This window comes from Pelodiscus sinensis, chromosome 19 (genome assembly GCF_049634645.1).
Source record: "Pelodiscus sinensis isolate JC-2024 chromosome 19, ASM4963464v1, whole genome shotgun sequence".
In the NCBI taxonomy this organism is placed as follows: domain Eukaryota; kingdom Metazoa; phylum Chordata; order Testudines; family Trionychidae; genus Pelodiscus; species Pelodiscus sinensis.
The window spans coordinates 11,608,344-11,668,605 of NC_134729.1; the positions used below are offsets into that span (position 1 = coordinate 11,608,344).

Sequence of the window (60,262 nt, forward strand, 5' to 3'; positions counted from 1 at the left end):
TCTTATTTCCCCCCGTTTCGTTCTGGGCCAGTCTGGGAGCCTGTTGGGTCCGGGGCCGTGTCTCAGTAGGTGTTTGCAGAGCTCTGTGTATAGCACTTAGAGCACATTCAAATGGCAACGAGCATTGTTCACCCCGTTTTACAGATGGGAAAAACTGAGGCCTGGGGGCTGGCGGGACTTGCCCAGGGTCATTGAATGGCAGAGAAACGGAACCTGGATTTCTTCACTAGAAATCCAGCGTTCTGCCCCATAGACCATAGAAGCTGCTTGGAATCGCTGCAGTGAACATCATGCCAAGTGCTTCTGATTCAAGCCCCAGAGGAAATGCTGGGCCAGGGATTAATCTACCAGTAACAGCAAAATGCTGCACTGTTCTCCAAATTCCCTTCGCCCTCTTCTACTGGGCAGAGGCTGCATTTCCCTGTGCTGTGGGGTCTAGCTGTCTCTGGGATTCTCAAACTTGATGTCGCAAGGTTATTGTGGGGGTGGAGTGGAGGGGAGTTTACAGGCTGCCATCCCACACACATGCTGGGGCTCTGGCTGTCTGCCATGGGCGGGTCTGACACTCGAGTGCATGGCCGGAGAGCAATGGCCGCTAGCCAGGCACCCAGCTCTGAAGGCGGCGCTGCCTCCAGCAGCAGCGCAGCAGAAAGGGTGGCATGACGGGAGAGGTCATCACTTTTGGGGGGAGTCAACAAGCCCAGAATATTTTCAAAGGGGGTCCCTGTGGCTGAGTTGAACATGGTGGGAGAATGTGAGTCAGGACTCCTGGGTTCTCTTCCCAGCTCAGGGAGGGGAGTCATGCCTAGTGGTCAGAGCAAGGGGGCTCTGAAAATCAGGACTCCTAATGCCAACCCTGAGGACAGAGGTTTAGTTTAGTGCTTTAGTATGAAGGGCTGAATTCAGGGTGGCTGGTTCTCACCCCACCTGGGAGGAAGGGTGCCTGATGCTTCGAAGAAGGGCCTGGCTGCCAAGATACCTGGTTCTGTTCCTGGCTCACGCACGGACATGCCAGCCAGTCACTGCCCCGTCCACTGGGCCTTGGCTCTCCCTTCTGATATTGTGGGCCTCAGATGTGTCCCTGTGACCTCATGGTGTAAGTGCTGAGCAGGGTCACAATCTCAGGGCAGGGAATTACACAGGGCACCAGACCTCAGCAGTATTCTGAATAGTCTTCCTCTACGTAATTTGCTGGGAACCAGCCAACTGAGGCGGAGAAAACCCAATAAGATGTGAAACTCTTATCACAAAACTGTGAGTGGAAGATGGTCACTATGGGTACGTCTACACTACAGCGCTAATTCGAACTAACGCGTCTAGAACTAAAAACTAGTTCGAATTAGCGTTTTGCTAATTCGAACTAGCATGTCCACATTAAGTGGACCCTGAACCGGGGTTAAGGCTGGCCGGAAGCAGTGCCGGCAGGGCATCAGAGGAGGACTTAGAGCGTGGAGATGCTGTCTCGGGCTAGCCGAGGGCTGCGCTTAAAGGGTCCCGACCCCCACCCCGGACAGGTCCACGATGTCTGCACTAGCCCAGGCGGGTGCCCTCCTCATGCGGTCCCGGGCAAGCTCCTGGGAGCCGCCAGCCTGGTCCCGGGAAGAGGGGGAGGGCTGGGGGGCATCGGGTGGGTGGCTCGATCCGTGCCAGGTGCAGGGTCTGCTGGCTGGGTGCTGGCAGGCTTGCACCTGGCATGGGCACCGTAGCCAGCCCGTGCCCCTTTAAGGGGGCCAGGGCCGGGAGGGGGGCAGACGAGTTTCCCTGGTGTTGGCCAGAGTGGACACCAGGGAAACCTGGGGAGGGCTAGCCTCCCACTAGTTTGAATTAAGGGTCTACACAGCCTTTAATTCGAACTAGTAAATTCGAACTAGGCTTAATCCTCGTGGAATGAGGATTACCTAGTTCGAACTAAGCGCTCCATTAGCTCGAATTAAGTTCAAATTAACGGAGCGCTAGTGTAGCGCCTATGAAAGTTAGTTCGAACTAACTTTGTAGTGTAGACATTCATACATGAGATAGGGTATTACTGCCCTCTTCTGGATAATACTGGGGCTGCCTACCTGCGTGTCATAAGGCCTATACTGCTAAGAGCTAAAGAGGATTCTCCTATAACTCATCTTGTTTTGGCAGCAGGAAGTTCTGTATGCTATCCCCAATACTGTAGTGAGATCAGCTGGTCGTGCCATGCAGCACAGGGGCCAATAGCATGAGGTGTGGGCAACAGGGATTGAACCTTGGACTCCTGAATCTAAAAGCATCAATTCCATTAGAGATCTCATCCAACGCCACTATCCCAGCCACCAGAAGAGGATGACAAAGTGCCATTGAAGTCACTATTTGGCCACAAATGTCTTGGCATTCTATGGTCACACTAGGACTGGTGTTCATTGTTACCAGCTGTTTTAGAACACGTGAATGTGTGTGTGGGGGGGGGGAATCATGCAAGAGCACATGCATGTGCATCGAGATTGTATATACCAGTGTGCACCCGTGTGTACATGCCAGAGGAATGTGTGTACACACATGCACGGACTGTGTATATACACAAATGTGTGTGGGTCTATGGAGTGTAGGTGTATTTGTGAGAGACAGGGAGTCAGAAGTGCTTCCCTCTCCTTAGTAGGATGTGATCACAGCTGCTCACAAGTGCCTGTGGGCGTGGGCGAGCAGGAATGATCTCCCCTGCTGGATGGAATACATCCGAGTTGCTCCTGTGAATTTCTGTATGTAGAAAGTCGTGTGTGTGTTTATGTTGTCTGTGTCTAGAGAGTGGTGTGTGTGTGTGGTGTATAGGTGTGGAGAACACTGACCCCCTTCTGGATGTATGTTGGGTTGTGTGTGTATGGGTGTAACAATGTCTCCTTGTGGACAGGCCCTGTCAGTCTGCTCTGGTGTACCCCGTCTGTGAACCCCGTCTCAAACCCCACTGGGTGGTGCACTCACCCGGCCACAGATCTCCCCTTTGCATCAACCTGGCTGCCCCTTCTTGCTCAGGATCTTCATGATGTCACCTTCCTTGAGCATCAGCTCTGTCCAGTCCCGTGCACAGAAATTATAGCGCGCCTTCGCCGACCCGAAGTACGTCAGCTCTCCTGCTGCGAGGAGAAAGGCCCACGCTAAACACAGCTGGGCTGGGACCGGACAACCTCCAATGAACATCCAGCCCCTGGTGGGATTCTGGAAGGTGAGCAGTCCCCGGAAGTGCTTGTCATCCCCCACATGGTGGGAGACAGTGACTGCAAGGTGAAGGATTGGCTCTTCCCACCTGGCATTCCATGGGCATTCCATTTGTTTCTTTCCTAGATGGTTTGCACACTGCTTAAGAAAGAGGCTGCAAAGAAATGAGGTGTCATTTTTAAAGCAGGTTTTCCTTTACATATTACAACAATTGTTTAATTCCTTCCACACATCCACGGAGTCCACTTTTTACCTTTACATTTCCTTAGTTACTTGCTTCGTCCTTTCAAAGAAAATGTTCCTCATTTCTAGTAACTTTTGAATGTTTGTCCTACTTTCCTTATTCCTTTCACTATCCCCATACGGCTCCAAAGCTTTTGCCTTCCCCTCTCACATGCTTTTTCCTTCTTATGGTACATTCTGATTCCTGCTAAATGACTTTTTCCAATGACACCGGTTTGTCCAGTATTAATTTGGTAAGGAGGGTGGGCTTTCCAATTAGCTCCCCACACCTCCTGATTCCTTTTAATAGGTAAATGTGAATGTTTATTATTGCAGTCAGCTATTACTAATTTTAAACTTAGTTTTTGTAACATTCATGCTGCAGCAAAGTTTGTGGTGTAAATAGAGTGCCCATCTTTGGACAGTCATTTTCTTTTGGGCTACTCCCAGTGGCCACTTTTTTCCCTCCAATATGGGCTTAATGATTGGAAGAGGAGTGTGAAGTGTTATGGCTTGAGCTTGGGTTAGCTCCTCTGTTTCCCCTAGTGCGGTGTAGGCTGCCAGAAGCACCTTTTCATAAGGTGTGTAATTTGACTGTGACCCCTGCCATTACTTCGAGCCAAGTTGTATGGGATGGCGGGGTACAGCTTCTCCTTCTTGCCATAAGGCATAGGACATCCCTGCGTTTCCCACAGCGAGGTGCAAATGAAATGGGGCATTAGAGTGAATTGGACCCATAGACTGATAAGTATGTATCTTGTTTATCAGCTGTCTCAGAGCTTCCTCGTGGGTGGGGGCCCATTCCCAGCGAGCATGCTTCCTGAGCAAATTATACGGAGAAGTAGGTACAAAATTAAGATTCCCCGTTTTTCCAGATCTTTAATTAGTTCAGAGACCGGAGCCATAGCTTCGGCTGGAATGCTGTACTGTTTTATCTTGGTGGAAGGTGGGAGAGCAGGGGCTTGAGCCAACAAATTTTTTAAAGCCAGCTCCAAAAGCTCATTTTTCTCCATTAATTACTTTCTCTTTCCCCTCTCTAGCCTCGGAAGGAGCTGTTCCTGTAGGTGCTCCATGTCCTTATTTAGTGTTTGCACTCAAGTGTCTAGTTTCTGGCATTGTTCCCAGAGTTCGTATCTCTCTCTGTACTCTCATCTCTTTATCCCATTTAAGGTTGCCCCATCCCTCTTGGGCAAACTCTTTCTCCATACAGCTAAAATCCATGTCAATCATGACTGGCTTCGTGCTGCTATCTTTGAACCAATAACACAATCCTGCCGACTACGCCAATTCTGTCAGCCGATGGTTAGGGCAGTGTGTGGTATGTGTGTGCGCGTGTGTGTTATACACCCGAGTCTTCAACTGCTAGGATCGAGATTCCTTAGCAGCAGGCAGCCTAGGGAAGGCTGACGGGCACCCCCAAGAGTTTGCAGGGACAGTGTGTCACATCCGAGTCTTTAACTGCTAGGACTGGGGTCCCTACAAAGCAGGCAGCCCAGAGAAGGCTGACGGATGCCCCAAAGGGTCTGTCCCGTGGAGGCGACAGGACCCAAATGCCCAGCTCTTCCTCACTGTGTCTGCCCTATTACTGGCTGGAGTTCTTTTAATTGTGCTTGGTTTTGTTACAGCAACTGAAAGAGTCAGGTTAAAGCTTAAACAGTTACAGGTTTATTAAAGAAGCTTATAAATCACATGGTTACAATGGCTATTGCTCTATTTCTTAACTGCTAGCAAATATAGATTTTTAAAAAATGGTTACAAAGAAAATAAAGACAGAAAATAGAAATAATGGTACCAAGTGACAGCTTAATCTTTAAAGAGCTCTAAGTCTATGTGTACACTTAAGACAAAGGACACATTTAGGTACAATTTTTACCCCCTTCTGTGCCTCTTGACTCCAGCGTATCAGGCCAGGGCCAGTCCCTCAATTCCTAGGAAAGACGAATACGAGGTGGGCGTCCTTGTGGAACATCAGGAGGCCAATCATCTAACCCAACCAGCCGATAGATGGTAGATTGACGCTCAGAGCGAGTGTGCTGCTGGACCCATCTTTATACCCATAGGGGCCCATATTCTCTTCCTTATTTAAGATGCCAGATTGTATTGGTCCATCTTTGTGACGCCAGTTCTTACAAGGGAGTTTCAACTTAATTTACACTTGCAAGAGAGAGAACTAAATTGTGAGTACTGGACATTCTTTACTGGGCAGGAGAGTTCTCCTCCCTCCCCCCCCCTCCCGTGGACAAGTGTGTGTGTTCATATCAATATAGGTGCCAGCCAAGGCAGTTCTCGCAGCCCTCGAGGACAGCAATTAGCCCAAACACCCTCTTATTTATGCTTACAGTTGTCCAGGGTCACTGTGAGCTAGCATATCCGGGCCTCTTGTCAAGGCTTCAAAGACAATGCTGATTTTACTGCTCTGTGTGCTCCAGGCATCTCAGAGAGGGGCAAGCAAGATGGATGTTATGGGGGGGTTCCTGTCTGGCTACAGTGGCCTCCAAAGTTCGGTAAGGCTTCTCCAAAAACATGTCCCTTTTCCAGGCAATCATGTTAGAAACCTCTTTCCTTTGAGCCGGCGTTAACTCAGGCTCCACTTTCACTGGTACTGGAGGTTCAGTCGGGGGATCAAGCTCCTCCCTCCGGGTAACCACACAGGCATCCCTCTCCTGCCAAGGTTCCAAGAGGTTGATGTGGTAGATCTGCTCTTGCTTTTGACCCAGTTAACGTATCCTATAGTTTACTTCCCCGACCAGCTCAATGACATCATAGGGGCCCTGCCACCGGGCCAGCAGTTTACTTTCAATGGTGGGCACAAATCCCATGACACAGTCCCCAGGCTGGAATCACCGTATCTTGGCCTGGCAATTATAACAGGCCTGCTGGGCTTCTTGTGCCTCTTCTGTGTGCCTCCTCACTATGGGGTAACCCAGGCTGTCCAGTCCCTCATCTGTGTCACATACTCCACAATATTTCTCCCTCCCTTCGTCAGCTCCCCAGGCCCTTAGATGCTTGACCCCGTGGGTTGGGGTTTAGCCGCCTCCTTCTGGGACCAGACCTCTCCTCTGTAGGAGAAAGAGCCAACTATCTCACCGCTAACCGTCGCTCCACCAGTGCAACCATCTTGTCGTAGGTGGTGGGGTCAGGCTGGCCCACCCATGCCCGAAGGTCCGGTGGCAGTTTCTGCATGAACTTGTCAATAACCAGGGTCTCCGTGATATCCTCTGCATTGAGGACATCGTGGCACAGCCATTTCCGAGTGATGTGGCTTCGTTAGAACAGCTGGGCTCTTGAGGGCCTACTTTCTCAGTATTTCTACATGAGATACTTTTGGGCTCAGGTGGCAATGGTTACCCCCAGTTGGGTTAGTATTTCTTGAGTTGGGGGAAACACTCACGCGTTCCATCAGTAAGTCACAAGAGGCTCGTTGAGCTTCTCCACAAAGGAACAGGGCAAGGATGCTGGCCCATTGTTTCTCAGGCCAGGCCTCCCACTGCACGGTCCTCTCGAATACAAGGAGGTAAACCTGTATGTCATCCCCCAGTGACATTTTGAGGAGGCAAGCTGAGGCCCTCAGGGCTCTCACACCCTCACTGCCGGGTGCTCCACCTGCCCACCCCTGCAACCGGTCAAACACTTGCCCAAGGAGGGCGCAATCTGCAGCAGCCTGCTCCATTATGAGTTTGTTTGTTTCTTGCTGCACCCGCACAGCTTCCTATTGGGCTGCTGTAGCTTGCACCAATGCCTTGACTACATCCTCCACTTTGGGGGACACTCCTGGTTCCAAACACCCCCACTAGTGGTGGTGAGAGGAAATTACCTGGGTAACAAGGGGGGGGTGGAGGGAAGTGAAGACAAACCTCCAGATCCACACCCAAGTGCTTGCTATATTTTTGGTGTGTGTGTGTGTGTTTTCCTTCTTTTTTGCAGCCACGCAGTAAAGACCATCCCACTGCTAACACCAGTGTGACAAAGTCCCTTGGTAGCTCCCTGAATTTCTGCACTTTGTGGCAGTTACTTGAGTGCCTCAGGGTATGTCTACACTACCCCCCTAGTTCGAACTAGGGGGGTAATGTATGCATACCGAACTTGCTAATGAAGCCCGGGATTTGAATTTCCCAGGCTTCATTAGCATAAAGCCAGCACCGCCATTTTTAAAAGACGGCTTGTTCGAACCCCGTGCCGCGTGTAGCCGCGCGGCACGGGGTTCGAACAAGCCGGCTTTTAAAAATGGCGGCGCCGGCTTTATGCTAATGAAGCCCGGGAAATTCAAATCCCGGGCTTCATTAGCAAGTTCAGTATGCATACATTACCCCCCTAGTTCGAACTAGGGGGGTAGTGTAGACATACCCTCAGAGACTCTCAGAGCCCCATTTGATGTCCTGTGATTTCCCTAGAGGCAAGGGTCCCCACTTACCAAGTCATTCTCATCACAGGCCAGTCCCCGAGGCAAGACCTTCCAAAAACTCCCCCTTCCCCCATGCTGCCTGGGAGGAATCCTTTAATAGGAATGGGAGGCCTTAATTGGCAGCAGGTGCTTAATTAACCCCACCTGCAAGCTGACTCCTACCCTGGCTGCTGGGCTGTGTTCAGGTGAGGCTAACTGGGAAACAAGAAAGCATTAACCCACCTCCCAATCAGCTGTGTTCTAGATGAGTTTAGCAGTTTGCAGGCTGTGGTCTGTCACAATGTATAAGTTTAACAGCACTAATCCAAATGCAAATCCCAGCAGCACAACACAGATTCCTACTCTTTCCCCCGCTATCTTTTAAGACATTCAGACCCCAACTTACCTGGATCCAGTCTCTGAGGCTTGGGGCTCCCTGCAGCATTGGGGAGCCCACACAGGTGAGGGTTTTTTTTGTTTCTTATTTCTGTGCAGCCCTTGACTGATTTTTCTGTGGATCAGTGGCCCTGACCCAACAAATGTTCCTCACCCCTGTTTTAGGTGGAGTACCCAGCAATGTTTTCATGATGATCTAACACCCCTTCAGTTACAGGAATGCCCAGCTTCTGGTTGTTTTTACTTGCCCTGTCTCCCTCTTTTTACAACAAACTCCTTGCCCCAAAGGCAAAGCTGCAATCAGCTCAAACTCTGTTGCATTTGAGAACGGCCTCTGGAGTCAGGGCAGGCAGCTTTAAGCAAAGTATGAAATCCAAGAGTTCAAACTCTTGGTGGTCTGCTGCCCCCTAACACCCCATTAATGGGACCCTTGGAGGCAGCCCCTCAGTCAGGGTTACCATCCCCCTCAAAGTCAGGCCTGTGAGGCCTCTCAGCTGGAGGTGTCTCCCTGGGCTGGGTCCTCTGTCCAGAGCCCCTATCACTTTCCCTAGCTGCAGGCTGCTCCACACCCAGCTCCGCTCTCTGCTGAGCTGCCTCCAGCCCCTGGCTGCTTCTCTGGCCCCTCCAGCTCTGTGGCTGCAGCCCTGCTTCCAGCAGGGATCTGCTTTCGATGCTGTGTCTGGCTGGCCGGCTCTGATCCCCTGCTCAGCTCCAGCCCCTGATCTCTCCTGAGCTTGGCCCCACTCTGTCTGACCAGACAAATCCAGCTCCCATGGGACCCTCTCCCCTCGCCTCCTGCCCCCTCACTAGCCTGCTCGCCCTGTCAATCAGGCTGACCTGGAACATCAACCTCTGCCCATCGCTCCTGGGGACTGTCAATCTCAGGAACCTGATTTCCCATTGACCCTTCCCCCTACCTTCGGTACTGGGGGGAGTTCACCAACCAATCCCCTTCCCCATCCCTCACTGAGCTTTAGCCAGCACCCAGGCCCCTTACACCTACCCAAAGGCCAGAGGAGCTGTTGGGGGAGAGGGGCCGCAAAGGGGACAATTGCCCCATGGCCTGGTGTGTCTAAGGGTCCCAGAGCTCCTGGAAGCCCCTATTGCTACTGTGGCAGTGGCTGGAGCCCTGGGCCCCTTTGAATCGCTGTGGGAACAGCCAAGCACTGCTCCATGTGGTTTTGAGGGCTGGAGGGGGGGAGGGGAGGCATGATGCTGCACTCTGGGCAGTGCTAAGGACTGACTGCTCAAGGCCCCACCCCTTCTGGGGGTGCGAAGCCGGCCCCCACCTCACACCTTCTCCCCAGGCGGCTGCGGGGATCATGTCTGGGTACCTAAGCCAGAGGGAAAGGACCTAGAGAGAGCTCAGGTTTCCCCCTTATGCAGCATTTTTCGTCAATAGATCGATCTCATGGGGCTGCGAGGGCCCGGTGCTCTGGCAAGGAGAAGCTGGCAGGGTGGGCGCTCAGCTGCAACTTCTCCCAGCTGGGCTCCTGGGGCTCTCCTGCGGGCTGCCTTGGGAAGCAGCAGGAAGCCAGTCAGGTAAAAGGGGTTGGCTGGGTCCACACTCAGTGTTGCTCCAGCCTCTAGCCCCCTCTCCTCTGTGCCCTTTAGGGATGGGGGGCTCCAGCCATGGGTACCCAGAAATCTGCAGCTTTTCCCCTTCCCCCGACAATCAGAGAGCAAAAGCAAAGTGCGCAGCTTGTGCCTTCCTCTAGCTCCTGGCTGCCCAGGGGAGGGCAGAGGAGGATGCATCAGGCTGTGCACTTTCCCTTCACTCCCTGATAGTCAGGGGTAGGGGGGAATGAGCAGCAGTGACCCAGTATGTGTGGCTGCATCACCGTGCCCCTCACCCCTACACACCCCCGCACCCTGCCCTGACTTCTGAGCCCCACAGTCCCCAACCCTGACTTGCACACACACACCCCACACTCCCAATCCCCAGCCCTGCCCCCCTGCTCTGCCCCAAGCTCCTACCCTGACTCCTGCACCACCATATCCCCAACCACTACCCTGAGCACCCCCTATAACACTTACTCTTAGCCCCCCACATACACAAACTATCCCATATTACCATTTCTTACATGTACTGAGCCCCTCCTGGGGGGTGCAATATGACAGTACTTGAAAGAAACATACAATGCTTTCACTCCTGGGGCCCTGGGCTGCCCATTTTATATCTCGCTCACAGCAAGTGCCATAAGCCACCTCCTCCCTGGGGAAGTAAATCTGGTTCAGGTTAGAACTGGCTAAGTTCAAGGGGAACTGGGCCATTCTTAGCTTTTAGCCAAGACAGCCGGGACTGGCTCCCTCGGTAATTTCCCAGCAGGGGGTGCAAACCAGCGGGGTCAATGGCACCGGTGAGGGGTGCCCACTGGCCCCAACAAGAGCTTGGGCGAAAGAACCGAGCTCTGGCCCATTGCTTCCAGGAGTGGGGGCCCTGGTAGCAGAGCAGACAGGACTCTGCAGGGATGCCTAGAAAAGCAGGGCCAGTACTGAGAGCGCTGGCTAGATCCCTCTGGCACTCCAGCTCCCAGACTGCACTTCCCTGTGTCACCACTAGGAGTCTCTTCAAATCCTGGCTTGCACTAAGCAGTCATGGCACAGGCAGTGCTGGCTACACTGAAGTCATGGGGCAGCACTACTGGTTATGCCTGGCGGCGCCCCCTGGTGTCTGGTAGCTCTAGGAACTTCATTGAAACAGAGCATTGTGAGGATTCAGGGAACGGTTGCTTGTTCCCCATTTCCAGCTACTAGAGGGACAAACAAGTGAGCCAGTAAACTTTAGGGTGCAGAAACAAAACCACTCCAGGAGACAAGTGAAATCAGGCATTAACAGTGAAACTCATTATACAGTTCGAACTAGGAGGGTAATGTAGGCATACCGCACTTGCAAATGAAGCCCGGGATTTGAATTTCCCGGGCTTCATTTGCAAGTGCGGTATGCCTACATTACCCTCCTAGTTCGAACTAGCAGGGTAGTGTAGACATACCCTCAGACACACAAACCCTGCTCAGATTCCAGGGGAATGGAAGATTGGAAATTAATGATAAATACAGAGAAAGGACAACTCAGAAAATCAGCAACAGTTCCAGGCTGGATTAAGTGATAGACGCTACTGGCCCATGACAAGGATTCCGGTTCCTAGAAGCAGCCCAGGTCTCACATTTCTAACCCTCATGGAGGCAAAGAGGAAACCTGACAATGTGGCGGGAGTGCAACTGTTTTAACACTAGATCCTACAAGCCAGTGATAGAAGAACCGGGGATCCTGATGGCCGGGACCCCCAGCTCTAATCCTCACCCCCTCCTCTTCCCAGCCTGCAGATTTAACCCACAATCACACTCCCTGCTGAGACAGATGGGAGGCTGGTTTAGAAGTTCTGATCCTGCTGCTGCAAGCGCTTTAATGAAGGCGGATTGAAGTCCGGAAAAAAGCTCCTCTGCTCCCAAAGTGCGATGGCAGCTCCTGCCTCCCGGCCCAAAGGTCAGCCCTGCAAGGAACGAGAGACACCGGCATGGTTCTGGAGGGGTGGGATGGAAAACACAAACCCCCAGGAAAATTTAGATCTCAGCTAAGTGGAATCAGGCCATCTCTGCATGTGGATTGAAACTGGACTTGAAGCTCCCAGAGTAGCAGATGTCCATGTCTATTGGCATCACTGGAGCTTCCCCCAGCCGCAAACCCTGCAGCCAGCTGCACTGGTGCCCGTCAACGTCTCTCCTTTCCCCACCACTTGCTGGCAGGGGCATAGCTAGGAGTGGGCCTGGGCCTACCCACTTAGCATCCAGGCCCACCTGGCCACAGCAGCGCAGGGGCTTGCCCCTCTCCGCCCAGGACTCTAGCTGGGCCCAGGCAGTAGGGTCAGGGCTCCGCCACCCAGCGCTCCTGACAAGGAGCAGAGTCGGGGGCTTGCAAGCCTCCATGTCCAACCCAAATCCCCTGCTAGGAGCGCTGGTCGGCGAACAGGGCAAGTGCCCGATCCTCCCTCCTTTGGAGCAGCCAGCAGGACAGGGGCAAGCTGCGGAACAACCCCCATTCCCAGCAGGGAAGTGAGAAGTGAAGTTGATGGGGTGCCGGGCACAGATATTTATGGGGCTCCCATTTAATGGGGTCCCTGGCAAGAGCATCTATCCCTCCCCCTCTGCCAAGACTGGCAGAGGGAAGAGGAGAGGCAGCCCCATGGCTGCTACCCCTCCTGTCATTGGTCACCCTAGTGTCCCATTCTGGCTATCCCGATGCTTGTTGGCCTCCCAGAGCTGAATCGAGGCTAAGCCCAAATATAGACATGGGCTTGGACTTCCCAGAACAGCTAAATGAGTAAAGAGCAGACATCTCAGACTTTCAGGGGCTTGTGCTACTTGTTTGCAGATACCTTTCATACCGACTTAACTAGATTCAAGTCTCACATCTGCACTGTGCTGGGGAGTCCTGACCCACAGCCCTCTTTGCTCTATCCACTAGACCTTATCCTGCTTGTCGGGGGGCTCGCCCCTGTCTCGGGGTTGCCACCCCCATCCGGGGCCTAACTCGACCCGTCTGGGTCTAGCCCTCAAAGTACACTGCCCCTCTCTTAGGGGAAAATACGGCCCACTGGCCTAGTTCCAAAGTACAATGCCCCTGTGCTAGGGGAAATACGGCCCAGAGGCCTAGTCCTCAGTTCAGGGTTTGTTACCCTGCTCCCCACTTGCCAGGGTCTCGGGCAGCAGGGGTAGGGGGGTCCGGGCCCTCCCTCTCCACCGGACCCCGACCCAGGGCCCTAGGAGTGGCGGGTGGTTCCCACCACTGGCTCGGCAGGGGCTCCTCCCCGCAACGCCCCGAGCCCTCAGGGGCTTCTACAGCTCCCTGCCCTGGGTCGCTTCCTACCCCCTGCTCGCAGCCTGTCGCGGTCCCACCTGGCGGCGTCGGTCGACGGGCTGTAGTGGTCCTCCCCCTGGCAGCCGCAGAGTGGGCGGAGTCCGGTCCGGCGCTCGGGCGGTCGGCGGCTCCGGCGTTGGGGCCGAGCCCGGCAGCAGCACGCTCAGCTCCCTTGGCGACTCCCTCTCTGGCCAGTGGTCGCTAGCTCCTGCTCGGGTCGCAACCTGCCCCTCCTGAGCAGGCCAGCAGCCTTTTATACCCTGGCTCCCTTTGGAGCATGCCCAGTAGGGCTGTGTGGGTGGGGCCCTCTCCGCCCCCGGACCCAGGTGGTTTCCCTGGGCTTGAGTGCGGGGCGGGGCCGCCCCGTCACACTGCTCCACATCCAGAGCCCAGACTAGAATCCAAGAGGCCTGACTCCCAGTGCAGTGCTGTAACCCTGCCAGGATCTAGTCTGTGTTCTGGTTGCACCTGGTGATGAATCAGTGAAGATCTCAGGGCCATCGGCTCTCTTACCACTTTGCTGCTGGTGGCTAAAGTAGACATGGAGACCTCCGAGTAGGACTTGGATTTGCTGGTAAACCATCGCTTGTATTCCTCCTGCACCTGGAGTCGCAGAGACAGACAGTGGCGTCACGCCGCTAGCACATGGGAGATCTCTTCTCTCAGCGCCTTAGCCCCATTTTAACATGCCCATCACCTCAGCATCTCGGCATTACGCAAATCAACAAGAGCTGCATTTAATCCTGCTTGATAAAAGGGACCCGAGACCTGACCCAGCCTATGCGGACCATTCGCAGTCACCCACAGGGAGACTTCCAACTATTTATGCTGTGCCCTGGGACAAGTTAGAGCAGCCCTGGGGTTGCTCTAACACGCTGCTTACTGTGGCAGCAGAAAATACCCATAGTGCTTTGCACCCAATCCTCCCGCTGCAGCTGAGGCAGAGCTTCATAGGAGCTGTGCATGGAAGGGGATTCTCAGGACGCCATTTTCCCCAGCAGGGGAGCCAGGCGGATTGTTTCAGGGAAGTTCTCCAGGGAACCGAGAGGCTAAGTGGTTTGACCAAGGAGCCGACAGCACCGCAGGGAATTGTGCCAGGTCTCCTAAGTGCTAAGCTTGAGCACCAGCCTCTGGGCTATTCTTCATCTCTCAACAAGGGGCATCTTCAGTGCTCTGCTACTGGGGATCCCTGGGGAAAAGGCTGGGGGGATCTTGCCCAACATGCTCAGTGAAGCATTGTTAGGTCGCCCTGCTCTCCTGTGGAAGGGGCTCTGCCAAGTCCAGGAGGGGACGAAGGGCCCTGGGGGTACCTGGCGATTGAGGAGACAGTGCACCAGGAAGATGAAGACCCCCTGCAGGCTGTTGAGGATGGTGAATAAATACGCCATGACCACAGCGGCTGGGCCGGTTTGGAAGAGACCGAAAATCCAAGTGCAGCCCAGAATGAAGACCTGGGCGATGGCTTTAAAGGTCAGGAGCCTGGAGAGAGGCAGACAGAGAGATCCCATGACGGCAGCCCTCTGGGAGCAGCTGAGTCTGGAGGGTCCAGGCTGAAGTGACGAGTACTCCAGAGAGCCAAGCTCCATCATTGACCTGTACAGGTGTGAGAGCGGCTGCCCTAGAGACTTCGAAAGGTTAATGCAGAAGCTTCTCCAGGTGAACAAATGAGCGAAGCGTCACTAAGGGGGTGGGACAAATTCGGATCCTGTTTGGCTCATGCAAAGGGGGCCCTGTAATATTCTCAATAGTGCTGGCTGTGGATACATATAAGCACAGTATGGTGTTTAAATCAACAGATTCCATAGAGAGACAGAAGATTGCATCACCGGAGGGTCTGTCCATCTTGGCTTCACGAGAGCATCCAGATCTGCATGGCGTGTGTTCCAGTACCCTGTCCACTCCTTGGCTGAGGGACACAAAAAATGGGGTGTCTGGCATCGCTCTTGGGGAATGGTCTGTAAGACTGAGGAGCCCCAAGAGCTGGCACAGCACTCAGAGAAGCTCAAAAATCCTACTTCAGGGAATGTCAACACTATTTCAAAGAGGGAAACTGAGGCACATCTTGCTCAAAGTTATGCTGCCAGCAGCAGAGCTAGGAATAGAACCCAGGAGTTCTGACTCTCAGTTCCAACCACTTGACTTCACTCCAGACCTACAGCTGGAGACAGAACCCAAGAGTCATGGCTTCTGCCCTGCCCCTTACCATTGAACTGTCCTCAGCTGTGCTTTTAAAACATTACCTGGTGTCTTTGAGGGTGGACACTTCAGAGTTGAGGCTGGAAAGTTTTCTCTGCAGCATCCAGAGGGTTACAGCAAAAAGGACGGAATTGATCTAGAATCAAAGCAGAGCGGGGTCACTCACCCAAATTTGTCTTAGGTTCAGAAGACAGGTTGTGAGGGGCAGAAGGAGGTTCTCTACATGAGCACAGGCAGAAATTGTCACCATCAGCAAGAGTGTTGCTGTTCCGTATGATTATTCACCCAGCTCCCCCGCTAGTGCAAATCAGCACTGCACCCCTGAAAATCACTGGAGCAACACTGACTTATGCCAGCAGAGGATCTGGTCTGATAACTGGATGTCCCAACGGCACATGTGCTAAGTGTTGTCACACAAATGGTTTTCACAGGCTTGAGCTGGGAGCTCTTATGGCTCCATTCCCCACTGAGCCAAACCTCTCCTTGGCATAGGCTCCTTTGAGGTCCGTAGCACTAAATCAGGGGATGACTGGGATTATGACTGAATGGACCTGGCCCTAAATCCCTCTGCTGGAAGCTTGTGTCCTTGCCATACCCCACAGAGGAGAAGTCACAGAGAAGTCCTTCAAGCAGGCTAGAATGGCTGCAGGATAAACCAGTCAATCAGGGGAAGGCCCATAACAGCAGCTGGAGACCAGCACAGCAGTCAGGGTCTCTGGTGCCCTGCAGGTGTGCAGCTGGGATTGGCAGGCTGAGAGAGCAGCAGCACCATGGACAGCTCTGTGAGGGGAGCTATTGACATTGGATTATGATGGGCCCTGTTAGATGTGTAAAGCCCTGAGGTAGGGCGAGGACCCTGTCTCCAGGAGGGGAAGCCCTGGCAGTGCTGCTCTCTGGGGGTATGTCTACACTACAGCGCTAGTTCGAACTAACTTCGTTCAAATTAGTTAATTCGAACTAAGCTAATTCGAACTAACGCATCCAGACTAAAAAACTAGTTCGAATTAGCGTTTTGCTAATTCGAACTAGCATGTCCACATTAAGTGGACCCTGAACCGGGGTTCAGGATGGCCGGAAGCAGTCCCGGCAGGGCATCAAATGAGGACTTAGAGTGTGGAGCTGCTGTCTCAGGCTAGCCGAGGGCTGTGCTTAAAGGGACCCGACCACCACCCCGGACAGACAGTTCAAAGTTGTGCCCCACTTGCAAAGCAGTCCTGGCTTGGATTGCCCGGACTACCCACACTGGGCACATCACAGCACTTGGCCATCAGCCCGGCTGCACTTGCCGCAGGCTGCCATCTGGGGAGAGGGGACAATTGGGGGGCTGCAGGAGAGCTTCCACCCCCAGAAGCCCTCAGAGCCAGCCCAGTCCTCCCCATCGGGGGCTCGTACCCCATTCCTCCCTCACCTCCTTCCACTTACCTTTTCCTAACCCCCCCTTCCTGATGTACAAAATAAAGAAAACGTGTGGTCAAAAATAGAATCTCTCTTTATTGAACAAAACTGGGGGAAACTGGGAAAAGGAGGTGGGAGAGGGGAAGAGAGAGGCTGGGAGAGGGGAGGGCAATTAAATGATCAGAGGTTTGGAACAGGTCCCATATGAAGAGAGGCTAAAGAGACTGGGACTTTTCAGTTTAGAAAAGAGGAGACTGAGGGGGGATAGGATAGCGGTCTCTAAAAGCATGAGTGGGGTGGAGAGGGTGCATACAGAAAAGTTAATTAGTTCCCATAATAGAAGCACTAGAGGATACCAAAGGAAAGGAATGGGTAGCAGGCTTCAAACTAGTAACAGAAAGTTGTTCTTCACAAAGCAAAGAGTCAACCTGTGGAACTCCTTGCTGCAGGAGGCTGTGAAGGCTAGAACTAGAACAGAGTTTAAAGAGTAGTGAGACAAAGTCATGGAGGTTGGGTCCATGGAGTGGTATTAGCCAGGGGCTAGGAGTGGTGTCCCTGCCCAAAGTTTGTGGAAGGCTGGAAAGGGATGGCACGAGACAAATGGCTTGGTCACTGTCTTCGGTCCATCCCCTCCAGGGTATCTAGTGTTGGCCGCTGTCGGCAGACAGGCTACTGGGCTACATGGACCTTTGGTCTGATCCAGTACGGCCATTGTAAGCTCAGGGCTCAGGGTCGGGGGTCTCAGTAGACCACCCTGATTTTCATGCACACCTGCTCCTGGGTGGCCAGGCTGGCAGCTCTCCTGCCCTAGCCGGCCACTTTCCTGTGCCTAGTGCGGAGATCGTGGATGAGGTCCACAATGTCTGCACTGGACCAGGCGGGTGCCCACCTCTTGCAGTCCCAGGCAAGCTCCTGGGAGCCACCAGCCTGGTCCCAGGAAGAGGGGGAGGGCTGGGGGGCATCGGGTGGCTGGCTCGAGCCGTGCCAGGTGCAGGGTCTGCTGGCTGGGTGCTGGCAGGCTTGCACCTGGCACGGGCACCGTAGCCAGCCCGTGCCCCTTTAAGGGGTCCGGGGCCGGGATGGGGGCAATAGAGTTTCCCTGGTGTTGGCCAGAGTGGCCACCAGGGAAAGCTGGGGAGGGCTAGCCTCCCACTAGGTTGAATTAAGGGTCTACACAGCCCTTAATTTGAACTAGTAAGTTCGAACTAGGCTTAGTCCTCGTAAAATGAGGTTTACCTAGTTTGAACTAAGCGCTCCGCTAGTTCGAATTAAGTTCGAACTAGCGGAGCGCTAGTGTAGCACCTATCAAAGTTAATTCGAACTAACATCCATTAGTTCGAATTAACTTTGTAGTGTAGACATACCCTGGGAGTGGGGAAAGAGACTAAGAGGGAGGTGAGCAGAGGGCACAGATGCGGGTCCCAGTCAAATGTGAATCCTGGGAGGGGTTTGATTCATATGGGATGGGAATCGGCCGCAGGACGGAGTTGTGAAAAGGCTTTTAAAAGGAGAGAGTGCAGGCAGGTGTATTTGGCCAAGGGGGAACTCATGAGGGGTGAGTTCTGCCCCATTACAGGGACCCACAGTGCTTAGCAAGAGACAGGGGAAGCCGGGCGGAGCTCCAAACTTCCCTATGCTGAGGCAGGCAGCAGCATCAAGGTGCAATGGATACCTACTGCCACAATGGCGCACACCGGCCCCAGGAAACTCCAGATGAACCCCCTCTCCATGCTGAGCCAGCAGCTGCAAGCACAAAAGGTGAAAGGTTTTGGAACTGTTCTCTGATTTCTGTCTTACAGGAAGTCAGACACGTGGTTGTTCCCTTCTAGCCACAGAATTGATAAACTTTAGTCATGATCATCCGCAGAGATTAGAGGCAGAGCAAGAAACAGAATCAGGTGTCCTGTGCGCCCCAGTCGAATAGAGGCTAGAAATTGATTCACTCACTCATAAAGGAGAGTCAGCAGCACAGCTGTCAAGAGAGACACCTGCTGGTCCAGAGCACTTTTCACTGGGGAACGCCGGGGCACACACACGTGCACACAGCACTGGCATAAAATTGGACCGATTCTCTTCATTCCCCTTTTTGCACTCAGGGTCAAAATAAATCAGCAGGGCTCCTGCTGGCTAACCGCCTTCTCTTCACTGGACTTATAAGGCCCCTTTACTGCAGCATCTAACAATCTTCAGTCAAGTTTCTATCACACGGCTCCAGAACATTTGAGGCAAAATAGATTCAAGATTGAGGCAACTTGTTATATGGGGAAACTGAGGCATAGAGCAGATAAATGGCTTGCTCAGCGTCAAGGATGGGACTCAAACCTGGGTCTTCCCTAACCACTACACCATCCTGCCCATCAGGCCTGGCCAAAGGGTTTGTGGGGCCCAAGGAAAGAGGCAGGGAGCAGGGCCCTGGACCTGGCTGGTGGATGGTGACTACTCAGCAGGGCAGGCCCCCAGCCCAAGGCATTTGCCTTGCTCGCCTTGCCCTAGTGCTTGGCCTGCTACCCATGTTCCAGCAGCTCCGGCACTCACTTCTCTTGTCCGCCATAGCCCTTTGGCATGATGACGGCCGAGACGGCCACCACCAGGGCGGGGAATCCGTAGCCGAAGAGACTCAGTAACCGCATCTTGGGGCTGTGGGTGCTGAAATAGTTGACAATCCCAAGGCTGCGCACGGTGAGGAGGAGCACCACGGCCTCCAGGAACATCCAGGCGAAACAGGCCAGGAAGAGGTAGTGCAGCAAGCCTGCAATGACAGCACAGCCCACCTGGGGAGAACGGCAGTGACACATCTTTCATTTCACAGTCTCTACTAAGCATCCTGGGGCTGGACCCACCAGCATCATAGAATCACAGGGATGGAAGAGACCTCAGGAGGTCACTGAGCCCAAGGCAGGACCAAGCCCAGCTAAATCATCCTGGCCAGGGCTTTGTCAAGCCGAAACTTAAAACCTCTTGGGACGGAGACTCCACTCTCTCCCTAGAGAATCTATCCCAGTGCTTCACCACCCTCCTAGGGAACTAGGTTTTCCTGTTATCCAACCTAGACCTCCCCCAGGTCCTTTTCTGTTGAACTGCTGATTAGTCAATCGGTGCCCAGCCTGTAGCCGTGCTTGGGATTCTTCCATCCTAAGTGCAGGATTCTGCACTTGTACTTATTGAACCTCGTCAGATTTTTTTTGGCCAAATCCTCCAATTTGTCTAGGTCACTCTGGACCCTATCCCTGCCCCCCAGCGTAGCTACCCCTCCCCCTAGCTTAGTGTCATCTGCAAACTTGTGGAGCGTGCAAGTCATCTCCTCCTTCAGGTCATTAATAAAAATGTTGAACAAAAGCAGCCCAGAACCGATCCTTGGGGCTCTCCACTTGATACCGATTGCCAACATACCCCCCACCCCCACATCAGGAACTACCCTTGTGAGAAGGGGTTTGCCCCAGGGTCTCTTCTTTGCCTTAAAGGATAGCCACATGCCCAAGAATCTCTCATTCTTCAAAGAAGGTCAAGAGCATTACCCCATTACCACATTTTACAGATGGAAAAACTGAGGCACCAGGCAGGGAGGTGACTTGCCCAATGTCACAAATAGGAAAGCAAGGACTAGAGCCCAGGTCTCCATACAGTGCTCTATCCACCAGGCCACACTGCCTGCCATCTGAGGCGCTATGCTGGGGTAGGAAGCACTTTACCTGATGGCTGGTGCTGTTCACTGCTCTGAGGAAGAGGAGGTCGGCCACAAAGAGGCAGAGGCAGAGCTGCAGGTGGATGGAGGTGTTGACGTTGCGGATGGAGCGGCACAGGAGGAAGGTGAGGATGGCGAGGAGGAGGCACAGCAGGGAGAGGGCCAGCCCAACGTGGGAGATGAGGGATAACAGGAAATCTGCCTGTTGGGGAAGCAGGGCCGATGGCTAGTTAGGTCACGAGTCATCCCATGCAGCACAGTTAATGCAGATGAGGTGCTGCAGATAATCCCCCTGATTCCTGCCCAGGATGGACTGTCACTGCCCTTACTGGGGAGCGCAGGCTGAGGTGTGTATAACTCTACAGGGGCCTTTGTTTTAACCATGGGGCTCTGGGAGCCGAGAGGATTCCATCAGGACCTTCCTTAGGATTTATGGGCCCTGGCAGGACTATCAAACTGGTGCCCTAAACCCCGACAACAGCCGGGGGATGATTTTTTACAGATGTGATTTTATAACCTTCAGCAACACGAATGAAACAGGTTTAAAGCAAATTTTAAACTAAAGTCCCCTCCACTAACACAGTGAAATCAGAAACTGACAGGATGATCCTGGGGCTGGCAAATGCCTGTTCAATGGCTTCATTAGCACCCGAATGGCTCTCACAGGATCAATGTTCTACTAATAGCTCTGGCAGGCTTGTTCACTTTTAAGTTAAGGGGATCCTCTCTGGAGGGGGCAGAGCCACAGACCAGAGATAGGAAGAGTGGGGGGGGGGGGCGAAATAAGACCCAGTGGTGCCTCAAATTTTCAGATGCCCTATGCTGCTGTGTGTTCTGTGTATGGGTAAGGACGGCCCTCGGTACCATGCCATAAGGAGCCACCTGTGAGCAGCCCAGAATGTCCATCTCCATTGCCACCAGTCCCTTTTTGCTTTCTCTGATGCTGCCGCCATGTCCAGAGGGGCTCCTCATGAACGTCCCCAGAGCTACCACCATGGTGGGTAGATTTAAATCACTGCCTTAAATCGCCAAAAAAAAAAATCACTGATTTAAAGCAAGTTTGCCACTGATACTTCCTCACATTTGTCTTCAAGCAATGGTGCAAATCTGATCAAACTAGAACATGTTCGTTCACAGCTCAGTAATGGATTTTACATCCTCTAGCTGAGTTTCTTCCAAAGTCAACAATGTTTGAAACTAAGAGGCATGTACAATCTAAACTGTTATAAAAGGGGAGATATCAGTCTCACCGTCTGTCACAGAGAACACTTGAGAATACACTGGAAGACTTGAGAAGTTTCTAGAAAATGCCAGAATGAGAAGATTGCTAGGCTGATGTCCTATTCCCAGGCAGCCCCATCATTGGGCTGAAGCTGTTTCGCCAGGCACCCCCGCCATGGGGCGCAGCCCTGTTCCCGGATGGCCCCACCCCACAGCACAGCCTCATAGCTGCTTACTGAGCTCCGCCCAGCCAGGGACTCATGGCTCTGCATAAGTAGCTGCCTGGCTGGGGTACGGCCTTTTCTCCCACCAACAGCTCCCTACTGGGGACAGAGCAGTGAGTCGGTAGGGAGAAATGCCCCTCCCCCAGCCAGCCAGCTGCGTGCAGGGAGTCCTGAGTCCCTGGCTGGGCAGGGCTCATTAAGCAGCTGCAGGGTCGTGCTGCCACACAGCTTAGAGGGAACCTTGCCCTGCTACCGCCTTGGCTTCCTTCAGACTTTACCGAGAGGGTGCCTGGCTCCCCTAGCAAAACCCGCAGCCTTGTGCTGCAAGCCCTGGGGCAAGCACTGTCCCGTTACCGTTATCTCCCCCCATGCCATGAGGACGGCCAGGCTGGTGACGTGGTCGCAGCTGCACGTGGTGTGGGTGGCGTTGGAGTGCAGGACCCTGCATCCTGCCGTAGACCAGCTGCAACTCTGGGCTGTGCACTCCCACGAGACACAGGTGGGCTTCTCAGAGGGGTTGCTTGGCTGAAAAAATACAAGTCAAAGGCAGAAGGAATAACACAGGATGAAAAAACACAGTGCCAGGAGCATGGGTCAGGGGCTCCCATGCTGTGAGAGGCAGATGGGCAGAAGCCAGGGACGAGGTACACATGCACCTCCTACTCTGGGAGTCCACATTTCGAGACCACCCATGCTGTGGAGAAGGAAGTGGCTCCGTGTGTGCTGTTGCTCCCCTCCCGCAGCTGGGGAAGAGCAGCAGCGACAGGCTTCTCCTGGGGCTTTCCCCACCACTCCCACAGCAGCAGGGTCAGTTCCTGGGGATGCTGTGTGGCGCGGAGCCACATGTGTCCCTGGTAGTGGCCTTTCAGGTAAGCACCCAATCCCCATCCCTGTCACACCCAGACCCCACAGCACCCTCTCTGGCCTGACAAAATCTTTAATCTGGCATGCCCTGTTTCCCAAGGTTGCCAGATTTAAGAAGTTCAGGTGCATTGGATTGGGACTCACAGTACCTGGGTTTTAGTCCTGGCTCTGCCACTGGCTCTGACTGAATCATTCATGTGCTCCGTGCCTCAGTTTCCCCTTTCTCTAGACAAAGGCCAGGTCTACACTACAGCCTTCCACTTCCCTTACTCCTCATGAGGTGTACGAATTCCAGTGCCAACGGGGCCACTGTCAGCATTCAATTTAGCAGGTTTTTACTAGGACCACTCAATCGAATGCCAGAAGATCAACCACCACAGCCTTGATCTTCTCCCTAGTCTAGGCATTGCCTAAGCTCTTGGGGTATGTCTACACTACAGCACTAATTCGAACTAACTTAATTTGAATTAGTTAATTCGAACTAAGCTAATTCGAACTAGTGCATCTAGACCTAAAAACTAGTTCGAATTAGCGTTTTGCTAATTCGAACTAGCATGTCCACATTGAGTGGACCCGGAACCGAGGTTAAGGCTGGCCAGAAGCAGTGCCGGCAGGGCATCAGATTAGGACTTAGAGCGTGGAGCTGCTATCTCAGGCTAGCCGAGGGCTGTGCTTAAAGGGACCCAACCCCCACCATGGACAGATGGTTCTCAGAGGTCCCCCGCTTGCAAAGCAGTCCTGGCTTGGAGTGCCCTGAGTGCCCACACTGGGCACATCACAGCACTCGGCCATCAGCCCGGCTGCACTTGCCGCAGGCTGCCATCTGGGAAGGGGGTGTCAATCGGGGGGCTGCAGGAGAGCTTCCACACCGAGGATCCCACAGAGCCACCCCAGTCCTCCCCATTCCTCCCTCACCTCCTTCCACTTATCCTTCCCTAGCCTCCCTTCCTGATGTACAAAATAAAGGACACGTGTGTTCACAAATAGAAACTCTCTTTATTGAACAAAACTGGGGGAGACTGGGAAAAGGAGGTGGGAGAGGGGAAGAGAGAGGGTGGGAGAGGAGAGGGCAACTAAAATGATCAGGGCTTTGGAACAGGTCCCATATGAAGAGAGGCTAAAGAGACTTGGACTTTTCAGCTTAGACAAGAGGAGACTGAGGGGGGACAGGATAGAGGTCTATAAAAACATGAATGGTGTGGAGAGGGTGCATAAAGAAAAGCTCTTCATTAGTTCCCATAATAGAAGGATTAGAGGACACCAAAGGAAATGAATGGGTAGCAGGCTTCAGACTAATAACAGAAAGTTGTTCTTCACAAAGCAAAGAGTCAACCTGTGGAACTCCTTGCTGCACGAGGTTGTGAAGGCTAGAACTAGAACAGAGTTTAAAGAGAAGTGAGATCAAGTCATGGAGGTTGGGTCCATGAAGTGCTATTAACCAGGGGGTAGCAATGGTGTCCCTGGCCTCTGTTTGTGGAAGGCTGGAGATGGATGGCACAAGACAAATGGCTTGGTCATCCCCTCCAGGGTACCTAGTGTTGGCTGGTGTTGGCAGACAGGCTACTGGGATAGATGGACCTTTGGTCTGACCCAGTACGGCCATTCTAAGCTCAGGGCTCAGGGTCGGGGGTCTCAGTGGACCACCCTGATTTTCATGCAGACTTGCTCCTGGGTGGCCAGGCTGGCAGCTCTCCTGCCCTAGACGGCCACTTTCCTGTGCCTAGTGCGGAGGTCGTGGATGAGGTCCACGATTTCCGCACTAGACCAGGTGGGCGCCCGCCTCTTATGGACCTGGGCAGGCTCCTGGGAGCCGCCAGCCTGGTCCCGGGAAGAGGCGGAGGGCTGGGTGGCAGCGGGTGGCTGGCTCATGCCGTGCCATGTGCAGGGTCTGCTGGCTGGGTGCTGGCAGGCTTGCACCTGGCACGGGCGCCATAGCCAGACCGTGCCCCTTTAAGGGCTCCGGGGCCGGGAGAGGGGCAGAAGAGTTTCCCTGGTGGTGCCCAGAGTGGCCACCAGGGCAAGCTGGGGAGGGCTAGCCTCCCACTGGTTCAAATTAAGTGGCTACACAGCCGCTAATTTGAACTATTTAATTCGAACTAGGCGTTAGTCATCATAGAATGAGGTTTACCTAGTTCGAATTAAGCGCTCCACTAGTTCGAATTAAGTTCGAACTAGCAGTTTGTATGTGTAGCGCCTATCAAAGTTAATTCGAACTAACGTCTGTTAGTTCGAATTAACTTTGTAGTGTAGACATACCCTTGGTGACAAGGGCCGTCTTATGGAACGGGCTAAGCCTGCCATATCGGGGCACTTCTCTCAGCAAACGTATTAGCACCAATCCATGATAGGAAGGCAGTTTTCAGCAAGCGCATTATCACAGACACCCCACAGACAGTGGGCCAGAGGACGCCTTGTCACATTACCGAATTGGAGGGAAGCAGCCAGATCGCTGCTGCACCCCTAGGTGGGGGTGTTGGCCCCAGAAATTGGTATAAAAGGGAGCCATGAGGGGTATTGAATGGGAGCTTGTTGTTTTCTGATCCTGTGTACACTGTTTATGTGAGTATATAATGTCTGTGTGTGTAAATAGGAACCTGTAATCTGTGTGGAAGCTGAATATTTCTCTGAATGTGGTTAAGCATGGCTATGGACAGGCTGAGTAGTGAAGCCCTGTAGAACAATGGCACTTGATGGGCCAAAGACACACCTAAAGCATGAGGGCGGAGACCTAAGAGCTGCCAGCAGAGAGAGGCTGAGGACCAGGTGACCGGCTGAGACCAGAAGAGGCCAGGAAGGGGGTATAAAGAGGCCATGTGGTCGGTGCCATTTTGTTCTCAGCTCAGCACTTTATCCCAGAGGCAGCATTGCAGGGATCGAAGAGCCCAGAAGACCTGTGAACCCATCCTGATCTTAGGATGTGCAATAAGAACTTTTAAACCAGCAGCTGCAACATCTCTGCTAGAGCCTGCATCGAGAACTGGGAGATTCGGTGCATGTAACGTACTGTACTTTAATAACCTTACTCTCAGGCTTTTCTTTCTTGTAATAATAAACCTTTAGATATATATTCTAAAGGATTGGCCCAGCGTGATTTGTGGGTAAGGTCCAGAGGGTAAATTGACCAGGGATCTGTGGCTGGTTTCTTGGAACCGGACAGAACTTGTTCGGGGTAGGTGGGATTGGGTGCTAGAACCCCCCACCTGTGTATGAGGCCCGGGGCCATCTGGGGCACAGATATTGCTGGGGTGTCGGAGGAGTTTTGCTCGTGAGGCTTCAGGCAGGTTGCTGAAGCGCTCTGTGAGACTGGTTTGTGGCCTGTTTGGAGAGGTCACCAGTCAGGGGGGCTGTACGGAGCCCCGGATTTGAGCAATTCGCCCTGGCTGTGTCCAGACTCAGGGTTTTTTTCGGGAAAAGTAGCCTTTTCCCGAAAAAACTTCCCCTGCGTCCAGACTCAAGCCGCGTTCTTTCGAAATTATTTCGAAAGAACGCGGCTTTTCTTTCGATGGCGGTAAACCTCGTTTCACGAGGAAGAACGCCTTCTTTCGAAAGTTCCTCTTTCGAAAGAAGGCGTTCTTCAATGTAAATAGGGCTTCCTCGAAAGAGAGCATCCAGACTCGCTGGGTGCTCTCTTTCGAAAAAGCGGATTGCTCTTTCGAAAGATGCTTTCGAAAGAGCCTCTTTTGAAAGAAGCCTGCAGTCTAGACATAGCCCCTGAGCGGATGCCCTCAGCTGTGCCCAGACACGGCCCGGTCCGTCACACACCTATTCAGTGGGTTGGAAGGGCTCCCAGCCCTTTGAATCTGCCTCAGTGCAGCTGAAGAGACCTTTCCCTACTCCTCATATTAACCCCTTCAGTGCTCTCCATCCGTCAAGCAAAGTTCTTTAAAAAGGTCACTATAATTAGCCTCATTTTACAAGTGGGGAAACTGAGGCAAGGAGTGAGGTTGGGTGGAGACAACGGTCAATCAGCAGAATCAGTAGTAGAAGCCAAGCCCCTCACTTGTGCTCTATCCACTAGGACACACTGTCTCCCGTATTTCCCAAATCCAGGGATCAGACATTTACAAGTCTGCTCCTGAGCCTTGGTTAACGGAGGTGCCCTGTTAATGACTGAAGCCGAGTTGGACTTCCAGCTCTAGAGATCCTGTGTTCACATTGTCCCAGGGCAGCATCGTGCTTGGGGGAGAACACAGGAATCCCTCCCCATCTGGAGCTAATTCAATGTTACTCCCCTCCCCCCGGAGGATCCAGGCTGCTCCTGAAAAGCCAGGCTCAACCCCAACAGCTGCTCGTGGAGGGACTTACCATGATGTGCTCGAAGGTGTAGTTCACTGGATCTGTGAAGTTGGTCTTGGTCTGGCTGGTCAGCCAGGCACTCACCACCCTGGAAATCATCCGGACGGTGCGGCCAGAGGCAGCCTTCTGATTGTGGAAGAAGCTGCTGTTCATGATGGTTTCCATGCCCACGTAGGAGACAAACGCCACTCCAGCCGCGCCTGCAAGTGTCCCCAAGGAGAAACCAGGTGGGTTGTCAGCTTCTTTCCCCATGTCCACCGTGGGACTCGCCAATGTCTGTGCAACTCCCCAGTCCTGCTCCAGTGCTGTGGTAATGTTCTGCTTCAACAGGGCTAGGAAGAGAACCCAGGTATCTGGATAACCACATGTTTACTTGTCGCTGCAGCACAGACAGCACTGGAGACAAGACGGGGGAGGGGCCTCTAAATACACAACATGCAGTGAACTCCTTAATTTTGTGTTTTTGTTTTAGTGTTGGAGTGTTATAAGAGGTGGGTGGCTCTTAAATTCCCCCCATACAGTGAGGCAGTTTTTGGAGAGTCCCCGAGAACTGTCTTCTCAAAACATAGAGTCACAGAATACTAGAACTGAAAGGGACCTTGAGAAGACATCAAGTCCAGCACCTTGCCCTCATGGCAGGACCAAGCATCATCTAGAGCATCCCTCACAGGTGTTCATCTAACCTGCTCTTAAATATCTGCAAGGATGAGGATTCCACAACCTCCTTAGGCAACTTGTGCCAGCGTTTAACCACCTGACAGCAAGGTTTTCCTAATGTCCAACCTAACCCCTTTTGCTGCAATTTAAGCCCATTGCTTCTTGTTCTATCATCAGAGGTTAAGGAGAATAATTTTTCTCCCTTCTCTTTGTAGATACTTTTTCTCCCTCCTTTTAGATACTTGAACATCTGATATTAACAGAGCTGGCTGATGAAAATCTTGAGTTTGGTACAAAACAGATGAAACCAAATGTTTGGTTTGAAAATGCCACCGCAATGTCTCGTGGGAGTTGTGGTTCAGGTGTTCTCCTCTATGAGCCTGGCTCCCTGGTTGGACTGCATCTCCCATAATGCACCATGGGAAACATCTAACCACAGTGCCGCATGGGAGATAAAGTCTGGCTGGAGAGTCTGTCCCATAGTGGGGAATAGGATAATGAGGCAGCAGACCAAATATTTTAGCTCTTCAGACAAAAGCAAAATGATTGTCTGGGCTGAGGGCATTTTGAGCAGCCAGTTTTTCCGAACAGTGTTGTGCAGAAATCAGCCACATCCTGAAGCACTGTGCTTTCTTAACACCCAGTTTTCCACTGAAGAGCCGTGGAGATGGAACAGTCCCTGCCAGCCCTTGTTTTTTATTCTTCTAGTTCCCTTTATTCTAGCAGGCTTGACTAGGACAGAAGGAATTTATATTTGTCTCTGGCTTAAGAACCAGGAATTGTCAATATAGGACAGAGACCTTGTCCGTGAGCCCCGTGTTCCATACTCTGCCATCTCAAATCAGATCAATAGTCCATCTAGTTGGGTGTCTATATCGGCACAGAGCAGTTTTCCATTTAAGCTGGAATCTCCTACTTCAGGGGATTTCAAGCCTCCTGTATCTTAACTGTGCAAAACTACCCCTCGGTGGGATCCTACCCCACTCACACACCATATCGGGCAGCTGAGAAGTGTCCATCACACACCACTCCATGCCCATTGGTGGTGATGAGGTACCTTCTGCCATTGATCCCTGAACTGTTTTACATCTAATCTCCATGGTCTCCCCTTTGGCTCCCAGGCTGATGACAGAGTCCTCCCTGCTGCAGCCGTCTCCAATGACTATGGTCCGGACATCTAAGGAGAGGAGGGAAGAGCACAGTCATAAAATCATAGAATCATAGAGCTGGAAGAGACCTTAGAAGGCCATCAAGTCCAGTCCCCTGCCCAAGGCAGGACTAATCCCAATTAAATCAACCCAGCCAGGGCTTTGTCAAGCCGAGACTTAAACACCTCTAGGGATGGAGACTCCACTACTTCCCTAGGTAACCCATTCCAATGCTTCACCACCCTCCTAGTGAAATAGTTTTTCCTAATATCCAACCTGGACCTCTCCAACTGCAACTTGAGACTGTTGTTCCTTGTTCTGCCATCTGTTAATACTGAGAACAGCCTCTCTCCATCCTCTTCAGGAAGTTGAAGGCTGATCTCAAATCCCCCCTTAGTCTTCTCTTCTGCAGACTAAATAGACCCAATTCCCTTAGCCTCTCCTCATAGGTCATATTCTCCAGCCCCCTAATTATTTTGGTTGCCCTCCGCTGGACCCTCTCCAACGCATCCACATCTTTCCTGTAATTAGGGGGCCCAGAACTAGACACAATACCCCAGATGTGGCCTCACCAGAGCCGAGTAAAGAGGAATAATCACATCTCTGGATCAACTGGCAATGCTCCTCTTAATGCAACCTAATATGCCATTAGCCTTCTTGGCTACAAGGGCACACTGTTGACTCATATCCAGCTTCTCATCCACTGTAACCCCCAGGTCCTTTTCTGCAGAACTGCTCCTTAGCCAGTCGGTCCCCAGCCTGTACCAGTACTTGGGATTCTTCCGTCCCAAGTGCAGGACTCTACACTTGTCCTTGTTGAACCTCATCAGATTTCTTGTGGCCCAATCCTCCAATTTGTCTAAGTCACTCTGGACTCTATCCTTGCCCTCCAGTGTATCTACCTCTCCCCCTAGCTTAGTGTCATCCGCAAACTTGCAGAGGGTGCAATCTATCCCCTCATCCAGATCATTAATAAAGATGTTGAACAAAACCAGCCCCAGAGGAGGCTGCAATGAGGAGTAACGGTAGTCTGAATTAGGGGCTTTAGTTGGAACTACCTAGCCCGTGCTGCATGTAGCCGTGGGCAGGGAGTTTGAACTACTGGGCATTTAAAAATGGCGGTGCCCAGGAACATGCAAATAAAGCCTGGGATATTTTAATCCCGGGGTTCATCTGAAATTTCCAATGACTACATTAGCCACCCTAGTTCGAACTAGCATGGCTAGTGTAGACATTCCCTCAGATAACCAGTTGGTCACCGTACCCTCTACATTCAAATTAGGGGTCTTCCTTTGTTTCTCGTTCCTCTTTGCATTTCTTCCCAGTATCCAACTTCCCCACTCCACTCAGGGTTTTGGTCATCGCCCCCCAATGAAGCTAGTTTAAAGCCCTCCTCACTCGGTTTTCAAGCCTGCCCACAAAGATGCTCCTTCCTCTCTTGGTTAGGTGGATCCCATCTCTTCCTAACAATCCTTGTGTCCCATGGTCAAAGAAACCAAAGCCCTCTCTGTGACACCACCTGCGCAACCACGCATTTAGTTCTTCAACCAGTCTGACAAGCACTTGCTCTTTAGACTTTGGCCAACAGCAGAGCAGAGCAGCAGGGGGCAGCAGAGATAGAAGGAACCATCCAGCTAAGAGGGGAAGAGGTTTTGTGCCCACAGGAAAGAGACATGGAGAAAGTTTCATGGGGGCCCCGGACCACGTGTCCCCTCCCCCTCCAGGGCATTAGAAACAAGGGGGATGGGGGAGCAGTAGATGGGGGCAAGGGATGGGGCCTGGCTTGAGAATAAGAACTGCAGCCATCTGCACATGCTGGCTGGAGCCCCGAGAGCTGGGGGTCAGGTGAATGGCCTTGTGGTTCAGGCAATCACCTGGGATGCAGGAAATCCCAGCTGAGCTGACGCCCTGTTTGACCTTGAGCAGTCACTGCAGCTCCCTGCCTCAGTTTCCTCCTCTATTGGATAGGAATAACAAGCCTTCTTTCCATAGAATACTAGAACTGGAAGGGACCTCAAGATGTTATCAAGTCCAGTCCCCTGCCCTCACGGCAGGACCAACCACCACCTAGATCATCCCTGACAGGTCCACAATCTCTCTAGGCAATTTATTCCGGTGTTTAACCACCTTGACAGTGAGGAAGGTTTTCCTGATGGCCAACCTAAACCTCCCTCGCTGCAATTTTAAGCCCATTGCTTCTTGTCCTATCCTCAGAGGCCAAGGAAAACAAATTTTCTCCCATCTCCTTGTAACACTCTTTTAGATACTTGAAAACTGCTATGATGTCCCCTCTCAGTCTTCTCTTTTCCAAACTAAGCAAGCCCAATTCTTTCAGTCCTCCCTCAAAGGTCATGTTTTTTGACCTTTAATCATTTCTGTTGCTGTCCAATTTCTCCATATCTTTCTTGAAATGTGGTGTGAAGAACTGGACACAATACTCCAACTGAGGGCTAATCAGCGCAGAGTAGAGCAGAAGAATGACTTTGTGTCTTTCTCACAACACTGCTTTTAATAAATCCCAGAATCATGTTTGCCTGTTTTGCAATGGTGTCACTCTTATTGTTGACTCATTTTTAACTTGTTGTCCACTATGATCCCTAAATCGGATTCTGCAGTACTCCTTCCTAGACAGTCACTTCCCATTCTGTACGTGTGAAATGGATTGTTCCTTCCTATGTGGAGCACTTTGCATTAATCCTTATTAAACAACATCCTGTTTACCTCAGACCATTTCTCTTTTGTTGGTTTACACTGTAAGGCTGTGTCTACACTGCAGGCTTTTTGCGCAAGAATGGCCATTCATGCGCAAAAACTTGCAGAGCATCTACACTGCACGCGCATTCTTGCACAAGTAAATTTACAGTAAAGCGTCGGAACAGAAGGCTTCTTGCGCAAGTTATTCCTCTCCCCATGAGGAATAAGCCCTCTTGCACAAGAAGGCAGTGTGGACAGGCAACAGGGGTTTCTTGCACAAGAAACCTTTATGGCTAAAATGGCCATCAGAGCTTTCTTGCGCAAGTGAGTGTCCACAGTGCCATGGACGCTGTTGCGCAAAAGCACATGGCAGTGTGCACGCACTCTTGCGCAAGACATTTTGCGCAAGAACTCTTGTGCAATGCAGTTCTTGCACAGGAAGCCTGCAATGTAGATGTAGCCTAAGGGTGTGTCTACGCTGCACGATTATTTCAAGATAACGAGCATTATTTTGAAATAATAGTGTAAGTGTCTATACAGCCATTCCCTTATTTTGAAATAATTTCAAAATAACAAACGGCTTATTCCGAAATCTGTAAACCTCATTCTACGATGAATAACTTCTATTCCAAAATAGCTATTTTGAAATAAGGCATGTGTAGACACTCCACTGCTGCTATTTCAAAATTGCCCCTCCCCAGCCCATTCTAAGTTATTCCTCCCCATGCCTTTTGGGGCTCTAAATGGAGATAGCATGTCTACCTTAGGGGAGCCTGCCTCAGACTCATTTTCAGGGTTCCCTGCAGTGTAGATGCACTATTTTGAAATAAGCTATTTTGGAATAACTGTCTGGAATAGCTTATTTCAAATAGCTGTGCAGTGTAGACCAATTCTAAGCTCTTTTTACAGCAAAGACCATCTCTCCCTCTGTGTCTGTGTCTCAGCAGAGGATTCTAGGTGCTACCGTAATGGTCATAATAAGGAGGCCACAGTGAAATATGCTCACTGGATATGGCACCTGTTGATTGGTCCCCAGACAGGCTCCACCCCTACTTGGTCAGAGTCATGCTGCTTCTGATTTGCAGCTGTCACCTGTCCCAACCCTGGTGCCTTGTCTTGTCCCCGTCCAGGCCTGGCTTCCTACCCAGCTGCTCCGTCCAGAAGGTCAAGTTCCCGTTCTCGGTGGGGTTGGTGAGGATGTCCATCACAATCCTCTCCACGCTGTGCAGGACGATGGTGGCCGAGACAGAGAGCTGCTCTGTGCTCAGGTTCGACCAGGAGGACGTCTGCTCCAGGATGGAGGCAAATCCCCCAGCGGCTTTCTACGGGAGGCCAAGCAAGAGAGCGCTCTTACTGGCTATGCTGCGTTACCCCAGCAACTGTCAGCCAATCTCCTATGAGCTGCTGATGGGTCCTGCCCTTTGTCCTGCCCAAGCTGAGGATCCACCATTGGTTTGTGCTCCCTGGCAATGTCCCCCGTCTCATGGCTGGTCTATCAAGGTCTCAGCCAGCAACAGGACCCGGGGTTTCCTCTAAGGCCAACAGGCAGCTCTGAATGACTTTGCTGAGCCTTGGCTCAGGCACTACCAGCTCATTCTGCAAAAGCTGGGTGTCCCTCCCTGGTCCGGCCCTGCCTATATAGCACCAAGCAGCTTTCACTACAGCTGGGGTGGACAATGATTTTGGATGGGGAGGCTACTCCAGCAGTTTGGTAAATGGTCAAGGGCCGCACTTGTCTATGGAGGGAGTGTGGTGTCTGGGAGGGAGGCTGCATACAAAATAGGGATGTGATCATATTATCAAGTAAATGGTTAATCGATGAGCCTGGGTTTATCATTAATGTTCACATTAACACGCAACTTCCTGCCCTGCTCCTGGGGAGCCAGCTGCCACCCCACGCTGCTGCCTCTGTATCAGCTTAAAAGCCGGCTTCCAGTGAGCTCCGTCACCCTTGGTTTGACCCAGTATGGCTGTTCATACCTTCTTACACCTGAACACTGCGATACAACACCCAGGAGTCTCTTACCTCCAGACACACAGTTGAGTTCTTCTCTTTGCAGGGCTCTCCCAGGGCCCTGAAGGTGGATTTCAGTAAAGTGCAGTAGGCGGCCTGTGCAGGGTGGCAGGAGGGAGCCGGAGCAGAAGGGAGAAGCACACAGCACAACACAAATTCAATGTCATGGCTGGAAGGTTGGGCCTGTGGTTAAGGCCTTGGGCTGGGACCCAGCAGCAGGGGGTTCAAACTGTAGTATAGTCACTAAGCTGCTTTATTTTGCAAGGCTTCTGTTCCCCATCTGTACAGTGGGGCGACTAATCCCATCTTCTTCACTCAGGGTATGTCTACACTACCCTGCTAGTTCGAACTAGGAGGGTAATGTAGGCATACCGCACTTGCAAATGTAGCCCGGGATTTGAATTTCCCGGGCTTCATTTGCAAGTGCGGTATGCCTGCATTACTCTCCTAGTTCGAACTAGGAGGGTAGTGTAGACATACCCTCAGAGTGTAAGTCTGGGGCACATGGATGGACTCTTGGGGTGTGTCCAAACTACACGGCTCTGTTGATGGAGCCATGTAGATTAGGCTGATCGGCAGAGGGAAATGAAGCTGCAATTTAAATAAACGCGTCTTCATTTAAATTTAAATGGCTGCCGTGCTCTGCCGACCAGCTGATGATCAGCTGTTTGTCGGGAGATCGGGGCAGTCTGGACATGCCGTGGTCGACAAGGAAGTGAAACCAGGTTCACCTGCGCCGGTCTACAAAGGCTTCCTTGTCGACCGCGGAGCATCCAGACTGCCCCAATCTGCTGACAAACAGCTGATAATCAACTGGTCCGCAGAGCGCAGCAGCCATTTAAATTTAAATGAAGCCGCAATTATTTAAATTGCAGCTTCATTTCCCTCTGCTGATCAGCCTAATCTACATGGCTCCATCGACAGAGCTGTGTAGTTTAGACACACCCTTGCTGTGTGGCTATGCAGCACCTGACACAACGGGGACCCTGATCTTGGGGGGAGGTATCTCTGCAGAGCCTGCTTGAAGCCAGAATACTACTGCAAAGGATTGTGGGTGTCCAGAAAGAACAAGGAGGATGGAGGCCAGAGGTTCCACTGGTGGCACCGTGGGGCTCAGGGGCAGGGAGGAGCTATGCAGGGGTGTAGGGAGGGTGTTATGCGCACGGGGGGGGAGGGGGGAAAGGCAAAACTGTGCTGAACTGCACAGCAGGAGCATTAGCGGCTCCCAAGCCAGAGGGGTACTGGGCTCCCAGACAGGCCTTTGAAGTGCCTGCTCCCACCACCTGGCCCAGCCTCAGTGCCTTGTCTGCAGGGAACAAGTGGCCCAGCAGCTAAATAGACGCCCTCCTACAGTGGCACCCGGGGGCAACTGCCCCTCCCCTCGCTACACCACTGGAGCTATGGCTTCCTATGCTGGGATTTTCCACCCGCTCAAGATCTGACAGTTCTTGCCACTCTCCTGCAACCTGCACGTTGCTGCTGGTTTGCTGGCAGGAAGGGCAGCCTGTCGCCCCAGGGATGAAAATCCCCTCTGCCAAAAATGCTACCTGCGCCTGGCTTCGCTGTTGGGGACGGGGCGACAGGCAACTCTGACCCGGGCTCAGATTCTCCAAAGTAACTCAGTTTTGGCGGCCCTAACACAAGGTCCCTTAAAGAAGTTACTTGCCCAGGAAGAGGCAAGTGCCCCTCCCTGGCACCCCAAAATCACTGAGTCATGTTCGCCAGGGTTCTCTGCGCTGCCTTTGTCGTGAATATCCCAAAAACGGCGGGGCCTGCCAGGATACCTACATCCTCTGGGGATGAACCGTGAGCTGTGTCCAGACTCTGGTTCTGGGATTTCCTCACCAGATCGTTCTCTTCCAAGAAATGGGCCCGGCACTTTGAAGTGACCTCTAGGAGGAAATGAAATGAACAAAAAAATCCTCAATCAAATGTGCAGACTGGTAAATACGGTGGCCTGGGAAATTAACATCTCCCTGGGCTTTCCCATCCAGGGATGCAAAGGGGTTAAAAAGCTGCTCGTAAAACAAGTGACTTTCAGACCTAGAATCATAGAACACTGGAAATGGAAGGGCCTTGAGAGGTCATTGAGTCCAGTCCCCTGCCCTCATGGCAGGACCAAGCACTGTCTAGACCATTGTTTCTCAACTTTTTTTTATAAAGCACTCCTTTAAAAAAAAATTATAAGTACCCCCAGGACCTACAGTTTTCAGTCACACATTTTTTTCTACCATTGCAACACATTTGTTTAAACAACTTAATCGTCACTTGGCAGGCGATGACATTTTTGGGTGCAAAAAGTACAAAACTAATAAAATCTAAAATTAAAACTAAAATTCCATTTTCTCCAAATTTCAGTTGTGTTGATGTATTCCCCAGACTTGTCTCAAGTACCCCTAAGGGTACTCGTACCACTGGTTGAGAAACACTTGTTGTAAAAGGACCACGCTACCTATAGAGTTTATTTGCTACCATCACCCTATTTGGGTATGTCTACGCTACCATCCTAGTTCGAACTAGGGTGATAATATAGGCATACCGCACTTGCAAATGAAGCCCGGGATTTGAATTTCCACGGGGTGTACAGATAGTGCGGAATGGCTTGCTAGTTCGAACTATCTAGCCCGTGCCGCGTGTAGCCGCGCGGCACGGGGTTCGAACAAGCCGGCATTTAAAAATGGCGCCGGCCGGCTTATGCAAATGAAGCCCGGGAAATTCAAATCCCGGGCTTTATTTGCAAGTGCGGTATGCCTACATTACCCTCCTAGTTCGAACTAGCGGGGTAGTGTAGACATACCCTTTATTATACCACTCCTTGTGTCTATAAGCCCCAACATAGTCTCGTGCCTTGACACAAAGATCCCAGCCCCACTATGCTTTCTCAGGAGACCTGGATTGTCCATCTCGCCTACCCAGCTGTGCAACTTGCTGTGCTCCAGCGGATGGAGTAGGGGGGTTTGGGCCCTCCCTCTCTCCAAACCCCGGCCCAGGGCCCTAAGGCAGGGATTACCTATCCTTGCTCAGCGGATGGGGTATTGCCCCTAAACCCACCTGTTCACAGGCCCCACGACCCTGCCCTGGGCCACTTCCTACTCCGCCTCCCTAGGGGCAGGTGCACCCTGGCTTCCCCTGCTCACCGTTTGGCCGTTCGAGCACCTCTCGGTCTCCTCTCCCTCCTGGCTGGCAAGCCTTCTTTTTAAACTCTGCGCCAGCGGGGCTCCCGGCGTCATCACACCTGCAACCCGGGTCACCCCCCCCCCCCGTTGATGTCATCCGCCCGCACCACTTTAGCCCTGGCTCCTGGGGCATTCCCTGCCGACGTTCCGTGCTCCCTTCGTCCCTCTGGGACAGCCCGGGGGTCCGTTGCCAGATCCTGGGTCCCTGTGATGGGCCTGCTCCCCCCCCAAGGTCCCATGAGCCCCTCGCCCCGGTCCTCCCAAGTGCGGGGCGGAAGCGCCCCATCACACTTATCTAGACCATCCCTGATAGATGTCTAGCTAACTTGCTCTTAAATATCTCCAGAGATGGAGATTTCAGAACCTCCCTAGGCAGGAGCAGCCCTAGACTAGCTGCCAGTAACTGGCGCCCTAGGCGAACCCTGCAATCGGCGCCCCCACCTCCAAACCCCTCAATGATATTTCACGACCATTTGGCTCCCCATTGCACCCCATTTAACTTGGTGCCCTAGGCGACTGCCTAGTTCACCTATATGGATGTACCGCCCCATCCCTAGGCAACTTATTCCACTGTTTAATAGTTAGGAACTTTTTCCTAATGTCCAACCAAAATGTCCCTTGCTGCAGTTTAAGTCCATTGCTTCTTGCCCTTCCCTCAGAGGCCAGGGAGAACAATTTTTTTCTCTCCTCCTTGTGACACCCTTTTAGATACCTGAAAACCACTATCATGTCCCCTCTGAGTCTTCTCCTTTCCAAACTAAACAAGACCAGTTCTATCAGTCTTCCTTCATAGGTCATATTCTCTAGACCAATGTTGCTCTTCTCTGGACCTTCTCTAATTTTTCCACATCTTTCTTGAAATGTGGTGCCCAGAACTGGACACAATACTGCAATTGAAGATAGTCAGTGCAGAGTAGAGCGGAAGAATGACTTCTTGTGTCTTGCTCTCAATACACCTGTTAATGCATCCCAGAATCATCTTTACAAATCCATGCTGGCTGTTCCCTATCACCTTATTATCTTCCAGGTGTTTGCAGATGATATCCTTAATTACTTGTTCCATTGTCTTCCCTAGCATAGAAGTTAAACTGACTGGCCTGTAGTTTCTAGGGGTTACTACCCAAGCAAACCTGACTGTTTGCTGATCCCTGATGTGGGTGTGAGTGCGGTGGCTATTTTCTCTTTGGATTTACAACCACGTGCCTTCTCCAGGTGTCAGTACACCTTTTGTCCAGGACAGCCGCAGACAGTATGGTGCCACCATCCCCCCACAAAACACCCCCAAATAACAGAGTAGTTCAGTGACAATTTAGACATTAACAAAAGTAGATAGGATCATGAGCTTTCCAGCTCATCTGATGAAGTGTGTTTTACCCAACAAAGCTCATGATACTATCTACTTTTGTTAGTCTCTAAATTGTCGCAGGAAAACTGGTTTTTAAAGTTACAGTCTAAAATTTCTACCCCTGTGAGAGCTCTTGTAACCAATAGCTCAGGAGTTAGCACTCACCTTAGATAGGGACGTAAAGACTCAAATCCCTCCTCTGCCTGATGTAGGACTGTGGGTCTCCCAAACTCTCAGGAGAGAGCACTAACCACTAGGCTGCATGAATGGTCTCTCTCCAGCTCTGGGGGGAGGAGGGGGAACTCATTGCAAGCAGGAGACAGGCACCTGGGTCTCTCACATGAGTGTTTTGTCCTGGCAGGTTGCCGGGCTCCTGCAGTGCTGCATGTGACCTACATTACCCCAGCCAGCGGCCCTGTCAGCACTGCAGCTACAGCTGCGATTCCCGACCTGGCAAGACACACGCTCACCAGCTCTGTCTGGGCTACAAAGCAGCACAGCCACCGTGCAGGTCAGGCTGCTGCCCCAGCGGGATAGGAAGGAGCCTCAGGTACCATCCCCAAGAAATCTATGCAGCTGTCAGAGCTTTGGAGAGTCCGAATCCCAGGTGGGCCGGCAGAGCCACTCAGAACCTGGCTCTTGATTGCGGGGTGACTGGATCACGCGGCATTAGCTTCTCATACCCAGCACCCACCCTCATCTCCCACGTCAGATGCTTACCAGTGCAGTTAAAGGGAGCACCCAGCTGACTGGGCGGGAGGTAGCCTGCCCGGCAAATGCAGGTGTAACTGCCTGGTCTGTTCATGCAGTTGGAGTTGGGACCACAAGGAGATTGGTCTTGGGAACATTCGTCAATATCTAGTAGGGAGAATCCATATGGTGGGCCATGTATGACCCTAGCACACCAGTGTTCTACTGCCAGGGCTCCTCACGCTGACCCAAACCCCATTGGATCCAGTGGGGATCTCTCCATTAGCCCCAGGGGCCTTTTGCATCGGTCACTCTGCTCCATGCCTGAACCGGCTCTCACCATTGCGCTGCGCTGCTGGGTCAATGACGTGCTGCTCCCCAGCGCTGGATGCAAAGTCGGGCTTGCGGGGGCATCAGTGGCCCCCTGAGGTGTGGGTGCAGGCGGCACCCTAAAGGCACACCTTGGAATGCAGATGGGCCCAGCTCTGCACAACAGAGCCTTCTCTCGCAGGGAGGAAGGATGGGGCGCTGGGAGAGAAGGCAGGGCCAGCAGCTGGAATCACAGGAAGCACTGTGACAGGAATATGACTCCCAGCAGATCTGAAATCTGCTGCCCAACCCTAAGAGGCAGCAGTACTAGTGGCCTGAGAAGTGGGAGCCAGTGTGCCTGGGTTCCCTTCTCAGCTCTGTGAGGAGAGTGAGGGTTGGGGGCAAAGCCCCTGTCCCAGTCCGGCTTTGCAAGGGAGGGCAACGTGTCGCGACTGGTACCTGTGCAGTTCAAGCTGTGGCTGTCGCCAGGTTTCCAGGAGTTCCCCCCGGGGGAAGAGTGGCCTGGTTGGCACTGGCAGCTGTAACTCCCAGGGGTGTTGACGCAGGAGCTGCGAAGGCCACAGACCGAAGGGACCTGAGAACATTCATCAATATCTAAACAGAAGCACAGGGAATCGATCATTAATCACAGTGACACTCACAGGCCCAAACCGGGATCAGAGGCCCATTGTGCCAGACATGGGGGTCAATGGGGTAAAGGACTCGCCAGGCCTCTGCACAAAATGCAGATGGTGACATGGAGACAATTTTCTCTCCCCACATCTTCTTGCCCACTACTGCAGGGCCACGTGCTCAGAGGCAGGGCACCGATGGGAGTGGAGGCTGCTCAGCTGTCCCTCAGCACGTCTCCGCCATGGGCCTCTCTCCACACGGCCCCATTGGTGCGCCCGGTGCTCCCTGTCTCCCTGTCGCCTGGATTTCCCGTCTCAGTAACAAGCTTTAGTTCATTCCCTCTCTCTCTCTCTCTCTCTCACACACACACACACACACACACCAGCCCCAGCCCCGTGTGTCAGAGCAGGGCAAAGCCCCAGTCCCAGCCTGGCTGACGGCAAATCGCTGTTATTTCAGGGGAGTCGATAAAGCAGCAGTCCCGGGGGCCTGGCCCCAGTGACTCTGCGCCCTTCACCCTGGGGGAGGATCCGGCTCTGCATGAGCCACCCCAGTGTGTTGAGCACGGGGCAATGAGCAGCAAAGGGCTTTGGGGCCCGGCCATGGGCATCCCTGAGAGCAAAGGCTGCGCGGAGATGGCCGTGGTCCCAGGGTGCTGGCTCTCACCAGGCCCAAGAGGGCACCGGACACAGAGCCGGGCCGAGGGGCTGGTGTGCGCCGGGAGTCCCTCCATGACTGTCTGGGGGCAGGAGAGACCCTGCCGGGAGAACGCCTTCGGCTTCCCACTGGCTCTCACCTGAGCAGTCCAGAGGGGCGACGCTGCCGGGCAGCCAGGAGTCTCCTTTGGAAGATCTGTAGCCAGGTTCACACATGCAGGAAAAACCTCTGGCAGTGTCAAGGCATAAGGCATTCGGGCCGCAGGTCGGGGGGACTTGGGAACATTCGTTGATCTCTGGACAGGAGCAAACAGAACCGGAGTCACTCAGTGGCCCAGGAAGGTGCTTGTGTTGCCCCCAGTGGGTGGGTCTTACAGGGCCCCCAGTGGGCCCGTGGGCAGGAGGACACAGAGCGCTCCTGCCTTCCCCAGTGGTGGGGAACGTGCTGCCTGCAGACCCCCCTGTCTAACTTCCTCCCACACGCACCTCACGCGCTGGGGCACTGGAGCCCCACACGTCCTACTCCTTCCCTCCCTCCCAGCACTTTTAGGAGCACCGCGAATCACTTGATGTGCCCTCCATACCCCCTGTCATGATTATGAGGGTTAGCCAGCAGCCTGGAGATTAAGGGGTTAACTACCCCTAGCCAGGTGGAGTGACCAGTAGGAATGTATGTGGGAGTTTCAACCTGGGACAAAGGAATTTGGGTTTTTCCTTTCTCCTTTTTTTTGGTCTCTCTGAGGGTATGTCTACACTACAACGTTAATTCGAACTAACTTAGTTCGAATTAGTTAATTCGAACTAACTTAGTTCGAATTAGTTAATTCGAACTAAGCTAATTCGAACTAATGGATCCAGACTAAAAAACTAGTTCGAATTAGCGTTTTGCTAATTCGAACTAGCATGTCCACATTAAGTTGACCCTGAACCGGGGTTAAGGCTGGCCGGAAGCAGTGCCGGCAGGGCATCAGAGGAGGACTTAGAGCATGGAGATGCTGTCTCAGGCTAGCCGAGGGCTGCGCTTAAAGGGTCCCGACCCCCACCCCGGACAGACAGTTCTCAGGGGTGCCCCGCTTGCAAAGCAGTCCTGGCTTGGATTGCCCGGACTACCCACACTGGGCACATCACACCACTCGGCCATCAGCCCGGCTGCACTTGCCGCAGGCTGCCATCTGAGGAGAGGGAGCAATTGGGGGGCTGCAGGAGAGCTTCCACCCCCAGAAGCCCTCAGAGCCAGCCCAGTCCTCCCCATCAGGGGCTCGTACCCCATTCCTCCCTCACCTCCTTCCACTTACCCCTCCCTAGCCCCCCTTCCTGATGTACAAAATAAAGAAAACGTGTGGTCAAAAATAGAATCTCTCTTTATTGAACAAAACTGGGGGAGACTGGGAAAAGGAGGTGGGAGAGGGGAAGAGAGAGGGTGGGAGAGGGGAGGGCAACTAAAATGATCAGGGCTTTGGAACAGGTCCCATATGAGGAGAGGCTAAAGAGACTGGGACTTTTCAGTTTAGAAAAGAGGAGACTGAGGGGGGATATGATAGCGGTCTATAAAAGCATGAGTGGGGTGGAGAGGGCGCATCAAGAAAAGTTCTTCAAGAGTTCCCATAATAGAAGGACTAGAGGACACCAAAGGAAAGGAATGGGTAGCAGGCTTCAAACTAGTAACAGAAAGTTGGTCTTCACAAAGCAAGGAGTCAACCTGTGGAACTCCTTGCTGCAGGAGGCTGTGAAGGCTAGAACTAGAACAGAGTTTAAAGAGAAGTGAGATCAAGTCATGGAGGTTGGGTCCATGGAGTGCTATTAGCCAGAGGGTAGGAGTGGTGTCCCTGCCCGAAGTTTGTGGAAGGCTGGAGAGGGATGGCACGAGACAAATGGCTTGGTCACTGTCTTCGGTCCATCCCCTCCAGGGTCCCTAGGGTTGGCCGCAGTCGGCAGACAGGCTACTGGGCTAGATGGACCTTTGGTCTGACCCAGGACGGCCATTGTAAGCTCAGAGCTCAGGGTCGGGGGTCTCAGTGGGCCCCCTTGATTCTCTTGCACACCTGCTCCTGGGTGGCCAGGCTGGCAGCTCTCCTGCCCTAGCCGGCCACGTTCCTGTGCCTAGTACGGAGATCGTGGACAAGGTCCACGATGTCTGCACTAGCCCAGGCGGGTGCCCGCCTCTTGCGGTCCCGGGCAAGCTCCCGGGAGCCGCCAGCCTGGTCCGGGAAAGAGGGGGAGGGCTGGGGGGCATCGGGTGGCTGGCTCGATCCGTGCCAGGTGCAGGGTCTGCTGGCTGGGAGCTGGCAGGCTTGCACCTGGCACGGGCACCGTAGCCAGCCCGTGCCCCTTTAAGCGGTCCGGGGCCGGGAGGGGGGCAGACGAGTTTCCCTGGTGTTGGCCAGAGTGGCCACCAGGGAAACCTGGGGAGGGCTAGCCTCCCACTAGTTCGAATTAAGGGGCTACACACCCCTTAATTTGAACTAGCTAGTTCGAACTAGCCTTAATCCTCATAAGATGAGGTTTTCCTAGTTCAAACTAAGCGCTCCGCTTAGTTTTATTGTTTTAAGGACTGGGTATGGGATCTGAGATCTGGCACTGCTTAAAAGATGTTTTGGCTTTTCTTTATAACTAAGTTCTAGGCCCATGGAGTTTCTCCATGAGTATATTTTGTTACCCTGCTATCTAGTCATTATGTTTGCAACACGAATATTGTTGTAATAATAAAAGTTCTTTCTTTTCTTTTTATTAACCTGGCATTGGTTAATGGTGTGGCCTGATTTTATTTTAGGGCTGAGATTTCCCAAATGATCTTTCCCCTGGTTTCTTTAGCAACATTTGGGTGGTGGCAGCGGAAGTTTCATTCCCAAGATCTAGGGTTTTAAGATTTTGGGGGAAGTTTTATACCAAAGCCTGGTAGATAAGGCTTTGGGGTACACTTGCTGGCCCCCACTTCTGCATTTATCATGCCAGAGTGGGGAAGGAGCCATGACACCCCCTCCTACTCCTGCCTCCCTGGACTGGATCACGGGCATAAGCTGTTTGGGGCATTCCAGCTGTGAGAGGGAGGGGGAGGAGTAGGTAACTGAGGGGCTCCAGTGCAGGGAAGGTGCACGGGGGAAGGGCACGTGGGGGTCACAGGGGGAACCAGGACGCAGGAGGAACCCTAAGGGGCCGCAGGCTGCTTCGGCCCTCTGAGATGAAGGAGGGTCACTCATGCAGCCCACTCACTGTCCTGGGTTGCCCATCGCTGCTTTCCACTGTAGAGATCCCCCGTTTCTGCATCAGCCAAGACACTGGCTGTTACATTTGGAGCCAGCTAATAAACCCCATGGGTCATGGGTTAGTGTATAAACATCATGAATGAGACATTTACCATGCAGGTCTCAAAACATCTGTCTTTGAGGAACACAGGGATGGCCAGACTGGGTCAGACCAGTGACCCTCTAGCCCTAAATCTGCTTTCATCAGTGGCTGGCACTAGACGCTTCAGAAGATGGTGTCAGATGTTCTTGCTATTTATATCAAAGTCTTATCCTTCTTTGACATCTGAACAATTTGCACCCTGAGTAACATCCTGTGGACAGGAGTTCCACAGGTTAATGCTGCCTCCGGTTTAAAAAAATCCTCTTCCCCATTTTAGGGGCTGAATTGTGGCTGGCCCTGACATGGGTGCAGAGGAAGAGGGAACCCATAAGGAACTTCTCTCCCCTCTCCTTTGGAGGGTCACACTTTTCTCCTATTCTTCTTGGTGGATCATCGTGTCCCAAAAATTGGTGGGACAGAGGCAGAGTCACAGTATGCTCCTCCCCTCTGCCTTTTCTAACAGCGCTGCCTGGCCACTTGGAGGAGGGAAGAACACAGCGTGCTCTGAAGAACAGAATAGGAGCCGCTTAGGGAGGAATTCAGCCCCCATCCCCAGGCCACCCTGCCCAGCCCCAGGCCTGCGTGCAGACTGCACTGTGGTCTTTCCACTTTATTGGGTGTCCCCTGGTCGGAGAGGAACAGATTGGCCGGTGGGGGAAGCCGAGTCACTAAATCTGCTTGGCCACATCTCTCCCTTCCTCGCTCTCTCCTCATCCCTGCATCCCCCTTTCCAGTCAGCGGCGTCCTCGATACAGACCAAGTGGAAGACCCTCCCCGGGTCACTAATGCCAGCGACAGAACAGTCGCCCCGTTCCACGGCTCCCCTCCCCCAGCTGGGCTCAGGAGCTCACACTCACCCTGGCACGTCACACTTGTATCCGTGAAATACCGCTCCCCAGTGCTAGACTCGGACCCCGGTTGGCAAGTGCAGCGGTGGCCCCCGGGGATGACTTCACAGGTTGCATAATTAGGACAGATGGATGAATTTGCGCAGGGGTTCTCTGGGGAACCAAGGAGGAAGGATTTAATGAACATCAAACAATTAATTCCCCTTTGCACCTTCACCCCCTTGCTGGCACAGACACTAATACTATATAATGATCACAAACATGCCAGGGCCTAGCTACGCACACATCGGAGCACAGTGAGCACCACCCGCATCCCAGCCTTTGAGACCGTCAGGGCCTGATGTCTATTCCGTGGCTTTGCCAGGGAGGGCAGCGTGTCGCGTCCGGTACCTGTGCAGTTCAAGCTGTGGCTGTCGCCAGGTTTCCAGGAGTTCCCCCCGGGGGAAGAATAGCCAAGGTGGCACCGGCAGCTGTAACCCCCACGGGTGTTGATGCAGAAGCTGCGAAGGCCACAGACCGAAGGGACCTGAGAACATTCATCAATATCTAAACAGAAGCACAGGGAATCGATCATTAATCACAGTGACACTTACAGGCCCAAACCGGGATCAGAGGCCCATTGTGCCAGACATGGGGGTCAATGGGGCAAAGGACTCGCCAGGCCTCTGCACAAAATGCAGATGGTGACATGGAGAAAATTTTCTCTCCCCACATCTCCTTGCCCATTACTGCAGGGCCACGTGCTCAGAGGCAGGGCACCGATGGGAGTGGAGGCTGCTCAGCTGTCCCTCAGCACGTCTCCGCCATGGGTCTCTCTCCACACGGCCCCATTGGTGCGCCCGGTGCTCCCTGTCTCCCTGTCGCCTGGATTTCCCGTCTCAGTAACAAGCTTTAGTTCATTCCCTCTCTCTCTCTCTCTCTCTCTCTCACACACACACACACACACACCAGCCCCAGCCCGGTGTGTCAGAGCAGGGCAAAGCCCCAGTCCCAGCCTGGCTGACGGCAAATCGCTGTTATTTCAGGGGAGTTGATGGAGCAGCAGTCCCGGGGGCCTGGCCCCAGTGACTCTGCGCCCTTCACCCTGGGGGAGGATCCGGCTCTGCATGAGCCACCCTAGTGTGTTGAGCACGGGGCAATGAGCAGCAAAGGGCTTTGGGGCCTGGCCATGGGCATCCCTGAGAGCAAAGGCTGCGCGGAGACGGCCGTGGTCCCAGGGGTGCTGGCTCTCACCAGACCCAGGAGGGCACCGGACACAGAGCCGGGCCGAGGGGCTGGTGTGCGCCGGGAGTCCCCCATGACTGTCTGGGGGCAGGAGAGACCCTGCCGGGAGAACGCCTTTGGCTTCCCACTGGCTCTCACCTGAGCAGTCCAGAGGGGCGACGCTGCCGGGCAGCCAGGAGTCTCCTTTGGAAGATCTGTAGCCAGGTTCACACATGCAGGAAAAACCTCCCGCAGTGTCAAGGCATACGGCATTCGGGCCGCAGGTCGGGGGGACTTGGGAACATTCGTTGATCTCTGGACAGGAGCAAACAGAACCGGAGTCACTCAGTGGCCCAGGAAGGTGCTTGTGTTGCCCCCAGTGGGTGGGTCTTACAGGGCCCCCAGTGGGCCCGTGGGCAGGAGGACACAGAGCGCTCCTGCCTTCCCCAGTGGTGGGCAACGTGCTGCCTGCGGACCCCCCCATCTAACGTCCTCCCACACGCGCCTCACGCGCTGGGGCACTGGAGCCCCACACGTCCTACTCCTTCCCTCCCTCCCAGCACTTTTAGGAGCACCGCGAATCACTTGATGTGCCCTCCGTACCTCCTCCTACTCCTGCCTCCCTGGACTGGATCACGGGCATAAGCTGTTTGGGGCATTCCAGCTGTGAGAGGGAGGGGGAGGAGTAGGTAACTGAGGGGCTCCAGTGCAGGGAAGGTGCACGGGGGAAGGGCACGTGGGGGTCACAGGAGGAACCAGGACGCAGGAGGAACCCTAAGGGGCCGCAGGCTGCTTCGGCCCTCTGAGATGAAGGAGGGTCACTCATGCAGCCCACTCACTGTCCTGGGTTGCCCATCGCTGCTTTCCACTGTAGAGATCCCCCGTTTCTGCATCAGCCAAGACACTGGCTGTTACATTGTCACAACCATATATGCCAAAGGATACAAGTTAAAAAAATGAACACATATGAAAAGGACAATTCACATTTTAGAACAGAAGGGGAATGTGGAGAGAGGTAAACGTCTGTGAGCTAATGATATTAGAGGTTATATAGCTTCCCCAGTTATCACCTCTAATATCATTAGCTCACAGACGTTTACCTCTCTCCACATTCCCCTTCTGTTCTGAAATGTGATTTGTCCTTTTCATATGTGTTCATTTTTTTTTAATTGTATCCTTTGATATTCAGGCAGTCCCCGGTTTACATGGATCCGACTTATACCGGATCTCTACTTACAAATGGGGTGAGGCAACCCCGCACTAGCTGTGCCCCCCCCCCAGCAGATCGTTGAGACTCCCGTGGCCTCCGCGGCGAGAAAAGCCACTCCGCGTCTTCCTGGTCTGCTGCCCCCTCCCCCCCAGCAGACCAGGGAGACGGGAAGCTAGCGCACCCCCCCCCCCCCCAGCAGACCAGGGAGACGCGGAGCGGCTTTTCTCAGCAGACACCTCAGCTTGAGAATAAAGGTCTGAGGGAAGTGAGGTGTGGGAGAATAAAACTGAGCTCTGGAGAAATGTTTGGCTAGAGTTTCCCCTACAATATGTACCAGTTCCGACTTACATACAAATTCAACTTAAGAACAAACCTACAGTCCCTATCTTGTACGTAACCCGGGGGACTGCCTGTATATTGTTGTGACAATTTTCTTCCAGTATTTGATCTGAGCAAGTGGGTCTGGCCCACGAAAGCTCATCACCTAATAAACCATCTTGTTAGTTCTGATTTTTGTTCCATCTACACCAGACTAACACGGCTACATTTCTATCTCTTTTCCTACTATGTTTGTGTGAACTGAACTGTCCACATTTCACTTTTAGTTTTCTCTATACTTATGTTTAGTGTAATTATAGACATTATTTGTGCATTGTAAATAGTTGTGTTCTATTGTAAGAATTAGAATATTTGTTTCTTCATAAAATGGTATGCAGTTATTTAATTTAAATTCATTATTTTAGTTTCTTTTGGAACTTGAATGTAGGGAGGCTAACACTGGGCAACGCTTGCTGAAATTCCTAACAGACTGAACTCTGGGTCTCCAGTACTGCAGTGGAAGTGGGGGTTTCTTTAGACACTGGAGAAGGGCAGTGAAGTTTAGCCCACTCAAGGTTACACAAGCCAGACTGAGGCAGGGAGCTCTGAGAGTCAGGAGTCCTTTCAACAATCGTGCCTAGGGAGTATGGTGTAGTGAAAACAAGCCAAGAACATTAGGAGAAACCTGGTAATAGTACATAGTATTTCTGATAAGCAAAAATCACAGATACAGCCATAGAACTGTCAATCAAGTATAGTATGGTCTGAATAGCAGGACGTATCTCAAATATCGGCATAATAGGTATTTTATGCAATATGTAATCATAGAATACTAGGACTGGAAGGGACCTCGAGAGGTCATCGAGTCCAATCCCCTGCCCCCATGGCAGGACCAAGTACTGTCTAGACCATCCCTGATAGACATTTATCTAACCTGCTCTTAAATATCTCCAGAGATGGAGATTCTACAACCTTCCTGGGCAATTTATTCCAGTGTTTGACCACCCTGACAGTTAGGAACTTTTTCCTAATGTCCAACCTAAACCTCCCTTGCTGCAGTTTAAGCCCATTGCTGCTTGTCCTATCCTCAGAGGCCAAGATGAACAAGTTTTCTCCCTCCTCCTTATGACACCCTTTTAGATACCTAAAAACGGCTATCATGTCCCCCCTCAGTCTTCTCTTTTCTAAACTAAACAAACCCAATTATTTCAGCCTTCCTTCACAGGTCATGTTCTCTAGACCTTTAATCATTCTTGTTGCTCTTCTCTGGACCCTCTCCAATTTCTCCACATCCTTCTTGAAATGCGGTGCCCAGAACTGGACATAATACAGGCAGTCCCCGGGTTACGTACAAGATAGGGACTGTAGGTTTGTTCTTAAGTTGAATCTGTATGTAAGTTAGAACTGGCGTCCAGATTCAGCCACTGCTGAAACTGATCAGTTTCAACAGCAGCTGAATCTGGACGCCAGTTCTGACTTACATACAGATTCAACTTAAGAACCCCAGGCATCCCCAAGTCAGCTGCTGCTGAAACTGATCAGCGGCTGATTCCAGGAAGCCCGGGGCAGGGGCTTCCTGTAGTCAGCCACTGGTCAGTTTCAGCAGCGGCTGACTTGGGGACACCTGGGGCAGAGCAGCTGGGGTGCTGCTGGGTTGGTCCAGTAGCGCCGCTGCTCCTGGGCGCTACTGGACCAACCCAGCAGCACCCAAGCTGCTCTGCCCCAGGCGTCCTGATTCAGCCGCTGCTGAATCTGACCAGCAGTGGCTGAATCAGGATGCCTGGGGCAGAACAGCTGGGGTGCTGCCCGGTTGGTCCAGTAGCGCCCAGAGCGGTGCTACGGGACCAACTGGCAGCACCCCAGCTGCTGTACCACAGGTGTCCGGAGCAAAGCCACGGAGCACGCGGGCAGCGGGACAGCCCAGACGCGCCGTGGCTGTCCTGCTGCCCTCGGGCTCCGTGGCTTTGCTCTGCTTTGCTCCCCGTCCTCCTGGTCTGCAGACCATGGGGATGGGGAGCAAAGCGGCGGAACACGCGGGCAGCGGACAGCCCAGACACGTCTGGGCTGTCCGCTGCCCGCGTGCTCCGCGGCTTTGCTCTGCTTTGCCCCCCGTCCCCCTGGTCTGCAGACCAGGAGGATGGGGGGGGCAAAGCAGAGCCAAGCCGTGGAGCGCCCGGCCAGCTGACAGCCCAGACGCGTCTGGGCTGTCAGCTGGCCGGGTGCTCCGCGGCTTGGCTCTGTTTTGCCCCCCCCCCCCGGCCCCCTGGTCTGTAGACCAGGGGGTGGGGGGGGGGCAAAGCAGAGCAAAGCAGAGCCAAGCCGCGGAGCGCGTGGGCAGCGGACAGCCCTGTCTGCTGCCCACGTGTTCCGCCGCTTTGCTTCCTCTCCCTGGTCTGCTGGAGACCAGGGAGAGGAACGGCCCCGTTCGTAACTGCGGATCCGACGTAAGTCGGATCCGCGTAACTCGGGGACTGCCTGTACTCCAACTGAGGCCTAACTAGCGCAGAGTAGAGTGGAAGAATGACTTCTCGTGTCTTGCGTACAACACACCTGTTAATGAATCCCAGAATCATGTTTGCTTTTTTTGCAACAGCATCACACTGCTGACTCATATTCAGCTTGTGGTCCACTATAACCCCTAGGTCCCTTTCTGCCATACTCCTTCCTAGAGGGTCGCTTCCCATTTTATATATATGAAACTGATTGTTCCTTCCTAAGTGGAGAACTTTGCATTTGTCTTTATTAAACTTCATCCTGTTTACCTCAGACCATTTCTCCAATTTGTCCAGATCATTTTGAATTATGACCCTATCCTCCAGAGCAGTTGCAACCCCTCCCAGCTTGGTATCATCTGCAAACTTAATAAGCGTACTTTCTATGCCAATATCTAAATTGTTGATGAAGATATTGAACAGAGACGGACTCAAAACAGACCCCTGCGGAACCCCACTTGTTATGCCTTTCCAGCAGGATTGTGAACCATTAATAACTACTCTCTGAGAATGGTTATCCAGCCAGTTATGCACCCACCTTATAGTAGCCCCATCTAAGTTATATTTGCCTAGTTTATCAATAAGAATATCATGCGAGACCGTATCAAATGCCTTACTAAAGTCTAGGTATACCACATTCACCATTTCTCCCTTAACCCCAAGACTCGTTATCCTATTAAAGAAAGCTATCAGATTGGTTTGACATGATTTGTTCTTTACAAATCCATGCTGATTGTTCCCTACCACCTTGCCACCTTCCAAGTATTTACAGATGATTTCCTTAATTACTTGCTCCATTATCTTCCCTGGCACAGAAGTTAAACTAACTGGTCTGTAGTTTCCTGGGTTGTTCTTGTTTCCCTTTTCATAGATGGGCACTATATTTGCCCTTTTCCAGTCTTCTGGAATCTCTCCTGTCTCCCATGATTTTCCAAAGATGATAGCTAGAGGCTCAGATACCTCCTCTATCAGCTCCTTGAGTATTCTAGGATGCATTTCGTGAGGCCCTGGTGACTTGTAGGCATCTAACTTTTCTGGGTGATTTTTAACTTGTTCTTTTTTTATTTTATCTTCTAAACCTACCCCCTTCCCACTAGCATTCACTATGTTAGGCATTCCTTCAGACTTCTCAGTGAATACCAAAACAAAGAAGTCATTAAGCATCTCTGCCATTTCCAAGTTTCCTGTTACTGTTTCTCCCTCCTCACTGACCAGTGGGCCTTACCCTGTCCTTGGTCTTCCTCTTGTTTCTAATGTATTTATAAAAAGTCTTCTTGTTTCCCTTTATTCCCGTAGCTAGTTTGAGCTCATTCTGTGCCTTTGCCTTTCTAATCTTGTCCCTGAATTCCTGTGTTTGCCTATATTCTTCCTTTGTAATTTGTCCTACTTTTGATTTTTTATATCACTCCTTTTTTATTTTTAGATCCTGCAAGATCTCATGGTTAAGCCAAGGCAGTCTTTTGCCATAATTTCTATCTTTCCGACACAGCGGAATAGCTTGCTTTTGGGCCCTTAACAATGTCCCAATTAATTGGTAGATATTTCTAGAATGATCAGGTTGAGTATAAATATAGGTGTAGAAAAGATAATCAGTGGGAGGGATTGGGTAAGGTATCCACGCTACTTTACTACCTTACTTGCTGCAACCTATTCCTAGGGACCGATGCACATGGGGAATCAAAGAGGCCATGACCTCCCATCTGACAATTCGTAAGGTCTTAGCAGTGGAACTGTGTGTGACTTATAGAAATAAGGATATGGATATACATGTACTTAAAATGGAGTATCTTGTGATTTGTGGTAATAGTAGGTGTTATATTATTGTCTGTGCTACATCTCCCATTCATTGAAATAAGATCTGTGTAACTTTGCGTTGCTTTACTTTACGATTCGGTGCATAATAAAGTTAGGGATAGAGTTTATCCTTCATGTTTGCTGGCTACTTTCGTATTTAATATCCGAATCACATGACATGGGGTATGACAAGGCCTGGGACAGCCCCCAATGGGTGCACCTTGTGTGACCAGGGCCTAGCCATGGTTCGTCACATCTGTTCAATGGGAAATGCAGAAGGAATTGGCGCTGGTCAGTGAATAAAAAGACAGCTCTGTTTAGCACCCCGCTGAGCACGTGGCTTTCTGGCAAGTGAGGAAGGGGGAGGCAGAAGGAACATAAGGGACCAGAAGGGAACGGAAATTCAGAAAAAGAAAAATGCAGGGGAAAATGGAGGAGGAAATGGGATGCAAAGTTCTTTGCCCGTTCAAAGCTCCCTCCAGTGGCAGGACACACAGGGGTTCGGATCTGGAGATTTTGCCCAGGTTTCCAGGCATCAACTTACCCGCGTTGGAGAAATGGGTCTCCTTGAGGCAGATGAGCCAGCAAAGACCTGGAAGAGGAGAAACAAGCAAACATGTTCTTATGGCGCTGGCTGGGCGAGGCCTTGGAGATGGGGAGTTTATTCCTGGTACTGTTAGCTAAGTTCAGCCAAGTCACAGCCCCCAGCCTGTATCCCCTGGGGCTGGCTTCTCTAGTCCTATTTAGACACTCTCCAGAGCACACACTGAGTCCACCCAGCTGGGTTCAGAGACCTCAGCAGCAGCAGAGCCAGGAACCTCAGGGCAACAGGCCCCTGGGGGAGTATCTCCTGGCACCTAGGCTCCATGGGGAGAGGCAGCTCTGGGGGGGCGTCGTTGGTCAGCACTAGGCTCCTTCAGGGGAGAGGCAAGAGCGCATTGGGCTTGGGGAGCAGGGCCACCAGGCAGCCAGCCAGAGCCCCAGCTCCCAAGGAGCCAGGGAACCAAACAATTTGGGTGGCCCTTAGCAGCCTCCAATCCCCCGGCTCCTGGCAGGGGGCAACAGTTTTCAAACTGTGCAAACCATTTGCAAATCTTTGTGCTAAACGGTGGAGGATAAATCTGAGGGGCACATGACCCTGTGTGCCCCTCCCCCCTCCAGGCGTTAACTCTCGATAATCAGAATAACGAGTCTTCCCTGGGCCAAATCCCAAGGCATTTACCTCGGGAACCAGACCGTAGGCAGTGTCGATCAGTGTGGCACTTTTGACTACAGGGTCCAGCAAGCCCAATATAAGAACAGCCAGACTGAGTCAGACCAAAGGTCCAGCAAGCCCAAAATCCCGTCTCCTGACAGTGGCCAGTACCTGGTGCCCCAGAGAGAGGGAACAGACAGGGAATCATCCAGTGACCCCTCCCCTGTCACCCATTCCCAGTTTCTGACAGAGAGGTTAGGGACGCCCTCCCTGCCCAGCCTGGCTAACAGCCATCAATGGACTCGTCCTCCATGAGTGTATCTGGCTCTGTGTTGAGCCCTGTCCAAGTCCCGGCCTGTACAACATCAAAAGTCTCTCTGGTGAACGTAAGGACACGGAAGCCAAGTCACGTCGAGTGTGAGGGCTTTGCAGCAAACCAGCCCAGGTCCCACCGAGAGCTGAACTCAGATGCAGGAGTCAGAGCCCTGAGCACTGGCCATGGCACCATGGGACCTGCCTCCTGACAGTGGCCGATGCAGGAGTTTAGCAGGAGAAAACACCACGAAAGGACCATGGGAATTTAGCTCATTCTGTTCCCAGCCATGCAGATAGCAAGTGATCTCCAAACGCCGGGCTTACTAACCGCCCCTGCCAACTCCAGGCCCAGCAGAGGCCCAGGGGGTTCAAAAACACTCCCTGGTTGAGGTGCCAGGAGCCCAGCAGCTCAGGCCAAACCCCTCTGGAGCTGGGAAGGCAGGTGGAAAGCTCAGACGACTCCTGCTGGCAGGGCCTCTGCAAACAGGGCTGCGGGGAGCCTCTCTCCGCCCCACTCACAGCTACAGCGGCTAACAGTGCCGTCTGAGTTCCAACAAAAGGGGCCATTTGAGGTGGGATGGAAGGGGAAGTTCACATTCACAGCCCAGCCCATGAAGCGGTTTCCATTTGGGAACCAAGGGAGCCAGACGCTAGAAAATAGCAAAATATGTTTCTGTGTGTGTGTGTGTTTCCTCCTCTCTAGATGTTTTTAGCAAGTTTTTATGTCCCTCCGGGGTCTCATATTTTAAATTTTTATATATATTTGTGTTGTGTTTTAAAAATTTTGTAAGCCACCTCAAATTTTTTAAATAGAGAGGCAGGTAAAAATATTTTAAATAAATAAATAGATAAATACTTTCAACCAGCAAAGGAAGGAGGCTCTGGAGTAGGGATGTTAAATTTCAATTAATCAGTTAATTGAGTAGTCATTGGAATTTCCATCAACTACTAGATTAGTCAATAAGGGGAGGGCACCTGTTATCCCGCTGTTCCTCTCTCTTTTAAATGTACAAGAGCCGCCTACAGTGCTTGGGAGAGAGGCAGCAGGAACCCATGCCAGCAGAGGCTGAAGCAGTCCCCGATGGCACAGGTTCCCCTCTGTACATCTTCATTTGAAATATACGAGTTTCTACTTAATTACTTGATAAGCATTTGCTAATCAGGTAGTCAACTAGTCCAGTGTTTCTCAACATTTTTTTATAAAGTATCTCTTTAAAAAAAATTATAAATACCCCCAGTACCTACAGATTTCAGACACAATTTTTTTTCTACCATTGCAACACATTTGTTTAAACAACTTAATCGTAGTCAGGCGGGCGATGAAATTTTTGGGTGTAAAATGTAGAAAAATAAAGCGCTGTAAAACGTAAAACAAAATTCAGTTTTCTCCAAATGTCAGTTGTGTTGATGTACTCCCCCTGACTTCTCTCGAGTACCCCAAGGGTACTCGTACCACTGGTTGAGAAACACTGAACTAGTTGACTAGTCCCTTAGGGTATGTCTACACTACCACCCTAGTTCGCACTAGGGTGGTAATGTAGGCAACCGAAGTTTCAAATGAAGCCCGGGATTCGAATTTCCCGGGCTTCATTTGCATCTTGCCGGGCGCCGCCATTTTTAAATCCCCGCTAGTTCGGACTCCGTGCACGCAGCTACACGTGGCATGGAGTAGGTAGTTCGGATTAGGCTTCCTATTCTGAACTATCTGTACACCTCGTGCCATGAACAACTAGCACTATTCCTAAATAACTTAGTCTGCGTCTACACAGCCGGCAGTTATTTCGAAATAGCGTCAAAATACTGTCAGAGGTATTCCTAGTCAGAGGAAGAGTGCTCTATTTCATAAGTGCTGTATAGACACTCTCTATTTTGAAATAAGATACGCAATTGACCAAGCTCAATTTGTATAGCTTATTTCGTGTTAAGCCCTGCAATGTAGATGCACCCTAAGTGGGGATATGATAGAGGTCTATAAAATCATGACTGGTGTGAAAAACGTGAATAAAGAAGTTATTTACTCCTTCCCATAACTCAAGAACTAGGGGTCACCAAATGAAATTAATAGGTACCGTAGCTGGTTTAAACAAACAAAAGGAAGTATTTCTTCACACAACGCACAATCAGCCTGTGGAACTCCTTGCCACAAGATATTGTAAAGGCCAGGATTTTAACAGTATTTCAAAAAGAGATGGATAAATTCATGGAGGACAGGTTCATCAATAACTATTAGCCAGGATGGGTAGGAATGGTGTCTGTAGCCTCTGAGGTCTGTCAGAGGATGAGAATGGGTTGACAGGGGTTGGATCACTTGGTGATTCCGTTATGTTCACTTCCTCTGAGGCACCTGTCATTAGCCACTGTTGGCAGACAGGATACTGAGCTAGATGAACCATTGGTCTGGCCCAGTATGGCCGTTCTGATGTTGAGTTAAATAGATGGAGCTCCTGGAATATTTCCCTAGCCTTTCCATTCCACTCCGTTACTCATTCTCATAACTACTTCTGACGCCTCTCCAATTTTTTCAACACCCTTCCTGAATTGTGGGCCCCACCACTGGACACAGGATTCCAGCAGGGGTCGCACCAATGACAAGGTAAAATCACCTCCCTGCTACTACTCGATATTCCCCTGCCCATGCTACCCAGATGGCATTTATCCCTTTCGTCACAAGGTCACACTGGAAGCTCATGTTCTATGGGTAGGCCATCATGACCCCCAAATCTTTGCTTCTAGGGATGCCGTTCCCCCCCCATGCGGTGAGCACAGTCAACACCAGTGTTCCTAGACGTACATCTAGAGGTTTAGTCCCACTGAAATGTATATTGGTTGTTTCCCTCCTGTGGGATCCAGATCTCTCTGTCTCCATGCCCAGTACTGTCCCTTATGACCTCTTCCCGAACCTGCAAGGCTTCTGCAAACTGTCTCGCTAATGACTCTGGGTGCCTCCAGATCACTCATCAAATCAGCACTTATGTGAAAGTCACCGATTTGGGCTGAATTCAATTCACGACCCCTCAAAGAGCCCAACGGTTACAATTGTGGTTGCCCCTTTTCGGCTTGAGTTGCTACTCAAAGCTCTGAGTCCTGGGCTTGTGCTAATTGGGAGCAGAAATGGGTGATGGGATCTGGTGTTTCCTTTGATCCGATCGGGTTTAGTTACAATCCTGCCTCTCCAAATGCAGGAGGGACCAAAACCCAGGGAGAGCTTCTTTGTGTTCAGTCCCAAGCCCCTTTCACCAGCACCAGACCCAAAAGCATTTTGGCAACATCTTCCAGGGTCATTCAAACAGTTCAGTGGCCCCACCTAAACAAGGCAGCTGTAGCCCTCCCACCCAGTGGGGCCCCCAGACCACGGGAGAAGAGGAGGAGGCTGCCACGGGTCTAGCAGTGAGGGCATCCCAGGTGGCCCATCTCCTTGCCCTGCAGCTCTTCGCACTGCTGAGGGAGCAGCCGCCGCAGCCCTGTGACCTTCTTAAAGGCTCCTCTTTGGCTTTCTTCCTGCACGCAGGGGATGGTTCTGCCACTGAGGGGAACATTCCTGGTTTCTTGGCTACATGGGCCCACTGTTGACTCAAATCCAGTTTCTCATCCACTGTAGCCCCCAGGGCCTTTTCTGCCAAACAGCTGCGTAGCCAGTGGGAGCCCAGCCTGTAGCCATGCTTGGGATTCCTCTGTCCCAAGGGCAGGACCCTGCACTTGTCCTTTTTTAACCTCATGAGATTTCTTTTGGCCCAATCCTCCAGTTTGGTCGCTTGTTCTGGCAGTGGCCACAAGCCTTCAGGGGCGGGGCGGGAGGGGGGGGGCGGCAGGACCCCCCCCCCCCAATCAGGATTATTTTCCAAGTCTGGCCTATGAGGCAACTTGGGTGACGGCACCTCCCTGGGCTGGGTCCTCTACCCAGAGCCCCCCATTCTGCTCAGCTCCAGGATGCTCCAGCCCCCAGCTCCACTCTCTGCTGCGCTTCCTCCAGTCCCCGGGGATACTTCTCCGGCCCCTCTGGCTCGGTGGCTGCAGCCCTGCTCCCAGCATGGATCTGCTCTCAGCGCTGGCTCTGCAGCTCTGCCCAACACTGATCTGCTCCCCGGGCTGCTTCTTTGGCTGACCTGGCTCTGCTCCCCCACCCCTGCTCAGGCCCCTGCTCTCTCCTGAGCTTAGCCCCACTCTGCCTGGCCCAGGCAAATCCAGCTCACCCAGTGGACAAGACCCCTGATGCCCTGACCCCCTCATTAGCCTGCCCGGCCTGCCAAACAGGCTGAACAGAAGCGATTTCCTCTCCCCATTGCTCCTGGGACTGGCAGTCTCAGGGTTCTGATCTCTTATGGACCCTCCTTTTGGTACGGGGGCGAACCAGCCCAAACCCCACTGAGTGTCAGGGGTCTAACACTGATCATCCATTCCTCTGAGCTTCCCTCTGTTTCTTGTTGCCCCTCCCTGCACAGCTCGACTTTCCCCGCCTAACACACACCCCCAGTCAGAATAATATGCCCGGGGCATCCCCTGCCTCCATGCTGCTAGTGTCTGGGCAGGTTCCCTCCTGCCTTGGCACAGGTGGGGCCCACTGAACAGTCAGCACAAAAAGACAGTCCCTGTCCTCACTGGCCTTAAGTTAAGGTGGGTTTTTCTCAAGCCCCCATTGGAGGAAAATAACCCAATTCCTTGCACACTTACCTACGAGGGGGGTGATAAACTGCACCCTCATTGTAGCCGCTGCCTTCTGCCAGGCAAGGAAACTGCACCGACTTTATCTTGTTCTTATCTAGCAGAGGAAGTTTGCTGAGTGACACTGTTTTTTCTGCTGCTACTTTATCACGATGTTTCAGCTCAGAGCTGTTCCTCTTGCAACAGGTCAGTTCCTTCTGCCTAGGACAATCTCTGGGCATCTAACATGTTTATTATTAGTGTCCCCCAAATAACACCCCTGCAATTGACAGGAAATATAGGGGAAGTTGCAGTCTTATCTAGTTAGAAATTGAAAGTGGGCTGCAGGGGGGTGTTATCTTGTATGGGCCTAGGAGACAGGACTCCTGGGTCTCATCCTCGCTTGAGAGGGGGCAGGTGATGCTGGTGATCTAATGCAGGGGTGGATAAGACCGAGTCTGTGGACTGGATCCAGCCTGCAGCCGCCCAGCTGCTAACTCTCCCCAAAGCCGATTTAAACCAGGGAAGTGAGGAGCCTGTGAAGTCTCCTTCCCCTGTCAGGTGCACATGGCACCAGAAGGAATCCCCAGCTGTTCAAAACAGCTGATGGTTCCCTGCAGGCACCAGGAGTCCCTGGCAGGGTGGGAATAGAGGGGTTGAGAGACTTTGTGCACTTTGCTGCTCTCAGGCCAATCAGGTGCAGACACTGTTTTTTCTGCTGCTGCTTTATCACAATGTTTCAGCTCAGCGCTGTTCCTCTTGCAACAGGCCAGTTCCTTCTGCCTAGGACAATCTCTGGGCATCTAACTCATGTTTATTATTAGTGTCCCTTAAATAACATCCCTGCAATTAACAAGAAAAATAGGGGAAGTTGCAGTCTTATCAATTTAGAAATTGAAAGTGGGCTGCAGGGGGGTGTTATGTTGTATGGGCCTAGGAAACAGGACTCCTGGGTTTCATGGGGAGTGTGTGAAGTCTCCTCCCTCTGAGCCCCCACCAGGGGCCAGGCATGCCTGGAGAGAACAACAGCTTCCAGCCAGAGGTCTTGCCCCTTTCACCTGAGACTCTGCCCCTTTCGGGGGCAGCTCGTGACCACTGTCAACATTTGTGAAGTGCCCCCCCTGCAGAAATTATTGCCCACCCTGATCTAATGTATAGAGCAGGAAATGGGAATTGGAACACCTGGGCTCTCTTCCAGGGCAGCATTACCTAGTGGTTAGTTATTAGGCATCAAAACTCAATGTAAAGAAGGAAACTCCATTTCATGGAGGACGGCATCACTTCACAATTTGTTTTTATCCCACTAAGGAATGAAACACAAAACTTTCAAAATTCTATGCAAAAAAAAAAAAAAAATCAGAGGGAAAAGAAAAATGCTTTTTGTTTTCCCTCATGCTTGCTGCCTTGAAAATGTGATCTTGCATGACACCGCCCCGTCACACAAAACACCAGTATCTAATAGAAAGTCAGTTTGTAAAGGAAAACTTGAACCGTTTGGCTCCGACCACGTTAAAAACGAGACTCTGAACAAAAGAACATAAGAATATAGAACATAAGAACGGCCGTACTGGGTCAGACCAAAGGTCCATCCAGCCCAGTATCCTGTCTGCCAATAGTGGCCAGCACCAGGTGCCCCAGAGAGGGTGGACCAAAGACAACGATCAAGCAATTTGTCTCCTGCCATCCCTCTCCAGCCTCTGACAAACAGAGACCAGGGACACCAATCTTATCCCCTGGCTAATAGTCTTTTATGGACCTAACCTCCATGAAATTATCTAGCTTCTCTTTAAACTCTGTTATAGTCCTAGCCTTCACAGCCTCCTCTGGCAAGGAGTTCCACAGGTTGACTACACGCTGTGTGAAGAAGAACTTTCTTTCATTAGTTTTAAACCAGCTACCCATTAACTTCATTTGGTGTCCTCTAGTTCTTCTATTATGGGAACTAATACAGGCAGTCCCCGGGTTACGTACAAGATAGGGACTGTAGGTTTGTTCTTAAGTTGAATCTGTATGTAAGTCGGAACTGGCGTCCAGATTCAGACACTGCTGAAACTGACCGCCAGTTCTGACTTACATACAGAATCAACTTAAGAACCCCAGGCGTCCCCAAGTCAGCTGCTGCTGAAACTGATCAGCAGCTGATTCCAGGAAGCCTGGGGCAGAGCAACTCTGCCTGGGGCTTCCTGTAGTCAGCGCTGGTCAGTTTCAGCAGAAGCTGACTTGGGGACGCCTGGGGCAGAGCAGCTGGGGTGCTACTGGACCAACCCAGCAGCACCCCATCTGCTCTGCCCCAGACGTCCTGATTCAGCCGCTGCTGAAACTGACCAGCAGTGGCTGAATCAGGACCTGGGGCAGAGCAGCTGGGGTGCTGCCGGGTTGGTCCAGTAGTGCCCACAGGCGCTGCAGGACCAATCGGCAGCGCCCCAGCTGCTCTGCCCCAGAGTCCAAAACAAAAGCCTGGTCTGCTGGGGGGGGGGAGCACACTAGCTGCGCCCCCCCCCAGCAGACCAGGGACACGGGGAGCAGAGCCGCAGCGGCAGCGGGGTGCCGCGCCTCTGAGGCTTTGCTCTGGCAAAGCCTCAGAGGCGCGGGACCCCCCCGCGGCTGCGGCTTCAGTCAGGGTGCCTGTGGTCTGCTGGGGATCGTCCCCAGCAGACCACAGGCACCGGG

The 60,262-nt window shown here is 52.3% G+C and overlaps 1 protein-coding gene across 3 annotated transcripts; it reads right to left on the bottom strand.

The window, feature by feature from the left end:
- Nucleotides 1-11,158: 11,158 nt before the first annotated feature.
- LOC142818953 (adhesion G protein-coupled receptor E1-like) lies at nt 11,159-57,660 on the bottom strand. 3 transcript variants are annotated; one of them, XM_075902269.1, is made up of 21 exons: nt 57,623-57,660; nt 51,989-52,036; nt 45,790-45,945; nt 44,818-44,973; nt 44,437-44,580; nt 40,375-40,530; nt 39,405-39,560; nt 38,667-38,804; nt 35,214-35,317; nt 33,438-33,521; nt 32,556-32,733; nt 28,627-28,746; nt 26,922-27,112; nt 22,107-22,277; nt 20,315-20,509; nt 19,161-19,396; nt 18,302-18,368; nt 15,275-15,366; nt 14,345-14,513; nt 13,548-13,637; nt 11,159-11,670 (listed from the first exon to the last, which is right to left on the bottom strand). In XM_075902269.1, exons 1-21 carry the CDS (start codon nt 57,651-57,653, stop codon nt 11,665-11,667), a joined length of 2,688 nt encoding a protein of 895 aa, XP_075758384.1. In that variant the 5' UTR covers nt 57,654-57,660; the 3' UTR covers nt 11,159-11,664. The 3 variants fall into 3 exon arrangements, with proteins under 3 accessions (XP_075758384.1, XP_075758383.1, XP_075758385.1); XM_075902268.1 differs by lacking the exons at nt 11,159-11,670; nt 13,548-13,637 and having other exon boundaries at nt 14,162-14,513; XM_075902270.1 differs by lacking the exons at nt 11,159-11,670; nt 13,548-13,637; nt 39,405-39,560 and having other exon boundaries at nt 14,162-14,513.
- Between the last annotated feature and the right edge of the window lie 2,602 nt (nt 57,661-60,262).

Coding starts and splice junctions, on each gene's coding strand:
- LOC142818953 (XM_075902268.1), bottom strand. CDS start 57,653: ATGAGGGTGCAGTTTATCACCCCCCTCGTAG. Junction 44,581..44,817: donor CCACAGCTTGAACTGCACAG/GTACCGGACGCG, acceptor TTGGTTCCCCAG/AGAACCCCTGCGCAAATTCA. Junction 33,522..35,213: donor ACGGTTCATCCCCAGAGGAT/GTAGGTATCCTG, acceptor CACCCTGCACAG/GCCGCCTACTGCACTTTACT.